The 72,089-nt window shown below is 46.1% G+C and overlaps 2 protein-coding genes and 1 pseudogene across 3 annotated transcripts; 1 reads left to right on the top strand and 2 right to left on the bottom strand.

Moving 5' to 3' along the window:
* Positions 1 to 12,751: 12,751 nt before the first annotated feature.
* Positions 12,752 to 19,812, bottom strand: LOC136510500 (protein TOPLESS-RELATED PROTEIN 2-like; annotated as a pseudogene).
* A 238-nt stretch (positions 19,813 to 20,050) lies between these two features.
* LOC136510501 (kinesin-like protein KIN-13A) lies at positions 20,051 to 28,859 on the top strand. The gene is made up of 7 exons (XM_066504921.1): positions 20,051 to 20,238; positions 20,790 to 20,914; positions 26,404 to 26,614; positions 26,715 to 26,933; positions 27,019 to 27,628; positions 27,707 to 27,769; positions 28,560 to 28,859. Exons 1-7 carry the CDS (start codon positions 20,051 to 20,053, stop codon positions 28,740 to 28,742), a joined length of 1,599 nt encoding a protein of 532 aa, XP_066361018.1. The 3' UTR covers positions 28,743 to 28,859.
* A 9,860-nt stretch (positions 28,860 to 38,719) lies between these two features.
* On the bottom strand, positions 38,720 to 46,817 carry LOC136513842 (putative disease resistance RPP13-like protein 3). Of its 2 annotated transcripts, XM_066507818.1 has the most exons (11): positions 46,612 to 46,817; positions 45,653 to 46,524; positions 43,392 to 45,426; positions 42,655 to 42,777; positions 42,339 to 42,449; positions 42,070 to 42,252; positions 41,782 to 41,910; positions 41,173 to 41,268; positions 39,469 to 39,654; positions 39,101 to 39,273; positions 38,720 to 39,005 (listed from the first exon to the last, which is right to left on the bottom strand). In XM_066507818.1, the coding sequence occupies exons 2-11, from the start codon at positions 46,492 to 46,494 to the stop codon at positions 38,861 to 38,863; spliced, it is 4,023 nt and encodes a 1,340-aa protein (XP_066363915.1). In that variant the 5' UTR covers positions 46,495 to 46,524; positions 46,612 to 46,817; the 3' UTR covers positions 38,720 to 38,860. The 2 variants fall into 2 exon arrangements, 1 of the variants encoding a protein (XP_066363915.1); XR_010773453.1 differs by lacking the exons at positions 38,720 to 39,005; positions 39,101 to 39,273; positions 39,469 to 39,654 and adding an exon at positions 41,457 to 41,535 and having other exon boundaries at positions 41,189 to 41,268.
* Between the last annotated feature and the right edge of the window lie 25,272 nt (positions 46,818 to 72,089).

A 72,089-nucleotide genomic window follows, 5' to 3' on the forward strand; every position in this document is an offset into this window, starting at 1 on the left:
ATGCAGTGCTGCGTTGAATTTGGTTGTAAATCCTCTGCCCAAGATGGCATTGTATGGGTAATACAGATCGACGACGTCGAAGGTTATGTACTCGGTTCTGGCATTCGCTTGGGTTTCGAACGACACTGGGAGTGAGATTTTTCCTAGTGCTTGTATCTGCTTGCCTCCGAATCCTATTAAAGGGGATTTGGAGGGTTGTAGTTGATTTCTGCTGAGCTTCATTTGGTCGAATGTATTTGCGAAGATGATATTTGCCGAGCTGCCTGTGTTGACCAGTATTCTGCTTATCTCCCATGCTGCTATGTTTGCCTTGATCACCATTGCATCTGCGTGAGGGTAGCTTTCTAGCTGGAGATCTTCTTCTGTGAAGGTGATTGGGACTCTGGACCAATCTGTGTGTTTCGCCGGGCCTTGGACTGCTACATTGTTTACCAGGCGGAGGTGATCTTTTTTCTGCTTTTTCGTTTGAAACTCCATCGATGATCCTCCGGCGATTGGCAATATCATGCCTATTGTTGGCAGTGCTCCATGAGGGTTGACTTGGTTTTCTGGGTTTGGCTCATTTTTTGGTGTTGTGGGCTAGTTGTGTGGTGGTGGCGGAGGCAGTTGCTGCATGTGGTGCTATGGCTGCGGAGGCTCAAACCTTATTCGGTTCTGCTCCGGTGGGTTTGTTTCGAGGTAGGTTATATGGGGAGATTTTGGGTTTATGTAGGTCAGGCTTGCCTCCGACCTGTAGTTGCTCGCCGGAGTCTGCTGCGAGGGTGATGACCGCCATGCTGGTAAGAAGTTTGGGTAATAGGCAGAGGCCAGTGTGGAGGGATGTATTTGTGTTGCGTTTAGCGCTGGGTACATTGGGCAGTACTACTGGTGGCCAGTTGTGTATGTGGTGTTGACCTCTCTTGCACTCTGCTGTGTCGGTGGTTGGGCAGTCTGCTTGTTCTTCATCCTTTCTTGTGTTTCTTTTGTCTCCGGGCAATCTTTGGTGCTGTGCCCTGCATTTTCGCCGTGAAAGACGCAATATGGCTTGCGTTGTTTCTGGCTTTGGTTTCTGTTCCAGTTTTTTCCTTGGTAACCTTGGCGACCTTGGTTCCTTGTTTGGGTCTCCGGCCATGTTGGCGCTGGCTGTTGCCCTTGCTCGTGTTGGGGTTGACCCTCGATACTGAGCACTTGTCCCTGGCCTGGCTTCTGATTTGATACATTCTGGTTCGTATAGGTTTTCTGGGAGTTTTTGCTGCTGTTTTGTTGTCTGTTCTGACCTTGCTCCTCTAGCCTCTTGCGTAGGTCATTGTCTGATCTGCAGTACTTCTCAAACTCGTCGTACAACTGCTGAATGGAGGTTGGTTTCTCTCTTGCTAAGTGTGCTGCGAACGGCCCAATTTGGAGGCCTTTGATCGCTGCTTCAATGGCGATCTCGTCTGGGACATCAGGTGCCTTCGCCTTTAGTTGCATGAATTTCCGGAAGTAGTCATGTAGTGTTTCTCCCTGCATTTGCTTGCACTGAAATAGATCTGTGGAAGTCAGCGACTGTGCTGTTAGCCCTTTGAAGTTTGCTAATATCTTGTCCCAAAGGTTCTCCCAAGAATAGACTATGCTTGGTTTGAGCATAGAATACCAAGCCAGTGCGTCGCCTTCGGCTGCAATGACAAATGACTTTGCCAAGACGGCATCGTCTCTGCCGGCGGAGGCTACTGCTGCCTCATAACTCATAATGAACTGATGGGGGTCAGTCTTTTCGTTGAACTTGGGTAGTGTGATTGGTTTGTACGATGTTGGCCATGGCGATTGTTGTATGCCTTCAGATAGTGGGGACTTGGGATCGATAGGCCTCCGCATTGCCTGAGATGGCATTGTCGGCTGGCTGATCACTGGCGTAGAACCCTGAAGCATGGCTGCCATTGTTGTTGCTGCGGAGGCTGGGATTGCAGAGGTTGTTGCTGGTACTGCATGCTGCATACTTAGCATCTCAGCATGTAGGACTGCCAACTGCTGCCTTATTTCTGCTGCTTGTGCTGACGCTTGGATAGCTTGCTGATTAGCTGCGAATGCTGCTGCCATTCTGTCCCTCTCTTGTTGCGCTCTTTGCAACTATGCTTGCAGCTGTTGCAGTTCTTGCTCGGGTGCTGTGGCTGAGTTTGGTTGGGCCTCCGCATCTTGAATCTCTTGGTCTTGGGGTTCCGGTGGTTGACCCTGGGCGTCTGCTCTGGTGTCATCCTCCGCTGGCGAGGTTGCGTAGGCGCTACGAATGTTGCGCCTAGGCCTTCCTCGCTGACCTGAGGCCGCTGCTGCTCTGGAAGTGGTCTTTCTTTTCCCTGCCATCGTTGGGTTGCCTTGGCTCAACCACGGTGGGCGCCAATGTTGAAACTAAGGGTTTCAACCTGCGTGGCGAAGACCAAGGCCTCCGCCCGTCGGACGGCCGGCCACGGGCGGAGGCTCGGAGTACGAGCGACAGGGGGAATAGTGGAGAGTAAGGGAATGGCACGAAAAGTTTAAGGTTTCATTAATTCATCCACCAACCCACCTCCATGGTTACAAGTGTCCCCTATTTATAGGACTCAACAACCACATAACAGAATTTATTACAATGCCCCTCAACTACTACAGTACATTCCTGGAATATTCTGCTGCTAGCCTTTTATTCGCGGGGCAGTCCCGCCACACCGTTTGTAAGCAATGGGCCTCCACGAGCGGTCGGCCCGCTGTAGCTGGTCTTCGGCCCAAAGGCCTGGCTCCCCGGCGCCGGCCTCCATCCCCCACGGCGCGCTGCTCCCTTGGCGGGCCTCCGCCGGACGGTCGGAGACGTTCTCCGCGCGCCGCTGGCCTTCGCGTTCAGGGGCGCGATGTTGCCTCGGAGAGTCCCCGCCGGTCCGGGCGGAGACATCACCAGCTGGTTTCCGCCCGGCCACTGGCCTCGGAGCCTCCGCCATCAATGGTGCGCCGTCGCCTCGGCGTCTCCACCCGTCCGGGCGGAGACATCATCTGTAGGTCTCCGCCCGGCCGCGCAGGAGCCATGCTGGTGCGCGTGCGCCCACTGCAAGCGCCCGCGCTTGAGTACCTGCGCACACTTGGGCAAAATCGTTCATTTGGTTAGTTTAGAGATATGGCTGCCTCCGCCCGTAATACCGGAGACGCCCGCCTGAGCGGTCGGCGGGGTGCGTGCCTGGCCTCGGCGGAGTCCGTGACGACCCCTCGAGCATGGTCGAGGAACCTCCTAGTCAGCGCTCGGTCTCCACCCGCTCGAAGACGCCTTGACGACACCTCGCTGCCAGGGGCCTTCGCCACCCGCCAAGAGCCATGCTACAACAATTTCCTAGGAAGTTTTTAGAGATATGCCGATGGATTATGAACTCAAAGAAGTGATTTGGAGCACAAAAAAAAAGGATCTTGAGAAACTCCAAACGAGAGGATGGAGTTGGGAAACAATAAATTTGATTTCAGAAAAAGATGGGGACAGACCGGATTAAAAATAAACCTTAGTAAACGCATCTTCAAAATTTTACTCACTCACCACATAAAGTCATGCAACAAGAAACATCACATCAAGCAAAACCCATCTAATTAATTTAGAAAAGATTGAAAATTCACATTTTCTATAACTAAATTTGCACTACCATAAACTAAACTTGGGAAATTTTATATCAACATTGAAATCATTTATTTTATTTAGTGTTTTCTATGCACAACCCAAAATCAGAAATTTTGGGGTGTGACTGAAAGTCCCTCATCTACCAAATGCGGAACAACCCCTTGGATTTGTTCAACCTCTTTAGCTCGTTAAATAAGGATAGGTAACATGTCAACCACTGTATTAAACATGATTGGAGATAATGAATTCCCCTGACGCACTCCTTTCCTCATTTGGAAATAATGGCCTATATTATCGTTGACCTTTATTGCAACACTCCCTCTAGACATGACTTTTGAAATCCATTCACACCAGGATTTGAACTGGAATGTCCGCAACTGTTCCCACCAATTTGACTGTATGAGAAGCAGGAATACCAGAGATAGCTGCCTTGGAGATAGCCGAACAGAGTTGCTCCGTGGCTTCAGTCAGTTCTGACTCCTCGACGGATTCCTCTTCTTCATCAGTATAAAAATTCCCAGAATGCTTACACTGCATGAAGAACTTCGGGAGCGCACTGATGATCCTTGCTCCACTTGGTATTACATTTGAAACAAAGACCCAAGGCACGGCGATAAGACTTAATTGGAGCCAACTTGGAGTCAGTCGGCGTAGCCACAGGTGGAGAGGTCTTGTCCGCACGTGCCACAGCTGGAGTGGAAGGAGTCACACGAACAGTGGACGATGACTTGGGCGATGGAGACTAATCACCACTGCGGTGCACCCGTGGAGGGGGCACCAGGTTCGCCTCTTCTTATAACATAGCAAGAGTGCAAGCAGTATCCAAATCGAGGGGCCGTAACACAAGCACAATAGCTTTGATGTCATGACGAAGACCATCGATAAACCTCATAGTCACTGTTCGCCTAAACGGCCGTTTAGCCCGTTTACACACCGTTTAAACACTACACGGTGGTACACCGTTTCCGTTTAATCGGTTGTTTTGACCGTTTAAACGGCCGTTTTTCCCGTTTAAACGCCCGTTTTGCCCGAATAATGGGCTAAACGGTAGGTGACCGACTGTTTACCGTTTAGCGTTTAGGATAACACTGCTCATAGTGAAGTACATGGGATCGGTATTAGAAGAATAAGCTGCCAGCTGGTCGACTAATTCGGTGAATTGGGCAATATATTCGGCGACAAAGGAAGTTTGCTTGACATGGAATAATTGGCGAATGAGGAGCTCTTTTTGATCGCGGTCGAAACAATCAGAGAAATCAAGGGTGGACTCAATGGATTGGAACCAACATGCTAGAGCTTTGTCGAGATGTTGCTTAGCGACGCGGATCTAGATGGTACTAGGGACTATATACATGTCGAAATAGTCCTCACACAAGGAGCGCCAGAGGCAAGGGTTGTCCCAATTGAAGTGAGGGAAGGAAAGCTTAGGAAGGCGACCTGTATGCTGTGGAGCGGTGGGTTGAGCGGCAACAAACGGGTCAGGGGGACGCTGATGCTGTGGAGGCACGGGACGCAGTGGAGGGTGAGCGGGAGGGTGGGCTGGCTGTTTGAAGGCTGGAAGGGTTAACAAACATCGGCGGAGTAGTATGAAGAGGCGTGGGAGGACACGTACCCTTGGCCGGTACGTGTGTCTAGGTTGTGATGACCCTGGAACCCACATCCCGTGTAGTCGATTCGGCACAGTGCCCGTCGGGCGGTTTGGTAGCGAGTCCCGTCGAGGATGGCGTGGCTGCCGTGGGTGATGCCGCGAAAATCTCGGGGTGGTGTGCCATTGCGTCGAACACCTGGCGATCGCACTGGTTGGTGAACTTCTGGACCTCCAACTTGATGTCGTCTAGCACACCATCCATGTCGGGGCGCCACGCGATGAGGTCCGCGGTCGTCACGGTCGTCCTTGGCATTGGCGACACAGATGGCCTCCAAATCCACGATGCGCTGGGCGTAGTCGGCGTCGCGGTCAACATTGTTTGCCTCTAGGGACGCGAGGCGCTGTTCGACGGTCGCAGCGATGGGGTCAACGCGGATCAACTCTAGCCTGACAACGCATTCCTCTAGCGCCGTGGTGGTGGCCGCCATCTCGGTGAAGCGCGACTCGATGGCGGCGGCATGGGTAGCGATCTCGTGGTCCCGATCGGTGAAGCGGGTGTTGAGCTCGTCAAAGCGCTGATTCATGGTGTCGAGGACGAGCTGCAGAGCCGGATCCAATGCGCCTAGAGCTCGTTGTAGCCGGGTAAAGTGGTGGTGGTTCAGATTGACGAGTCTCTGATACCAATTGTAAGAACCAGCAATAGATTGGAGGGATTGGGGAAGCAAGGAATCAGGGTAGGTAGCACGAAGGAGTTCGGGGTAGCCAGCAGCCGGAAAAACGAGGACGGCTCTCGGCCGAGTTCAAAGTTTGTTGAGGTTTTGGTTCTTACATGATGATTCCCTCGTCTCACAAACTAAGCCTATATATTCATTACATTACTTGGACCATTCTGGACTGGAAGTGCGCACACTGGGCTTGTGGTCTCTCTTGCTTCTGGGCGCGGACAACTCGGCTCGGGAGGACCCGCCCTGGGCTTCAGTCTTCTCCTGGACACTTTCATCAGGCAGCGAGTCGCTGACACTGTTCTCTCTTCTGCAACCTCACGCTCATCTATCACCTATTCTGGGTGAATCAAATCATACAATTCAACATAAGCTCCAGTGAACTAGTAGTTCACCATCAGGCCGAAAGCCAATCTCAGCAGGGCTAACAATTTCACCACAGGACCGACTACAGCTTCTACCTGGGAGTCCTCGTCAGCTCCATCATATCCACTGCCGGCTGAAGCTGAAGAAATTCCTAATCAGATTCAAGAGATGACCCCAGTTGATACTTACCGGAAGGGCACTGTCAGCATTTTCTCAGACTGACCTTTTCTCAGTGTTCTTTTTTTTTCTGGATAAATTCCAAATATTTAGAAGGCACAGTATTGTCTCCAACGTAAGGTATAAATCAAGTTGAAATTCATGGTTTTTTGGTGGCCCTAAGCATCAATTGGTTTATGGGTCTTTTGGTTGGCTGTGGTTATAGAGGTCCTAATCATCAATAGGTTTAGCTTGAATTTAAATATTTTGATTTTAGCTTGACGATAGCATCTAATTATTTAAAGATCAACAAGATGATTTTTACAAATTATGAAGATTGATAACTACTGAGGAACGATAATAGTGTGTCTAGAAGACTAAATAACAAAAACGTTTTTGCCATTCTCATTCCCCTTTGTATTCTTTTTACCCGAATGCTTTACTCATAATTATTTTAGTAAGTGACCATATGCAACCTAACTCGCATATATATGTTCTACATACTTTTATCCAGGACAATTTTCCCCACTTGGAACGAGTTGTTACCGTGCATGTTGACATCTCACATCATTCACCAAGCGAGAGTATTGCGATTCAACCTAAGCCAACATGACACTTAAGAATTGGGTATTGCGATTCAACCTAAGCCAACTTGACTTAAGAGATTGTCCCCAAGGTCAGAATATATTGTCCGATATCCAATTATGTTTTTTGAACAAAGAAGAGAGATGAAGAGGACAATGTCTCACCCACCACTAGCAACGTGCATATTGTTGGTCCCAAGATCTCCCACACGGATGAGCCGGCCGCTCATCGGCGTTCTCGCACACAGACTACGGCTGGAGGTGGAAGAGGGAGGGAGAACAGAGTGCACACACATACAGCACAAGCACCAGCGTTGTTCGGAGCTCTGCAGAGGAGATGACAAAATTGAACTCTCTCCCTTCAGTGAGTTGCAGTGGGAAGCTTTATATAGAACTCTACTCATCTAATCCTAGTATACAGACATGTCAGGTTGCCAGGTTGCTACAGTGACTAGATGTGACAGCAAGGCTGACTTTGGTGCCTGCCCCTGCTGTGGCTACAGTGCGGCAGGGGAGCCTTTCGGCGCTTGCCCTGCCGCGGCTACAGTGCAGCAGCAGGGGAGCCCTTTCAGCGCCTGCACCTGCCGCGCGTATAGAGGGAGAGCAGCATATTACTTTACAATTCTTCCCCTAATCCCCCTGCTAACCCTAGAACCTCCACCATGTCGATCATCTTCTTCAGCTCCGTGAACCGAAGACGGCCGAGCGGCTTAGTGAGGATGTTCGCGAGTTGCCGACCAGTTTCGACGAACTCGATGACGATCTGCCCTCCATCGACACAGTCCCTAAGGAAGTGGAACTTGACGTCGATGTGCTTGCTCTGGTCATGGAGAACTAGATTCTTCGCGAGGGCGATGGCGGGCTGGTTGTCCACCATCAGTGTTGGCACTGGTCAGCTCGCCCAGCAGCCGGCGCAGCCACACAGCTTGGCACGCCGCTGTGGCCACCGCCACGTACTCTACCTCGCACGTGGACAACGCCACCACCTTCTGTTTCAGTGACAGCCATGAGATTGGAGCCGACCGGAGGAAGACGAGCACGCCAGATGTGCTCCGTCGTCCATCGATGTCCCCCGCCATGTCTACATCGCTGAACACAGTGAACTGCAACCCACTTCCATCGGTCTTGGGGAAAATGATCACTTGATCCACCGTTCGCTTGACGTAGCACAGCCGTCGCTTCACCGTGGCCTAGTGATCCTCTCGGGGATCCTCCATGAAGCGGCTGATGTAGCCCACGGCAAACGCAATATCTAGCCTCGTGTGGACTAGGTAGCGTAGACCACCGACGATGCTCCGATAGAGTGTTGCATCTACCTTCACCACGATACTGGCCTTCGTCAGCTTCAGCCGCTCCTCCATCGGAGTCACGCACGGCTTGCACTCAGCCATGCCGCTCCGCTCCAATAGCTTCGAGGCATACGCGCTCTAACCGAGCGTGAGCATCTCCTTCCCCTGTCTCACCTCGATTCCAAGGTAGTAGGAGAGTGCGCCGAGATTGCTCATTCGAAAATAAGCCACCATCTCACGCTTGAAGCTATCGATATCCTCCGCATGCGCGTCAATGATGATCAAGTCATCCACATACATGTCGACGACGAGCTCCTCCTTCCCCCATCACCGTGTGTAGAGCGCATGCTCGGTTCTGCACCGCGTGAACCCAAGCTTGCCCAACATGGCATCAAGCTTGGCGTTCCACACTCGCGGGGCCTACCATAGCCCGTAGAGCACCTTGTGCAGTCGAAGCACCCTATGCTTCGCTCCCTTGATGGCGAAACCCAGAGGTTACCTGACGAAGACTGTCTCCGCCAGCTCGCCGTTGAGGAAGGACGATTTTATGTCCAGGTGATGGACGCGCTAGTCCTTCGCTGCTGCCAAAGCCAGCAACAGTCGGATAGACTCCATATGCACTATCGGTGCAAAGACTTCCTCAAAGTCGATGCCCTCGCGCTGGCAAAGCCTCGGGCGACAAGGCACGCCTTATGCTTGACAATGGTGCCACGCTTGTTTCGCTTGACCTTGTACACCTACTTTAGGCTGATCGGACGGCATCTTAGAGGTGGATCGATGAGCTCCCAAGTCTCGTTGTCCTCGATCGCCTTCATCTCCTCCAGCATCGCCCATCGCCAATTTGCATCACGCTCGGCTAGCGCGAACGTGGGTGGTTCCTCTGCACTGATGAGAAGCAGCTCTAGGTCATTGAGCAGCCGACCTGCTAGACCCGAGGATCTTGTGCCATCAACAATGTTGTCTAGCCTACAGAACCGCACCTCCTCACTGTCGTGGAAGGCATCTATGAACTCGGTGATGTCGCTTGGAGGTGAGGCAAACTCGATCGACGTCGATGGAGTCCCCAACGCCGGAGTGGTCAGCATAGCACCTGGAGTGCTTGGCACCCCGGTTGCAGTGCTCGGCACCCCTCCCGGAGTGCTCGGCACCACCCTAGGAGTGCTCAGCACTAGTCTTGGACTGGTCGACACCACTGCAAGACTTCTCGGCTTCTCTACGGGAGTGTTCGGCACCCATCCTGGAGTGGTCGGCACCACTGCCGGACCACTTGGCACCACTCCTAGAGTGCTCGGCATCCCTTCTGGACCGCTCGGCACTTGTCCTGGAGTGCTCGGCACTACCCCAAGAGTGCTTGGCTCTATTGCTGCAGTGGTCGACAGGTCCTCTCTAGCGTCTCCACCACCGTGAATGACCAAGTGCTCGACGATGAAGGTGCTGGTGAAGCCGCCAGCTTCCCCATGCCCGGACTATCCCTATCCCAGGCCGCCTTCTCGTCGAACATGATTTCACGCGAGACAATCACCTTGCCTCCACGTGGGTCATAGAGCTGGTACTCCTTGGTACCTTCCTCATAGCCCAGGAGCACCATCAGCGTGCTCCTGTCCTCTAGCTTGGTGAGGACCGGCTTTGTCTTCCTGATGTGGACGATGCAGCTGAATGTTCGGAGGAAAGACACGCTCGGCTTGCGCCCATACCAAGCTTCGAACGACGTCTTGCCCTTTAGGGCCTTGGTGGGCGCGCGGTTGAGGATGAACACCGCCATGGTCACCACCTTTCCCTAGAACTTCGCCAGCATGCTTTTGGCCTTCATCATGGATCGAGCCATGTCGACCACCGTCTGGTTCCGTCGCTCCACCATGCCATTCTACTATGGCATGTATGGTGTGGTGTGGTGTCACACCAAACCCTGATCCGCACAGTACACATCGAACTCCATTGAAGTGAATTCGCCACCGCAATCAGTCCGCAACACGCGCAGCTTCTTGCTGTTGTCCACCTCCGCACGCGCCTTGAACTTCTTGATCGCCTCCACCGCCTCGTCCTTGCTCGTCAGGAGTTGCGGCCACATATAGCAACTGCAATCATCCATGAGTAGGAGGAAGTATCGCTGACCATTGTTTGTGGCTGGCGTGATTGGCCCGCAGAGATCGCCGTGGATTAGCTCGAGAGTGTCCGCCGCACGATACTTGGCCGCCTTTGGGAATGGCAGCCTCCTCTACTTCCCGACCAGGTAGCTATCACACAGCTCGCCTGCGTGCTTGATGTGGGGCAGCCCTCGGACCATCTTCTCTAGCCGACCGAGCACGTCGAAGCTGAGATGGCCAACCCAGGCATGCCACAGCCACGGCTCCTCTGTGTGCCGTGCTGTCAGGCACACCGGCTACTCCACCTTCAAGTCGAGTAGGTACAGCTGGTTCTGGGACCTCTTCACCTTGGTAAGAAGCCGCTGCTCCTGGTCCTTGATCCTGAGGACGTCGTCCTTGATCAGTACCTCGCTGCCGCGCTCATCCAGTGGGCAATGCTGATGATGCTTGAATGCAGCTATGGGATGTAATATACATCTGTCAGTGCATGATGCTTGCCGTTCTGACACCTGAAGATGATGGTGCCATGCCCTCAGATCGCCACCCTTGAGCCATCACCAAACTTCACCGTGCTGGTCACATTGCCATCGAGCTCGGAGAAGGCTTCCTTGGAGCCCATCATGTGGTTGCTGGTGCTGGAGTCCAGGTACCACTATTGCTCCTGCTCACCGCCACACGTCCGAGGTGGACTTGGGTGCGCGGTTCATCGAGGTTGACAGCCTTCAGAGCCTTGCCGTGCCCTTCCACCGCCATCACCTCTCCTTTCTCCTTGGTCTCAACGTCGTGCAGTGCAAAGAACGTCACCATCAAGAGAGTGGCCTCATCATCCTCATCAGCCTGCACTAAATGAGCCTTAGCCTTCTTCTACTGCTTGTGACTTGGGCACTCCTTTGCCTAATGGCCTGTCTTCCCGCAGCGTCGATAGGCGTTGGGGTCAACCTTCTTCTTCTTCTTCTCTGAAGAAGCCTTGCCGTGGCGCTTGCCATCGCCACCGCGGCTGGAGGAGGCTTCCTCGGACTTCTTGTCCTTCATCCGGGCAGCCCACTCCTCCTATATCAACAGTAGCTTGCCGCTGTCCATCGTTGCTGTGGCTTGCTCCATGCGCTCGTCCACCGCCCACAGACGGCCTGTCACATCCTCAATGGTGAGGGTGGACAAGTCTAGCATCGTCTATATGGAGAGAGCGATCTGGATGTACTTCACTAGCACGGAGTGGAGGTACTTGGAGACCACCTCTTCTATGTCGATGGTGACGTCGTGGCTCCTCATCTTGCTGATGAGCGACTGTAGTGGAGGGAGAAGTCCTCCACCGACTCACCATCCTTGAACTTGAGGTTGGCGTACTCCTGCTTCAGTAGCTAGGCCATCGCCTTCTTTGCGCGGTCGGAGCCGACGCGCATCGCTGTAATGGCCTCCCACGCCTCCTTAGCAGAGTTCTTCGCCCCCAACGGTTCTCTATACTCCGTTGGCACAGCAGCGATGATAGCCTCTAATGCTAACATGTCATCTTCTTCGTTGTCGGTGCCCTTGTCAATGGCATTCCAGAGCCGTTGGGCTCTGAGCTTGATCTTCATGGCCACCGCCCACTTGCCATAGTTGGTGCGAGTCAGCATCAGCCAACAGGTGCCGCTAACCTCCCGCACCGTGCGCACGATGACCTCCTATCGTGGTTGGGAAGCCACAGCAGTGTCGCTGCTGTCGCCCATCTCTAAACCGTCCATTATCGCCAGCGGTTAGTCCGGCGATGCCACTTGTACGACTTTGATACCACTTGTTGGTCACCGGTGTTCGCGCACACAGACTACGTCTGGAGGTAGAAGAGGGAGAAAGAACAGAGCACACACACACACAATATAAGCACCAGCGTTGGCCGGAGTTTTGCAGAGGAGATGGCAAAACTGAACTCTCTCCCTTCACTGAGTTCAGTGGGAAGCTATATATACAACTCTACTCATCTAATCCTAGTATATAGACATGTCAGGCTGCCATGCTGCTACACTGACTAGATGTGACAGCAGGGCTGACTTTGGCGCCTGCCCCTGCTGTGGCTATAGTGCAGCAGGGGAGCCTTTCGGCGCCTGCCCTGCCGTGGCTACAGTGCAGCAACAGGGGAGCCCTTTCGGTGCCTGCCCCTGCCGTGCATACAGAGGGAGAGCAGCATATTACTTTACACATATTACAAACATGTAATAAGTCCTCAACGACATGAAAACACTAGTCTGGCAATAGATGGTATACATGTAACTGGATGGGTGGATAAAAAGTCAGTTCCATTTGACTGAATATGTATCTAGCAGCCAAGCCAAATATTTAACCGAATCTGGCGTTCTAGGCCAAACAAGCATTGCCGTATCACCTTGTCATCAGTCAATCAGACGTCTAGAGTTGGCTGTCACCCCTGCTACTGCTGACATCACTGGATGGATATTGTTCGGAGGAGACGTCGCTCCCCACTTGTACGTCGTCTGTATCCAATGGCTCTAGCACAAGAACTGCACCATTGCTCATGCCCACTGCAATCTGGTTTGGCTTCCACGGATGCGTAGCGACAACTGTGGGATAGACAGTTTCACCACTGCTGGAAACAAGAGAGGCAATAGAAACAAGACGTTGGTTACCAGAACTAAAAGTACCACTCACAAACAAAAAATAGAAACTGCTTGAAACTCCACATACGTGGATATTGAAGAAGGTATGTAGGCAGAGGGTGCTATCCTGCACTGTAATGTTAGAGATTCCGCTCTGAATATTCCAATCGCACCATCACAAAATCCAGCATTGACCAACAAACAACCAAGTGAGTATACCGCACTCGAAATTGGAGCAGGGAGAGCATCTCTTGGGAACCACTGCATTATCAAGTTATGGAAGGTTAAATATTAGTGTGTAACGTGTTTATTACAATGCATGCATATCAAGTTATAGAAGGTTAAATATCAGTGTGTAACGTGTTTATTACAATGCATCGCTAAGATTAGGGGCATTCTACAGGCATAATATAAATCATGTGATATGTTAGTCAAGACTGCATATGTCAAGTTAGAGAAAAAAATATTTTTAATGAAAATGTTGTAAATGACTTACCGAGCACAAGCATTCTAGTTGCCGATCATAGATCGCCAATTGGCTCTCACGAACTACTAAAAGATGTCTTCCATTGTAGTGAAACTGTACCATTGTGTCACCAACTAAAGCACTGGAAAGATTAGATGGAGGTTGGATGTATCTTGATTTCATCTTCTCCCAATAATTAATTCTCCAAGCACATACCTAGAAATTAATTTCGTTTCATTGGAAAAAAAATTGATTCAGATTAAGAAACAAGCAAATATAAAATAAATAATTATTCATGCCATCAAGACTGTGTTTATAGATCATTATATCTTTTAGAAAATGAACTAAAGGACAATATGAAATGTGATGATTATAACATTGGGGTTAAAGCTGTTAGGAAAATGGACCATCGGCCCATTTAGTTTAGATTTTGGTGTTTGATGATCAACATAACTAAGTTGGACTAATGTGTTTGCAGGTGTATGTGTTGTAGTTCAATATATAGGATGCACATGCGGACTTGGACCAAGATTGTAACATGAAGAATTGATCAACACTCAAAGGAAGACACTAGAGTATGAGTGATCAACCTAGAAGTGAAGCTAGGAGTCCAAGATGCGATGATGAAGAAGCTCGGACAAAGACACGAACATAAGTGAAATCACTGAAGCCAAGACAAAGATGTGAATGAATTGGAATTGTCTCATGATTTTGTATCAGCGCAAATTGAAATGGCACCAGTTTAGAGTTGTAGATCTTTTCATTAGCTTTCCAAAAAGTCCAAGATCATCAAAATCGGAGTTCGAAGCTAAGAGTTATGCCCAAAATACGAGAGGGTGTCGAGCTGAAATGTGAGCACCGGCCATAGCACCGGTCACCACACGTGTCAGGTGCGGCAATGGCTGTAAAGGAATAGTGCACCGGCAACACCTGTGTGCACCGGATACGGAGCACTGGTCACGGCACTCAGAGAGTTTGCGGCGCGAGGAGAAGCAACCAAAAAGCACTGGCCACTCTGGGTGTGCACCGGACACGGCACACAAAGAAGGCTGCAGCGTAGTTGGAGAAGCCCATAATGCACCAGCCATAGCACCGCCCAAAGCACCAGACACCACGCATGGCTGGTGCACTGGTCACAATTTCAGGGCTCCAGCGGTCGGATTTTTCAGTGTCTAATGGCTAGCTGACGTAGCAAGGTACCGGCCATGTGCGATGTGAGCACCTATATAGCCGGTGCTCATGCAGAGGCTGGGTTTTCAGCCTCCAACGGCTAGTTTCGTGTTGGAGGCTATAAATAGATGCCCCAACCAGCCAAATGAGATAGGAGGGAGCAAGGGAAAGATAGTAGGGTGTTGCTACACCACTTTGGTGCTCTCCACAAGCATAGTGCTTAAAGTTTCACACCTCTTATCACTCGATGCTTGCGCGTACCATTGTTGTACATCGGAGGGGCTTGTAGTCCTGCGAGACCACACCAACCGTGTTTGTGGTGTGGCCGCCACCATGTACCGGAGGGAACAAGGCCCGCGGCGGTTCGACTGGAAGCTTGATAGTGAAGACGGTGAGGAGCGGTCCGGGAGAGGCTTGCCGGAAGGCACATCCGAGATCCACTTGCGCGTGGGGAAGGCCCGAGGCTATCCACGGAGTTACCCGACCAGGAGTTTGGCCCTTGCGAGGGCATCCTTGCGAGGGACTAAAACGAGGACTAGGGGGAAGCTTGAGCGCTTTTCGATACCTCGGTAAAAGTACTGGAGTCGTCTATGGGAGGTTGCATCTCTACCTCATCTTTAGCTTCTGTATTTATATTGCTACCTTGGTTGTGTGCTTTACCTTTACTATCTTAGTTGATAGGCTAGTTGATAGGATTAGAACCTAGGTTGCATAACTCTTTTACGGTAGAGATAGCAACACACCTAGCAAAATCGTAGTTACACATTTAGATAGTTTACTTAATTGCATATGTTTTGCTAAGGTTGAAATTAGAGGCCATACTTAAAAGTAGAGTTTTAAGTTACATAATTCATCCCCTCTTAGGCGTCTCACCACCTTACAGAAGCCTAGCTCACATGCACAGAGCTTACATTTACCGGTGGATCCCTTTAATAAAAAAACAACAAAATTGCTGGTCCAATTTCTTTTTGATATATATATATATATATATATATATATATATATATATATATATATATATATATATATATATATATATATATAGTGCATTTTATATACTCCCGGGAGTAGTTACTCCCATAATCAATAAATCACGTTGCATATGTGTACATACTCATTTATTAGTTTGAGTATGTTGACATACTATTATTAAGATACTCTGTATCTTTACTATTTGAAAAAAATTCAAATGAACACATATTTTTTAATATATTATATAATACTATGATAGTAGCATATAAAATAAGTATAACCATATACTCTAAGTATACATATATACTTGTCATACATAGTACCCTAGATGGTCTAGTATGATGATATACTCCATCTACGTACACTTCGTCGGGCCATATACGCCCTAAATCTAGAGATATACACATGGGAGTAACTACTCCATAGGAGTAGAAAATAATTTCCATATATATATATATATATATATATATATATATATATATATATATATATATATATATATATATATATATATATATATATATATATATATATATATAATTACTATCCTGTAGTTGGCTACAGAATAACTTATTCTGTAGCCACTTTGAGTTACGATAATTACTATGTTAATTTACGAGATTATAGTAACTCCTTACTAAGTGGTTTAATATAACGTTATGGTAAATATCCCCATATATTATAGTAACCCAACTATCGTAAATATGTATTGACATTATGGTAAATTAGTATATAAAATTATAGTAAATGGAAGTGGCTACAGAATAACTTATTTTGTAGCCGGCTACTGAATAGCCTCTCCCTATATATATATATATATATATATATATATATATATATATATATATATATATATATATATATATGAATTCACACCTGAGCATCAGCACTTGAAGATACAAGCACCTTCTTTGAAAATGCCAATCCAGTTATCTTTTTCTGATGACCCATGAGCTCAGTTTCAACCTGTGCAATTCGATTAAGATAAGCCAATATTTTGGCACCTCAATGTTAAATATAAACTAAATGGTAATTAGTAACATTAAGCATAGTGTTCCACACATAGGAAGAATCCATTATCATTAAGAGTTCTTAGGTCTTTAAATGTCGAGCTAACAACATATGTATGGTTTTTGAATGTTTTTTGGGTCATACCACAAGGTACTTATTACTACTGTTCATAGTGTTACCGGGAGATACCACTATCTTGTTAGCTTACGGAAACAGGGGATGACAGATTCAAGTTTAATACTCACTTCATCGGTATAAACATTGTAGATTTGAATTGAAGAGTCCTCCCTTCCAATAGCTATGATGTTATTGTCTAGCGGGTAGAATGCAAGGAAAGTTGCAGCAGGTGGAAGTGCCATGAAAGTAGTCTCGACCTATGAGAGATTCCTCGAAATCAGTGAAGCCAAAGAAAGGCCATGGTGCAACTACGAAATAAACCTTATTTTACAGACGTAGTCATGCATGATTTGTAAGAGATCAATCATGGAATTAACTACTTATTGTTATAGACAACTGAAGAAGACATACCTCGAATGTATTCATGTTGAACAATGAGACTTGCACCAGTAGAAGAAATTAAATAGGCTTCATTTTTTGATAGTGCAGTGCAGGATGTTGCTTTCTCAGGGTCGTTGCCATTAGTAGTGTCGTTTGTCATTAGAATGCCATTTTCTGGTTGCCATAATACAGGTGGAACAAATTTGGATGGCTAACAAAAAGTTGTGATGGATGGTTTTCAAAAAACAACTAAACAGAACTGTAGTGTTGAAAAAAAAAGAGAGCTAGTGGTCAGGTCTAACCTTCCCACGTGGATTATTGGCACTGCGCTCCCATTTCCACAGCTTATGAACAGCATTGGAGCTGAGAGCCAAAAGTCCCACCCCAGCATCATCTGTGTAAAGCAAGCGAACAACCTTCGAAGAAAACAAATAAAGCACAATGCTTATTAGAATTGTATCACTGCTCTGAATATAAACATAACTGTCTTAAATTCTACCTAACTGTTCAGTGCGTGCTATGTCAAGAAAATCATAAGCACATGAGCAGATATTGCTGTGTGATATTTCTCGCATTAAATAGAAGATGTACATGCAAACGTTGTTGAACATACTTTGCTTGAAGAAGATGCTGCCGGATCTTCTGGCATACGAAGGATTTGAATATGTCCTGAGCCAACTATGTCCGCCAACTTCCATGCCTTAATTATTAACTCAGGATCTCTTCTAATTTCCATTAAAGCCTACATTTGTTCGATACAGTTTGGAAATAAATATATTGAATTGCAACAAAAACGGAAAAAGTTGTTACACACTCAGCTGGCCACTCATGAGTTCCCTGTCGTCATACGAACACAATATAGACATGGGCCCTATACACATTCCAAAACTGACTCCTTTTCCTTACATTTTTATGGTCCTTCGGTTTCAGTAATTAGGCATCACACTTCATATTGTTAATTTGTGGCGCAAGCCACGAAACGCGACTGACCAGTGTGTGTAATTGATAATCTAGACTATCTTTTTTTTTTGGCATTTTGTGAAACATTTTGGGCTATTTTTTTTTATGAAATGTAACTGTTCATATTTGGTTAGAGCTCTTGCTTACTAGGGGTAATGGAGTCCACAAAGCGAATGAAAATCAATAAAGAAGGAAGCTTATTACCTACTTTACCACTGTGGAAGTAGAAAGAATGGTGGGTAGTAGTAACACCCATTACGCTTAGGTTCCATTATCTAAAAAGTAGTAGTAGCTTAAGACCTTGCAATAGCCATTAGAAAATTATATCTGTGGGCCACGGCGACAGGCATGCACAGAATAAGATAAACGGAATTTTTTTATTTTTTTCGGGGACCTGCCCTTGTTACATGCTTTTGGTATATATATACACATTGTGAGATTTATGGTAAATTGGTAACTATTACAGTCCACCCTTACTTACTACTCCATCTATTCTAAATTATAAGACATTTTATCTTTTTCAGATATATTGATTTTGCCGTGTACTTAGATATACACTATATCTAGATACATATCTAAAATAATGTATTAGAAAAACATAAAACATGTTATAATTTGGAGACCAAGGGAGTAGTACTTATTATTTAGATAATATACATGTCCATAATACTGTGCAGGAGAACCCGATTGAGCTAGGACTAATAATAATTAAAAGAAGAGAAACTAGCAGCTAGCTAGATTGAGTTCCTAGTTCGTGAGGTACTGTAGTAGCAGGGGGTCGTACCTACCTTTAGTCCTCTACTACTACTTGAACCTGAGATAAACATTTTGTTGTGACCATTATACGGATAGAAAGACAGGATAGATAGGAAGCTAGCAATAGTAAATCAGAGCCAGTAGCATTTGAATTTTGAAAGCAAGTTCAATGTGCATGCATGATCAGTTCATCATACCTCTTGGTAGCGTGACTTCATATATTCTTCCATTACCCTCACGATTCGAAGGGTGGGATGTTTTGGATGGACTGCGGCCGCGTGCTCCAACGCAGCCTCCGCTTCATCCACATCCTCCCAAGTACGGGCACCTTCACAGTTCACTTCGGCTTTGACTCGCTGGAGCGAACTTGTTCCGAGGTTCTGGAAACCAAGCAGCTTGTCAAAACCAAGATGCAGGTTCTCGTCTTTTAGGGACCGCACATGGACACCAAACTCAAGGGATTCAAGACGTGGCATGATAGTATTAGATGATGCTACCCTGCTGTTGTTGCAGTACTTGCTGCCGCGCAGATCAAACCAGATAGATGCACCATCTATCTTTAAGAATCTCAACTTGCGAAAGTAGCCAACACCTTCATCAGTACGAATCTTTATGCTAACTACTGACTTGGTGTCACTTTTTGAACACAGTATGAGGCAACTGAGCTCTGGCAACTTGACAAGGGTTTCCATGTCCTGGTCTTCCACAACTACCACTTGCACATCCAGATAGCATAGGTTTGGAGAAAGCGACGAGTTAATCCACACTGGCAGTCCAGAAAACACAAAGCAGTGCAAACGCAGGACACGGAGATGCCGACAGGAGACCCGTCCTGCATCGCTGCTCACCCAGCCCTTATCTGGATAGTATACCAAAATTTCAAGCTCCTGGATATTGTGCAGACAACCAAGGGACTCCAGCAAAGCACTCTCGATGCTCTCACTGATCCTAACATGATGAATAGTAGCCTGGAGCACCCTCAGTTCATTCAGCAGACCCAGCTCCTTCACAAACTGCATTGTAGCATCTTCACCTCCAGAACACCGTATACACAGTTCTTGCAATGACGTCAGCTTACCGATCAAACCTGCCGGCTCTCTTGTTTCCCGAGTGGCTCGTAGTCATAGGCAAACAAGTTGCGTCAGAAGTCCCACCTCCTCGGGCAGCTCCTTTATCCAGCTGTTCCGTAAATCCAGTGTTTGCAGAAACCTCAGATATCTTACCTCCCTAGGCAGCTCAGTGAAGTAAACTCCCAACATGATTCTCCGACACATCTTTGATGCAGTCTTTGTTGAAAACAGAATGCAGCCTCTGCCTCTGAGAGCTGCACAAGACATGGTTCGTCTATTGCACCAACCCGTCTATCGGAATCAGAATTTTCAGTTGTGGCTTAGCTATTTTGAAATATATGGTGGGAAACTCTTTGATCTTCTATCTGACAGAAGGTTAGTTTTTGGATTTTCTTTTTTCGGTTACGTGACCTGCTTATATATTTAAAAATAGCATAAGTTTCTACCTTCATGATTTTGATGTATTGAATACCACACTATCACATTGTCTTTTTTCCTTCTTCCTGGTTGTGTGTGGGTGAACTTGTGCATGTGTGTGCTTGTTGCTCGTATTCATGATCTCTGGTGCGACCGTGCGAGTGTTGAAGCATGTCTCTACTTCAAAGTATCTATTCTTCATCTATACATAGTCTATTGTTAGCCTTGAACCATTATTTGTTTGGATGAGAAATCCATGTTTTCGGATATTAGGCCGAAATGCCACTTGATGCTTTATAAAACAGCTGCTGTTAAAGTTCCCTTTGACGTAACCTACATTTTTCATCATTTACTGAAAGGAAATATTTATGTCTGAAACAATGGCACTTCCTTTTGGATTTTGAATATTTAACTTATTGTTTGAAATATGGGCCTAAAAATTGTTTTTTTTGGATGTTCTGTCCAGATTATTTAACCTGAACTGAAATGTTCTGTCCTTTGTTTTATAGGCAACTAATGATGAGGGAAGATGGCAAGAAACAAGTTTGCATTGTTGGTCTACAGAAATTTGAGGTTTCTGACATCCAGATCGTCAAGGAATATATTGAAAGAGGAATTGCAGCCAGGAGCACAGGTGTTAGCCCATAGGATCACCGGCTCAGGTGAGTGAACCACTCACCAGTCTTGCCGAGCACCCGCTAGTGTTGCCGAGCACCCACTAGCTAAGCCGACCACGAACAAGCGTTGTCCGTTCCCACACACTGTGGCTAGAGGTTGAAGAAGAGGGAGAACCGAGCATACACACGCAGTACAAGACACCAGCGTTGGCCGAAGCCCTGTATGAGAGATGGCAAATCTGAACTCTCTTTACTGAGTTGTCGTGTATGTCTATTTATACAACTCTATCCATCTAGTCCCAGTACAGCGCACATGCTGCAACAGTAACTAGATAACACAGCAGGGTTGACTCTGCGTCGGCCTCTGCATGTGGCTACAGTGCTGCAGGTGAGCCGTTCAGCGCCTGTACCTACAGCGGCTATAGTATCACAGCAGGGAGCCTTTTCGGCGCCGCCTTCCACTTGCTGTGTGTTCACACAAGGAAGCAGTAGATTATTCTAACAATTTTTTCCTAATCCTACTGCTATCCCTTGTACCCCCTCCATGTCGATCAACTCCTTCAGCTCCGTGAGTCGAAGATGTCCGAGCGGCTTGGTGAGGACGTCCGCGAGTTGCCGACCAGTTTCGACGAACTCGATGATGATCTGGCCTCCATTAACACAGTCCCTGAGGAAGTGGAACTTCATGTCGATATGTTTGCTCCAGTCGTGTAGAACCGGATTCTTCACGAGGGCGATGGCGAGCTGGTTATCCACCATCAGTGCTGGTGGGTGAGCTTCCGCGCCGGTCAGCTCACCCAGCAGCCGGCGTAGCCATACAACTTGGCATACCGCTGTGGCCGCCGCTACGTACTCTGCCTCGCACATAGATAGCGCCACCACCTTCTGTTTCAGCGACAGCCATGAAATTGGGGCCGATCCGAGGAAGACAAGCACACCAGAGGTGCTCCGTCGTCCGTCGTTGTCCCCCGCCATGTCTGCATCGCTGAACACAGTGAGCTGTAGCCTACTCCTACTAGTCTTAGGAAAGATGATCCCTTGATCCACCGTCCCCTTGATGTAGCGCAGTAGCCGCTTCACCGCAGCCCAGTAATCCTCTCTGGGATCCTCCATGAAGCGACTGACGTAGCCCACGGCGAACGCAATGTCGGGCCTTGTGTGGACTAGGTAGCGCAAACCACCGACAATGCTTCAGTAGAGTGTTGCATCCACTTTCGTCGTGGTGCTGGCCTTCGTCAGCTTCAGCCGCTCCTCCATCGGAGTCATGCATGGCTTGCACTCAACCATACCGCTCTGCTCCAACAGCTTGGAGGCACACGCGCTCTGACCGAGCGTGAGTTCCTCCTTCCCCTGTCTCACCTCGATGTCGAGGTAGTAGGAGAGTGCACCGAGATCGCTCATTCAAAAACGAGCAGCCATCTCACGCTTGAAGCTGCTGATGTCCTCCGTGCGCGCGCCGGTGAAGATCAAGTCATCCACATACACGCCGACGACGAGCTCCTCCTTCCCCCGTCGCCGCGTGTAGAGCGCTTGCTCGGTTGCACACCTCTAAAACCCAAGCTCGCCCAGCGTGGCGTCAAGCTAGGCGTTCTATGCTCGTGGGGCCTATCGCAGCCCGTAGAGCGCCTTGCGCAATCGGAGCACCCTGTGCTCCTCTCCCTTGATGGTGAAACCTGGAGGTTGCCTGACGAAGACCGTCTCCGCCAGCTCGCCATTGAGGAAGGCCAATTTAACATCCAAGTGATGGACGCGCCAGTCCTTTGCTGCTACCAAGGCTAGTAGCAAACAGACCGACTCCATGCGCGCTACTAGCGCAAAGACCTCCTCGAAGTCTATGCCCTCACGCTGAACAAAGCATCGGGCGACGAGGCACGCCTTGTGCTTGACAATGGCACCGAGCTCGTCCCGCTTGACCTTGTACACCCACTTCAAGCTGATCAGACGACATCCTGGAGGTGGATCGATGAGCTAGCATGTCTCATTTTCCTCGATCGCCTTCATCTCGTCTAGCATCGCCCGTTGCCAGTTTCCGTCCCTCTCAGCTAGCGCAAATGTCGGTGGTTGCTCTGCACTGATGAGCAGCAGCTCTGCATCATTGAGCAGCCGACCAGCTAGTCCTAAGGGTCTTGTGCCACCGACGATGTTGTCCAGCCTACGGAACCGCACCTCCTCACCTTCGTGGAAGGCATCCACGAACTCAGTGATGTCACTTGGAGGTGAGGTGAACTCGATCAGTGTTGATGGAGTTCCCTGTTCTGCCTGAGTGCTCGGCACAGCACCTTGAGTGCTCGGCACCACTGTAGGAGTGCCTAGCCTCTGTCTTGGAGTGGTCGGCACCACTGCAAGACATCTTGGCTCTGCCACGGGAGTGCTCGGCACCTGTCCTGGAGTGGTCGCCACCACTGCAAAACCTCCCAGCACCACTACTGGCATGCTCGGCATCCCTCCAGGAGTGCTCGGCACTCTTCCCTGAGTGCTCGGCATCCCTCCCAAACTGCTCGGCACTGCCCTAGGAGTTCTCGGTTCTACCGCTAGAGTGCTCGGCACCTTTTCCCCAGCGTCTCCACCACCGTGGATGACCAAGTGCTCGACAACGAAGGTGCTGCCGAAGCCGCCAGCTTCCCCCGTGCTCGGACTGGTCCAGTCCCAAGCAGCCTTCTCGTCGAACACGATGTCACGCGAGACAAGCACCTTGTCTCCTCGTGGGTCGTAGAGCCAGTACGCCTTGGTACCCTCCGCATAGCCTAGGAACACCATCGGTGTGCTTCTGTCCTCTAGCTTGGTGAGGTTCGGCTTCATCTTCCTGACGTGGCCGATGCAACCGAATGTCTAGAGGAAGGACACGCTCGGCTTGCGTCCATACCAAGCTTCGAACGGCGTCTTGCCCGTCAGGGCCTTGGTCAGAGCATGGTTGAGGATGAACACCGTCGTGGTCACTGCCTCACCCTAGAACCTTGTTGGCATGCCTTTGGCCTTCATCATGGATCAGGCCATGCCGACCATCGTCTTGTTCCGTCGCTCCACCACACCATTCTATTGTGGTGAGTATGGCGCGGTGTGGTGTCGCACCACCCCCTGATCCATGCAGTATGCAGCGAACTCCACCGAAGTGAATTCACAGCCGCGATTAGTGCTCAGCACGTGGAGCTTCTTGTCGCTCTTGGCCTCCGCGCGCATCTTGCACTTCTTGATCGCTGCCGCCGCTTCGTCCTTGCTCGTCAGGAGTTGCAACCACCTGTAGCGACTGCAATCATCCACGAGCAGGAGGAAGTACCACCGACCACCGTTTGTAGCAGGCATGATTGGCCCACAGAGGTCACCGTGGATGAGCTCGAGAGCGTCCTTCGCGCGATACTTGGCCGCCTTTGGGAATGGTAGCCTCCTCTGCTTCCTGACCAGGCAGCTGTCACACAGCTCGCCTCCGTGCTTGATGTGGGGTAGCCCTCAGACCATCTTCTCCAGCTGACCAAGCGCGTTGAAGCTGAGATGTCCGAATCGAGCATGCCACATCCATGGTTCCTCGAAGTGCCTTGCCGCCAGGCACACCGGCTGCTCTATCTTTAGGTCGAGTAGGTACAACCGGTTCAGGGACCTCTTCACCTTGGCAAGAAGTTGCTTCTCTAGGTCCTTGATCCTAAGGACTTAGTCCTTGATCAGTACCACGCTACCGTGCTCATCCAACTGACCAATGCTGAAGATGCTCGAACGCAGCTGCGGGATGTAATATACATCTGTTAGCGTGCGGTGCTCCTTGTTCTAGCACTTGAAGATGATGGTGCCATGCCCTTGGATTGCCACCCGTGAGCCGTCACCAAACTTCACCGTACCGGTAACATCGTCGTCGAGCTCGGAGAAGGATGCCTTGGAGCCCGTCATGTGGTTGCTTGCACCAGAGTCCAGATACCACCGCTACTCCTAGTCAGCGCCCACACATCCAAGGTGGACTTGGGCGCGTGGTTCGTCGAGGTTGACAGTCTTCAGGGCCTTCCCAGGTCCTTCAACCATCGTTGCCTCTTCCCTCTCCTCGGACTCGATGTCTTGTAGTGCACAGAACATCGCCATTAGGATAGTGGCCTCATCCTCATCATCATCTTGCGCTAGATGAGCCTCAGCCTTCTTCTCTTGCTTGCGATTTGGGCACTCCCGTGCCCAATGGCCCATCTTCCCGTAGCGCCAACAGGCGTTGGGGTTGACCTGCTTCTTCTTCTCTGAAAAAGCCCTGCCGCGACGCTTGCCATCGCCACCGTGGCTGGAGAAGGCTGCCTTCCCGGAGTTCCTCCGAGCAGCCCACTCCTCCTCTGTCAGCACAGTTTGTCGCTGTCCTTCGTTGTTGTTGCCTGGTCTAGGCGCTCGTCCACCACCCGCAAATGGCCTATCACATCCTCAATGGTGAGGGTGGACAAGTCCAGTATCGTCTCTATGGAGAGAGCGATCTGGATGTACTTTGCCTGCACGGAGTGTAGGTACTTGGAGACCGCCTCCTCTTCATCGATGGTGACGCCATGGCTCTTCAGCTTGCTGAGGAGCGTCTGCTGGTGGAGGGAGAAGTCCTCCACTATTTCACCATCATTGAACTTGAGGTTGGCGTACTCCTGCTTCAGAAGCTGGTCGTCACCTTCTTTGCGCAGTCGAAACCGACGCGCATCGCCGCAATAGCCTCCCATGCCTCATTAGCCGAGCTCTTCACCCCAATGGCTCCATGTACTCCGCCAGTACAGCAGCGAGGATAGCCTCCAATGCTGACATGTCATCTTCCTCATTGTCGGTGCCCTTGTCAACACCATTCCAGAGCCATCGGGCTCTGAGCTTGACCTTCATGGTCACCGACCACTCTCCATAGTTGGTGCGAGTCAGCGTTGGTCAACTGATGCCACTGACCTCCCGCACCGTGCGAACAACGACCTCTGGTCGTGGCTGGGCAGCCATAGCAGTGCCACTATTATCGCCCATCTCTGAACCGCCCGTCATCGCCAGCGATTAGTCTGGCGACGGCGCTTGTACGGCTCTGATACCACTTGTTAGCCCACAGGATCACCGGCTTAGGTGAGTGAACCACTCACCAGTCTTGCTGAGCACCCGCTAGTGTTGCCGAGCACCCACTAGCTAAGCCGACCACGAACAAGCGTTGTCCGTTCCCACACACTATGGCTAGAGGTCGAAGAAAAGGGAGAACAGAGCATACACACATAGTTTAAGACACTAGCATTGGCCGAAGCCCTGTATGAGAGATGGCAAATCTGAACTCTCTTTACCGAGTTGCCGTGTATGTCTATTTATACAACTCTATCCATCTAGTCTCAGTACAGCGCACATGCTGCAACAGTAACTAGATAACACAGTAGGGCTGACTCTGCGCCGGCCTCTGCATGTGGCTACAGTGCTGCAGGTGAGCCGTTTGGCGCCTACACCTGCAACGGCTACATTATCACAGCAGGAAGTATTTTCGGCGCCGTCTTCCCCTTGCTGTGTGTTCACACAAGGAAGCAGTAGATTATTCTAACAACAGGGTCAACAGGGGTCAATGAGGAGTCATCAAGGTCACATGCTATTCTTCAACTTGCTGTGAAGAAGCACATCATTGTAAAAGATACCAGGAGACAGAGAGATCGTGATGCTAATGAAGCTAAAAATATAAAGGCTGTGGGGAAAATATCATTTATTGATCTTGCTGGAAGTGAGTGTGGTGCTGATACTACCGACAATGATGGACAGACAAGGTGTTGGTTATGTCTCTATAGATTTGCACTCCTTTATTGATTTCTCAAGCTCCTTTGCCATCTCACTTATTTTAACCATCAACTTGTTATCATATATCAGGATTGAGGGAACAGAGATAAATAAAAGTCTGTTAGCTCTCAAGGAATGCATTCGAGCTCTTGATAATGATCAGATACACATTCCTTTCAGAGGAAGCAAGCTTACAGAGGTTCTTCGTGACTCATTTGTTGGTAACTCTAGGACAGTGATGATTTCTTGCATTTCTCCAAACGCAGGTTCATGTGAACACACACTAAATACCTTGAGATACGCTGATAGGTAACAATGCTATATCCAAGTGATATACATGATTTGTTTGTTTCAAAAATGCTTCCTGTCATTAACGTGAATTAAACAATAACAGGGTCAAAAGTCTCTCCAAGGGCCGAAACACAAGAAAAGAGCAGTCCACAGGACCAACTACCACTTCTAGCCGGGAGTCTTCGTCAGCTCCATCATATCCATTGCCTGCTGAAGCTGAAGAAATTCCTAATCAGATTCAAGAGAAGAGACCAGTTGATACTTACCGGAAGGGCACTGAAAATTCGATCTCCAACGCTTCTGTGGAGCCTAACAGAAATTCCTTTAGTATGATTCCAAGTTATTCTAATAGAGGGAGAGAAGAAAACGGTGCAGCATCTGGTAATGACAGGGAGAGGTATGATTTGAAGTCCAGCCAAACTGCTTACACTAGTAAGGCACAGTTGGTTCAGAATTCAGCAAAAACACAGGAGGAGGAGAAAGTCACAAAAGTCTCACCTCCTCGGAGAAAGGCTTATAGAGAAGACAAATCTGATAGGCAGAGCAATTACATGAAAAAGGATAATGGTCCTGAGACAGATCGGGCTGGGTATAAGATGCTGCAGGCAAAGCAGCTGCAACAGCAACGAAGGCCAGCATCTGCTTCAGCTTCATCAAGGCAATCTGAAAAGGAAAGTTCTTGTGATGATGTAGAAATTGATGCAATTCTTGAGGTAAAGACAATTCATGAAAATGCTGTGTGATTTTATCCTGCATCGAGATGTGGTGCTAAGCTTTATTTTGTATGTTAGGAAGAGGAGGCCCTCATAGCAGCTCACGGGAAGGAAATCGAGAATACTAAGATCGTGCGGGAAGTAAGTTTTAATCTACTGAATAATGTCCATGATAATGTTCTTATATTGACAGTTGTATACATACAATAAGTCATCTTACTGTATACTACCACCTCCATTTCAGAATGTATGGCGAATTAGAATTTGAAAAAGCCAGACTGTAAGCTTTGATCATCAATTAGTTAAAATCAATCTATGTTTACTTGTTTAGTGGACAAAAAGATATATCAATAGATTTGTACTCCATGCCAAAACCGATGCGAATACTGCTTAGTCAAATGATTTGAAGTTTGGCCAAATTTATATAAAAAGATGCTAATATTATCATACTAATTAAGTATCATTAGAAGCGTCATAAAAATAGTATTTTTAATATTTTCTATGAACTCCGTCAAACTTAAGATAGTTTGACTTTGACCAGACCTAGAATTGCATCCTTTTTGGGACGGAGGTAGTATTTCACATGCCTTTTAGTAACATAGTTTTGTAGTAATTGATATTATATTGTAAGAGAATCAATGGACAAATCGTACCTTGATAGATTCTTTTAATTATATAATACACCTTATTATAATGATATTTGTGTGTTCATAGGAAGAAATGTGATTAGCTAAGCACACATATATGCACATACATGTCCAGTTATCATAAAGAGGGGGCCATATATTTTATGAATTAACATTAAGCTGTCTATTTGCTTTTGACTTCCTTGTTTGTTCTTTTGTTTTAAGGTCACTGGTTGATAATACCGCTATTTCAAAGCGCTGTTCATTTTGCCATGCTGCTTAAACACATGCTTTATTTTTCTCAGGAGATGAACCTTTTGGCAGAAGTTGATGAACCAGGTAGCCTGATTGACAACTATGTGACCCGACTGAGCTTTTTGCTGTCACGCAAGGCTGCAGGTTTGGTCAGCCTCCAAGCACGCTTGGCACGGTTCCAGCACCGCCTCAAAGAGCAAGAGATTCTTAGCCGCAAGAAACCTTCCAGATAGTATGATCAGCAATGGCTCTGGCCTTTTGCCTGGTAATCTGATTGCTGAGCTCAGTTGTGGTCTTAGTTGTTTTTTACCTGTGCGCTCTAGTAAATGCTAGTCTCAAGCAAGATAGTGATAGAAGACACATGGGAGTGGCTTAGGGTGGTCTTGACGTTGAGGCCGTGGTCCTGGTTGATATCACCTGCACACTTTGGGTTTGTCAGGGTTGATAACCAGTTTGGTAATAGTCCTTTTTGCAGTGGGGCTGCTTGAGTGTGCTTTTTTTGGCAGATGTATGGCTTGACCACTTTGCCTTTTCTTTCTTTTTCCCCATTTTGTACGAGAAATTGGAACTGTTGTTTGCAGATATCAGTGGGTCTGATTTTCGCCGTGGGGTCTTTGTGGAAACTGATACATTGTTGTATGTTCATTACTGATATTATTTGCATTGAGGAAGGAAAGGATGTGTGAATGGTGAAGCCCTTGAAATGACCTTTTCCCCATTTCTTTTGAGCGAAAACAAGGAACACCAATTGTCGTGTATAAGTAACTTCCCCATTTGTAACAGTGTCGGTCTGCATTCTCTGAGACTGACCTTTTCTTATGATTTTTTTTTCTGGGCAAACTCCAAATGTTTAGAAGGGCACTCATTTGTCTCCAACATGAGGTATAAATCAGGTCGAAACTCATGGGTTTTTTCGTGGTCCTAAGCTTCAATAGGTTTAGGTTCTTTTGTTTAGCACTTAGTAGTCGTCATGGAGGTCCTAAGCATCAATAGGTTTAGGTTGAATCTAATGAATTTGATGTTAGCTTGAAGATATACCATCTAATTATTTAAAAATAAAGATCATCGTTACAAATTATAAAAATTGATAACTACTCAGGAATGATGATAGTGTGTTTGGAGGACTAAATCTCTATCTCTTCTTTATATATACAACTAAAACATACGTCGCTCGCACGCCCAACCGGCACTTCGCTCGCTTGCCCGGCTACATCGCGTGCACCACTCCCCTCGCGAGATCTCTCTCCCCGAGCTCGCCCTCGCCGCCGCGCCCGCGCCCGCGCTGTCGCCTCCTCTTTCTCCCGTCGCTCCCGCGCCGCTCTCGGCCACGCCACCGCGCCCCGCGCGCTCGCCTGCGCCACCGCCTCCTGTCCCTCCCCGTTGCACCTGCGCTGCGTGCACCCACGCCGCCGTGCCGCCTCCTCCTCTCCCTCCCAGTCACACTCGCGCCGTCGCGACGCGCCGACGCCGCCTCCTCTGCAGTGATTTCCTGAGGACGTGGGCCTCGAGGGCCTCCACCACACCAGCGCTTGCCTCCCTCCCTCTCCGCCGATTGGATCAAGCTGCGGCGACTCTCCCTTCGCGCTGCCGCCTCCCTCCTCTGCTCCGGACCAGACGGAGATGTGACTGGGATCTGAGATGGAGGACAAGGCCATCGCGAACCAACCTCATCTCATCCTCGTGATGATGCCCCTCTGCTTCTACAGACGACTTCATGGAGTACATCAATGGCGGAGATCTCTACTCCCTCCTTAGGAACCTCGGCTGCCTCGACGAGGACATGGCTAGGACATACATTGCTGAGCTTTGTTGCCGATGGGATTTAACTTTATCCTGTTCATAGTGACATCATTTTGCTGCAATGACTGAAAACATCAAGGATCCATTGCTTTGTTTCTGAATTGTGATGGCCATATAAAGGTAATCGGTACCCATTGCTTTCTTACAGCTTTCTCTATTCACTATCGGACTCAGTGAATTTGCCGAGTGCCAGGGGCACTCGGCAAAGCCCAATTTGCACTCGGCAAAGGCTTTGCCGAGTGCTGCACTCGGCAAAGAGCACTCGGCAAAAAAAGAGTCGGCAAAGACGTCTTTGCCGAGTGTCTTTTGTCGGGCACTCGGCAAAGCCTTTGCCGAGTGTCGACACTCGGCAAAGTTGGAACCGAAAAAAAGCCGAAAAAATGGGAATTTTTACCCAAAAAAAATGAATTTTTTTTTTAATTGGTGGAGGCCCCCACCGGTCAGCGCCCATCCATCTCCGGCTTTTTTCGCGTAAATTTCACGGCTACGCGGCCGACGGGATTCAAACCCAAGACCTCCCGCTGCGCACAAACCTCCTCTACCACTACACCACACTATCACTTGTGTCTAGATTCCGTTTTAGTTCCCAATATATTATACTAAATCGAGTGTAAATTGCTTATTTGAGACCCTAAATGAATTCAAATCAAAAAGTGGTCAACTACAAAGTTTCATAACTTTTTGAGATCTACAATTTTCATTTAGTAAGTTTTTCCATCCGAGGTCGTTTGAAAAATTTGAATTTTAAATTTCAGAGATTCAAACGTAGTTTTGCATGATAAGATGATTTCAAATCAAAAAGTTGTCAACTACATAGTTTCATAACTTTTGGAGATCTACAATTTTCATTTAGGAAGTTTTTTCATCCGAGGTCGTTTGAAAAATTCAAATTTTAAAATTTTCAAATTCAAACGTCGTTTTTGCATGAAAAATGATTTCAAATCAAAATGTTGCCAACTACAAAATTTCATAACTTATCAAGATCTACAAAGTTTATTTTGGTCATTTGTTCATCCGACAAAGTGGTAGTAACATTGTTCACAAATCATATATATCTCTCTTCTATTTTCATGAAATTAATATGAGAGATGTATATTTTATGAACAACGTTATTGTCGCTTTGTCAAATGAAGAAATGACTAAAATAAACTTTATAGATCTTGAGAAGTTATACAACTTTGTAGTTGAAAAGTTTTTCATTTGAATTCATTTAGGGCCTCAAAAATTGATTCGAAAAACTGATTTGCCGAGGGCCAAAAAAATGCACACGGCAAAATACCTCTTTGCCGAGTGCCAAAATATAGGCACTCGGCAAAATACGGCTTTGCCGAGTGCTAGAAAAAAGGCACTCGGCAAACTGAGAGTAAATTGCTTGTTTGAGGCCCTAAATGAATTCAAATCAAAAAGTGGTCAACTACAAAGTTTCATAACGTTTTGAGATCTACAATTTTCATTTAGTAAGTTTTTCCATCCGAGGTCGTTTGAAAAATTTGAATTTTAAATTTGAGAGATTCAAACATAGTTTTGCATGATAAGATGATTTCAAATCAAAAAGTTGTCAACTACATAGTTTCATAACTTTTGGAGATCTACAATTTTCATTTAGGAAGTTTTTTCATCCGAGGTCGTTTGAAAAATTCAAATTTTAAAATTTTCAAATTCAAACGTCGTTTTTGCATGACAAGATGATTTCAAATCAAAATGTTGCCAACTACAAAATTTCATAACTTATCAAGATCTATAAAGTTTATTTTGGTCATTTGTTCATCCGACGTAGTGGTAGTAACATTGTTCACAAATCTTATATATGTATCTTCTACTTTCATGAAATTAATATGAGAGATATGAGATATGTAGATTTTATGAACAACGTTATTGTCGCTTTGTCAAATGAAGAAATGACCAAAATAAACTTTGTAGATCTTGAGAAGTTATACAACTTTGTAGTTGAAAAGTTTTTCATTTGAATTCATTTAGGGCCTCAAAAATTGCTTCGAAAAAATGATTTGCCGAGGGCAAAAAAAAATGCACACGGCAAAAAGCTTCTTTGCCGAGTGCCAGAAAAAAACACTCGGCAAAGACATATTTTGCCGTGTGTTTTTGTTTGCCGAGTGTATTTTATTTGGCACTCGGCAAACACGGTATTTACCGAGTGCCCGATAAAATACACTCGGCAAAGCCTCGGCACTCGGCAAATCGCCGGTTTCCGGTAGTGATTCACACTAAGGATTTGTACCGCTGAACTCATGCCTCTCCTAGACTGCTCTTGTTCTCCAATGTTATACATTTTCTTAGGCTCGGCTTATCACTTACTTTCCTACATATAAAAATGTTTATTCATGGATCACTAGCCTGTTCAATTTGATTGGAATAGAATAATTAAGTTTTTTTTCTATAGAACATTGGGCAGCTCAATCTAGAATAGAACTATTTCATAGGCAAGTATCAGGTCAGTGCACATAATCTGTAACTTGCAAGCATTACAGATCAGTAGGCCACCAACTTTTACAGTGGTATTTAGCTTCTAAAATATTTATCCTTTCATTCATTAGTCGATATATACTTGTTGCGCGTTTTTATTTTGTCGTGCCTTTATGTTTATACGATTCTCATTTGGTCATTTGGAACTTTCCTTGAAATTTTTTCATCTGTTAGTGATTGAAGATATAGTCTGAGTCCTATATTTGAGGTAGTTATCTTTTAGCATATCCTTCACCTAATTCTTCCCATATGATGTTGAAGGATCCGAGTCATGTTTGGAAGACAACCCTCCTTCGCAAAATTCAATCACTGTAATGCAATGTTCTTTTTCTAGAAAAAACATGTCTGACCACAAATCTACAATACTGGAATATGCCTGAACTATGACATGCTGGTTTTAGGGGTTGCCTCTGGTTAACAACAATCCTCCAGTGCATTTAGAGATATAACCAGCACCGGCAAGTTTCTTTTTTCTACTTTTTTATTAACCAGAAGTAGTTTCTTTTGGTTGCTATTTCCTTTAATTAATGCTGAGCCTTGGATTATATTCAGTATGATGCTACAACGTCTCATACCATGCGGGTCTTTTTCCTTCTAAACTATAATTTTTAGTTTACAGTCAACAACAAGTAGAGATCAATAATGCTTACCTGGGTGAGTTCAAATCATCCTAGGTGCCTGCAGAATGTTTGGATGCAGAGTTTCAGAACTCTGAACTTTCTTAGCTACTCTCGGACACCTTCCCCTTCAAGTTAAATAAACCATTTTATATTGAGAATTGAAAATGAGTACCATTAGAGTAGGTAGTAGGTAGGTAGACTGCATCGAAGATTATCACAAAGTCTCTTTCACTGAGGTTCAGCGGTGTCTGCAGACATTATTCTTTATTAGCAAAGTCTGTTTGAAAGAGAGTTGGGTGGACTTAATCTTTCTTAGAGAGATTTTGAATTTGTTACATGTCTGATAGACAAATGAGGTGACATCTATATTTTGCACAATTGTAGTTATGAAGTCTATTGTAGCTCCTGGTTTTAAGAATAAAACCAGATACACACCATATGTGAGCCCAGGAAGACAAAATCTCACATATAGCTACAAATAAGGGTAATATCAAAAGACAATGCTTAAATACATAGCGTATTAGTATAAAGATTATAACCTCATAGTATAGATAGTGGAAAGACATCTCCGATCTTCAGGCAAAGATTCCAAATCCACAGGGATAACTGACTAGTTTATCACAAGCCTAATTCCTCCAAACTAGCAATCTGGTACCCATCCGGGAATTTTATCCAAATATTTGAAAAATAAAGCAAGCGTAAGTACATATCGTACTCAACAAATATAACATGGGGTTCATGAGGCTCAAAAGGCTGACACTGGTTTAACTGCGATTAGTTTTTAATGAGTCATAATTTTAGCAATTGAGTAGCAACAAGTTTATCACAAGCCCATAAACACATGATCAGGTACACATGAATAATGAATAGCATAAACAATTAACCATTAGTGAGCATCTTCATCGTCCATATCATTAGTGTTCATCATCTATTCCGTAAGGGTTCCGAGGCCACTCGTGACCATGAGCACGGCTGATATACCAGTTTTATAATCTGCAGAGGTTGTACACTTTCACTGTGAGTCGTGATTTACCCTTTCGCCCGAGGTCGTGAGCCTCTTAATCCACTACCAAGGAAGGTCGACAGGGTTCACTATGAAGCCTTTCAAAGGTTCGTCTAACAAGTTAGGGCCATTTGATTCACTCGGCAAACAGATATAGGAACCCCCCTGTCAAATGGCACAATTCCCTTACAGCTATACACATAAGAGTAGAGGTTGTCCTATATTCGATTCGTCAAGCCATTCTTGCGCCAATAAAGGTAACCTCTAACAAGCTAGAAAAGGTCCTCATACTGAGCTAAAGCCAGAGCCATATAACCCTCACAATTGTACTGTAAGTCCTAGATAATCACTTATAGATAAGTCCTTAGGGAGAGAAATCTAGAGCACCATAAAACAACCCAATGCTCTAGCACCATAAAACAACACCATAGTGTTTATTGCATATACCATTAGTCAAGTTACAAGATCATGGTCTTTAATTGAGCGCTAGCATCATACTACCTAATGCAATACCCCATAGGTAACAAGGCACAAGGTACAAAGTACTAGGAAATCCTTAGTGGCAGTCAAGGTAGACACATGCAGCATGAATTAAGTGATTAAAGGTGTATATGACCACAAGGAAGATCACACGCTATACTTGCCTTCAACTTAGATCCTTCTTCAAGTCCAAAACTTCAAAGATCTGCTTCTTGATTCACCACGTATAACTCACCGACTGGACAAGATCACAAAGCACCACACAAGCATCCATGCAATCATACATGAAGCAAATAATAGATCTAAATTAGAATAGTACACCAAACATAAAATCAAGATGAAAAGTTTGTAAAATGAATCTACGTCTCACTATGAACACACAGACACGAAAAGCACGCTAATCGGAGCTTCGGTGAAAAAGATACATCAACCGATAGATCTGGTTTATACTCGGAAAAGAAAACTATAGGTTTCATTTATTTTAACTATATAAAAGCTTATATAAATTGAATTAAGTCAAATTTAGATTCGAATTATAAAACTAAAGTAAAACAAATTATATTTTATTTATAAAATCTAGTTGCTTAATTATTATTTAAATTAGAGTTTAAACCATGAAATTTCAAAATTAGTGACATGGTAACCACTGTTACTAACGCGTAGATCTCATTGCTATGAATCTAACGCAACTTGAATGGGTCAAAACAGAGCTAAAACGGAGAAGATATAAAATAAACAAGATTTCCTTTATTGAAATAATAGATTAAATCTAACCTTGAATTTTAAAAGTTGAAAACATATCTAACAGTAGTATGAACATGTAGATTATGAAATTACAAACCTAACACAATTTGAACGGATCAAATCAGAGTTAAAACGGAGAAGTTATGGCCTAAAGAAAATAGTGGCAAAACTGTAAATAGATGAAAACGTATTTTGGATCTAAACCGATGAAACTACGCTTCCCAAAGAAGAAAACGTATCCTTGAAAGGTGCTATGGACTGCGGGTTATGATTCAAATAATTGTAAGGGGATTTTTGCAAAAGAGCTAACGAAGGGGTACGTGCTAATCTGGACTCTTTATTTCGAATCGGACGGCTGTGATTGGTTGGGGGAGATGAGGTCGCCGGCGGTGACAGACGGCGGCGGTGCCATGGTCGGCAATGGAGCTCGGCGCCGAAACTCGAAAATGGCCTTAGGGGGGCACAATTTTCGACGGAGAAGAAACAGAACGAGAGAGAAGGGGACAGGGAACTCACCGGAACCGAAAGGACCGGCGGGGAAGCGACGGAGGGCGGCGCGGCACTCGGCAAAACAGATGGCAATGGTGGCGCTTAGGCAAAGGCGGCTGTGGGCTCGAGCAAGGGCAAAAACTTGCTTTGAGGCGGAGTAGGGAGGCGGCGTAGGCTCGGGCGGCATTTAAGGGGCACGGGGGCGTGGGCGGCACGGCACGCGCGGCATAGCGGAGCCGGACACGGACGGCGTCGGCACGGTCGTGCTTGAGGTGGACACGGCGCAAGGAAGAAGACCTGACGGGCGGGCCCCGCGTGTTAGCGGAACGGAGACACGGCGCGGCGTGCGGAGCTGGGCCGGCTGTTGGAAGAGAGCGGCGGCCTGTGGAGGGGAGGAAACGGGCCGGCGCGGGAGATGGGCCAACGCGGGGGAAGCAAGGCTGCGCGGAAAAAAGAAAAACGGCCACGCGGATTGGGCCTGCGGTGGATAAGGGAGAAAGGGAGGGGAGAAGGTGGGCTGGTGGGAGAAAACTGTGGGCCAAAAGGCAAGGCTTGCTCCATTTTTCTAAATTTAATTTTCCTAACACTTTTCAAATGGGTTTTGAATTCATTTGAACCTTGAATCAAAACCAAATTTAAATATTATTTAAAATATACTTTTAATTCAAAGTAAACTAAAAATTTTTGGTAAGTTTTCCAAAAATAAAATTTTACAACTTTTTAAATGCTTTTATTCCCTAATTTGTTTTTTTCTTTTACTTCAAAGCCATTTTCAAACTCATCTCCAAAAGCAATTTAAACTATTTTGAATTTTCAATCAAAACCACTCAATCAAATACATTAAAGGCAAGGGCATGTATGCACAAACATGTTGCTAAACCTTATGATGAATTTTAATTTAATGAAAAATTTTCTTTTTCCTATATTTCACGAGCACAAAAATACAGAATTAAATCCTTTTAAACCTATTTTTAAAAGAGGCAAATTTTAGGGTGTTACATCTATTACCAAAGCTGAATCACAATTTCTCTGAGAAAATGGCTGATCCTTCAATTTAGTGTGTGCATCTGCTTAGGAAATCTGGGCTTTAAGCATAACTAGACATTTTCCTTTGTCTCATTCTTGTATCCCTGGGCTTGAATTGATGCGCTTGACCTTTGCAGGTAAGCCGGTCAAAGGAATGCCCTGAAGCTAAAGATACGCACAAATGGGCATCCATCATGTTGCTCAGCGTGCTGGATCTGAATGGCCATGGGCAACGGGGATAATGACCACCAGCCGGTGGTGTGTACCGCTTGGTGTGCTGGATGGCCACAGGCATGGGGGTGGCGAGGCAATGGCGCCTTTGGATGCTAGGCCACAAGGGTGCCATGCTGAACTGCATGCATATATAGATGTGTGACGAGGACAGGGCATGCCCTGGATGTGTGCAATGATGAGGAGGCATTGAGGCAAGTCGATGTGCTATCATGACTTGGTGAACTTATCTGAAAATTGTCTTGAAGCAGAAGACAGCTTTGACTTTTGATGCAGTAGATACAATAACACTGCTAGAAGCCTAGAATGGTTTTTCAGATATTGTAATTTATTGATCATCATACTTTAGTAGCAGTAGCACTTACATGTGTTGTGTTTCGTTTCACCATATTTACATGAAGTCTACATTTGGAAAAATAATAATAGGCAGCGCTTGATTCACTCTTTTTTGCGGAAGCACTTTTATGTGTTTTGTTTCTTTCACTCGAGGTCTGCGCGCAGTTGGCTTTGTAAAAAATTTGAATAGCATGCATGTTCTGGTGCAGACAAGCTATGCATAGTCTTCTTACACCCCATGGAGTCTGATGTCCCTGCCAAGCGTGAAAATGGCTATGCAAGACAATTGACATGTTGATTAATATTCAAGAGATTTTTTCGAGGACATCTTATCTGCATATGTTATGTTTATTTTCCTTTGCAAATGGATCTAGGTCAAATAAAAAATTTGATGGGATGGATTAATTAGAAATGAAATATAAACAATTTCTTTTTATTGATGATGATTTGACTTCTGTGTTACACAGTGTATGACATTATTGCTATTTGTTTTGCCCGTAACAACGCACGGGCACGATCCTAATAACAAAAAATATTTTGTCACTCTCATTTCCCTCTGTATTTTTTCTTTACCTGAATGCTTTTCTCATAATTATTTTAGTAATTCATCATATGCACACTAACTCATTACAAGTGGAGTTAGTCTACATATCGTCACGATATCTAAGGACAATTTTCTCCACTAGTAACGAGTTTTTACAATGCATATCGAAATCTCACATCATTCATCACAAAACGAGAGTATTGCAATTGCAATTCAACCTAAGCCAACTTGACTGGAGAATTGGGTAGGCTGATACTCAGCATTGTCCCAAGGTCGTTGTATATAATAAGATAAGAAAATACAATGCCCACTGTCCAATTATGTTTTTTGAAAAAAGAAGAAGAAGAGAGATGGGGAGGGAAATGCCTCACCCACTAGCAACGTGCATATTTATTACAAAATAAGGAAGTCCTCAACAACATGAAAACACTAGTCTCAGATATATAGATCTTGAGGAGATCTGACGATGGATGGTGTACACATAACTGGATGGGTGCATAAAAAATCAGTTCCACTTGACTGAATATGTATCTAGCGGCCAAGCCAAAATATTTAACTGAGTCTGCTACTGCTGACATCACGGGATGGACGTTGTTCTTAGGTGACGTCGCTCCCCACTTGTACGTCGTCTGTATCCAACGGCTCCAGCACAAGAACTGCACCATCGCTCATGCCCACTGCAATCTGGTTTGGCTTCCACGGATGCGTAGCGACAACTGTGGGATAGACAGTTTCACCATCCCTGGGAACAAGAGAGGTAACAGAAACAAGACGATGGTTACCAGAATTGAAACTACCACTCACAAAAAAAAAGGAACTGCTTGAAACTCCACATACCTGGATATTGAAGATGGTATGTAGGCAGAGGGTGCTATCCTGCACTTTAACGTAAGAGATTCTGCATCGAATATTCCAATTGCACCATCACGAAATCCAGCATAGACCAACAAACAACCAAGTGAGTATACCGCACTTGAAATTGGGGAAGGGGGTGCATCTCTTGGGAACCACTGCATTGTCAAGTTATGGAAGGTTAAATATCAGTGTGTAATGTGCCTATTATAATGCATCGATACGATCAGGAGCATTCTACAAGCATGATGTAAATCATGTAATATGTTAGTACTCTGACTCAATCGACAAGACTGCATATGATTACTAAGAGATGCAAATATATTGTTATGAAAATGTTGCGAATGACTTACCGAGCACAAGCATTCCAATTGCCAATCATAGATCGCCAACTGACTCTCATGAACTACTAAAAGATGCGTTCCATCATAGTGAAACTGCACCACTGTATCACCAACTAAAGCACCAGAACCATTAGATGGATGTTTGATGTATCTTGATTTCTTCTTCTCCCAACCATCAATGCTCCAAACACATAGCTGCAAATTTCATTTCATTGCAAAAAAAACAAGAAAAGAATGATTCAGATAGAAACAATACTGTATTTTTAGATATTTATACCTTTTAGAAAGTGGAGTGTATTTATAGATCTTTATATATTTTAGAAAATGGACTAATGGATGGTATGAAATGCGACTAACATAATGTCGGGGGAGCATACCCCGGTTACCCCACAACGCGGCTTATGCCGGAGGAAAGCGCACTTCATGGCCCAGTAGGCCACGGCCCATCATCCGCGTAGCCTCGACCACTCGCTCCACCCGACCACGCAGTCGGGTCAGGACACGAGGCACGACCTCGACCACCCCGGGCCTAGGCTGACCGTCAATGGATAAGACCAGGGGAGGTTGGCGCATTCAATGCGCCTGCCACAACGAGACGTGCACGCACCGCACACCCACTCAGACCAAAAGGACGACGACCACCCAACGGACCGTGGGGCCTTAGGATGCATCGACCACCCTTCGGACCGCAGGGTCTTGGGGTGAGGCATCACCCCTCGGACTGCTCCCCCCACCAATTCAAAAGGCCACTCCATGGCAAGGCAATGTCAGGATATGGCACGGGACCGCTCAAACACTGTATGACTCGACGGGCAGGTGTACGGCCACGCTCGCCACAGAGCACGGGTCTCACGTCCAGGGACTTGACTCCTCGGAACCGGACAAACAAGTTGACCCCCGACCACCCGTGTGTGGGATGAAGCCTCGCCGCCCCCTTCATGATCAGGAGGGCGGCCGATCAGCAGAGGATGATAGCCATAGACTCAAACTAGCGCACGACGCCCCCCGAGGGCAGTAGGCGCAAGGACGAAGACCACAACTCGCACTATGCGCCCACGTCCCATAGGACTACAAGAGGACAGCCACGACCCGCACTATGCCGCTATGGCACACCATACCAGCCACGACCCGCACTGTGCAACTATGGCGCACCATACCTCGACGTGGAGAATAGGAACCCATGACGACATCTGAGCATGCAACAGAAGCTAGGACAAGATGCAGAGGGCCCACGGACCGGGCTCACCTACCGCCGCCCTCCCCTCGAGCTCTTGACCACTCGGGTCGTGGGAATCCTTTCCTTTCAATTGTCACTCAGCCCCCGGAAGCATAAGGGAACCGAGCCTTCATTCTAGCAGACGGAAAAAAAGGAAACACTCTCTATGGCTCTGGAGGGATCGATCTATTCTCTTGAGTCCTCTCACTTCTCAACCCACGCTTACGAGCACCCCCATTGTAAGTCAACTGAGCACTTGAACCGAGAAACACGAACTCAAACCCCTTTGAGACCGTAGGGCTCCGGCTTGAAACAGTATAATATCCACATGTCTTGAGTGCTTCCATCAATTCCTAGAGCTGCGCGGCACTAAATTTACTGGTCGGTTCACAAAACACCGACACATAACATTTGACTGTATTTAATTCAGCATCCCTTAAATTTATAAGCAAAAACATATCGCTAGTCCTAATTTTGATATATATTAGAATTCACACCTGAGCATCAGCACCTGAAGATACAAGCACCTCCATTGATTGCGAAAATGCTAGTCCAGTTATCTTTTTGTGATGACCCGTGAGCACAATTTTAACCTGTGCAATTAGATTAAGATAAGTTGATATTTTGGCACGTCGATGTTAAATATAAGCTAAACAGAAATTAGTACACTAAGCATAATGTTCCACATAGGAAGAATCCATTATCGTTTAAAATTCTCAAATTTTTAAATGTGGAGCTAACAACATATGTATGGTTTATGAAGGTTTTTTGGGTCATATACCACGAGGTACTTACTACTCTTCATATTGTTGACGGGAGCTACCACAAAGTTGCTATGTAATATGTGTACCTTGTGGTATCTGCTCAAAGCCCGCAAAAAGTACATAATTTGTTATGTCAAAAAGATCATATGTAAAACAACATTTACAATCTCATGATCCTAATACATAAGTAAAACATGAGGGGATATATAGTCTGAAACGAGAGCACATTATTTTACAATGGGTACATTACTGCATTTCCAGTGAGAACCATATATAATGAGTTTTGCCAATACTCTGAGATTCATGGAAACAGGGGATGATAGATTCATGTTTAATACTCACTTCGTCTATACGGACATTGTAGATTTGAATTGAAGAGTCCTCCCTTCCAATAGCTATGATGTTATTGTCTAACGGGTAGAATGCAAGGAAAGTTGCAGCAGGTGGAGGTTCCATGAAAGTAGTCATGACCTATATATGAGAGATTGCACAAGATCAGTGAAGCCAAAGAAAGGCCATGGTGCAACTACGAAATAAAATTTATTTTTATGGAAGTTGTCATGCATGATTTGTAAGAGATCAATCATGGAATTAACTACTTATTGTTATAGACAACTGAAGAAGACATACCTTGAATGTCATTATGTTGAGCAATGAGACTTTGCCACCAGAAGCAGTAATTAGATAGCTATCATTTTTGGATAGTGCAGTGCAGGCTGTTGCTTCTTTAGGGTCATTGCCATCAATGGTGTCGTTTGTCATTGGAATGCCTCTTACCGGTTGCCATAGTACAGGTGGAACAAATTTGGATGACTAACGAAAAGTAATGATGGATGGTTTTTAGAAAACAACAAACAGAACTACAGTGTTGAAATCTTAAGCTAGTGGTCCTATCTAACCTTGCCACGTGGATTCTTGTCCCTGTGCTTCCATTTCCACAGCTTATGAACAGCATTGGAGCTGTGAGCCAAAAGTACCAGCCCATTATCTGTGTACAACAAGCGCATAACCTACAAATAAAACAAATAAAACACAATGCTTATATATCAGAATTATATACTGCTCTGAATATGACCATAACAGTCTTAAATTCTACCGAATTGTTTGGTGTGTGCTATGTCATGAAAATCATAAGCACACGAACAGATACTGATGTGTGATATGTGTGATGTTCCTTGCATTAATTTAAATGGAAGATGTACATGCTGAACATACTTTGCTTGAAGATGTGGTCGGATCTGGCATACGCAGTATTTGAATTTGTCCTGAGCCAACGATGTCCACCAACTTCCAGGCCTTGGTTACTAACTCAGGGGCTTTGCTTATTTCCATACATGCCTACCATTTGTTCGATACGGTTAGCAAATAAATACAAATATATTGAACTGCGAGGAAAAAGAAAAAAAAAGCACGTGCACACTCAGCTGGCCACTCATGAATTCCCTGTCATCATCATAGAAACATGTACAACATACACATTCCAAAACTGAGTGCTTTTCCTTGCATTTCTAATTACGTTCCTTCAGTAGTTAGACACCACAATTCATAATGTTATGAATGAATCTGCCTTGAGCCACGCAAACACGGCCAACCGGTTGGCAGACTATGGCATTTGTGAGACAACACGGCCAACTCGGTGACATGCATGCATGGCCACTGCAATCCTGCGTGTTTGGATCAGAATCTGAGCTATAGGCAGCAGATCCAGCCGCTGGTGTTCAGAATGAATCTGAGCCAAAAACAAACAGGCCCTACATGCATGCAAGCGAGAACAAGGCAATCGGGATATTTTTACATTAACTATCACGGCCCACCCACCCTTACTTAATACGGAGTAACTATTTGTTTAGATAATCTATGTTGCCCTTGCCCGGAATACTGTGTAGGAGAACCAGTAGCATTTGAATTTTGAAAGCAAGTTCAAATGTGCATGCATGATCAGTTCATCATACCGCTTGGTAGCGTGAGTTCCTACACTGTGGGTCTACCCTGTTGGTTAGAAGGGTGGGATGTTTTGGATGGACTGCGGCCGCGTGCTCCAATGCAGCCTCTGCTTCCACCACATCCCAAGTACGGGCACCTTCACAGTTCACTTCGGCTTTGACTCGCTGGAGCGAACTTGTTCCGAGGTTCTGGAAGCCAAGCATCTTGTCAAAACCAAGCTGCAGCTTCTCGTCTTTTAGGGACCGCACATGGACACCAAACTCAAGGAATTCAAGACCTGGCATGATAGTATTATTAGATGGTACCCTGCTGCTGTTGCACTCGCTGCCACGCACATCAAACCTGATAAATGAACCGAGTGTCTTTAAGAATCTCAACCTGCGGAAGTAGCCAACACCTTCAGCACGAAGCTTTATGCTAACTAATTTGGTGCCAGTCAAATGCAGTATGAGGCAACTAAGCTCTGGCAACTTGGCAAGGGTTTCCATGTCCTGGTCTTCCACAGCTACCACTAGCAGATCCAGATAGCATAGGTTTGGAGCAAGCGACGAGTTAATCCACACTGGCAGTCTAGAGAACACAAAGCAGTGCAAACGAAGGAAACGGAGATGCCGACAGGAGATCGATCCTGCATTGACGCTCTGCCAGTGCCAGTCCTTACCTGTACATGTGCCCCAAATTTCAAGTTCCTGGATATTGTGCAGATGGCTCAGGGAGTCCAGCAAAGCACTCCCGATGCTCTCACTGATCCTACCACGAATATTAGCCTGGAGCACCCTCAGTTCCCTCAGCAGACCTAGCTCATTCACAAACTGCATTGTATCATCTTTTTCACACCATACACACAGCTCTTTCAATGATGTCAGCTTACCGATCAAACCAGCCGGCACTCTTGTCCGGTTACTACATCGTAGGCAAACAAGTTGCGTCAGAAGTCCCACCTCCTCGGGCAGCTCCTCTATCCAGCTGTTCCGTAAATCCAGTGTTTGCAGAAACCTCAGATACCTTACCTCCCTAGGCAGCTCAGTGATAAGGATACTCCCTACTCTGAGGTACCTCAAGTGAAGTAAACTCCCAAGATGATCCAACACATCTTTGTTGCAGCCTTGGTAAACAGAACATTCTACCATTTCTACTACACGTAAAGATGGGAGGCGCGAACACAATGCACCAAAATCACACTCACCGGCAAAAATGGATCTCACTTTCTCCACAGCTACATTAGCCAGCTGACTAAAGCTGTGCTCTTGAACACACTGTAGGGCTAACCTGCGAGAAATGTTCCGCTGAAGTTTCTGTCGCTCACAACCATTCAATACAGTGACAAAATTTACTTCACTTGACAATTGATGTATCAGATCAAGAACCATATCATGAACCGAGCAGGCATCAACGTACCCTTCATATTGTGTCTCCTGTGCCTGGATCATGTTTCTATTTATCAATTCATTAAAGTACCTCTCCCCGAGCTCAAATAATGATCTTACACCTGCATCTGCTGCTTGTTCATCAGAGATGAAACCTTCAGCTATCCACATCCATATCAAACTATTTTTCTCTATGATACTATCTTCCGGAAATACGCTTAGATACAATAAGCAAGCCTTCAGATGTGAAGGCAGATCATAGTAGCTAAAAGACAATATCCTTCTGGTATTATCTACGTCATCATTGCCTTTATGCCCAAAACCAATTGAGTTGTAGACCTCAGACCAGTCCTCTCCTGGTTTACTAGCCAACAAACTAGCTATTGTAATGATAGCAAGTGGCACGCCGCCACATTTCTTCAAAATTCTTTCACATGTCTCAGCCGAAAGACTATCGAAATACTTCCCTTCACCGTCAACTATTCTTGCGTACAATAATTTTTTAGAGTTATCATGAGAAAGTGGCTGTATTTTGTAAGCTTCATCAGCATTTGCGGCAACTTCAGAAATGCGTGTAGTGATCACAAGTCTACTTCCACAATTACTTTCTTGCAGAGCACATCTGACTAATTTCCAGGTCTTCTTGTCCCATATATCATCAATAACAATCAAACACCTACATATTCAGAAGACAGTACAAGAAATGGTAAATAAATATACGAGACATCATTTATAGTTTTTTTATTCGTATATCACCATTTCGTTATGTTCCTTTCATCACTTTCCTTTATTAAAATAAATAAGATATAAAGAACCAATAAAAGCGGCTATAATTATTTTTTAGCAGTGAGCCAGTGATGAGTAGCAATGATTAATGAATCGGTGATCATATTAGCTCGTACCTCTTTTCCTTGACGAATTCGTTGAGTTTGCCCATGAGCTGATTTTCATCCAAACCCATTAATTTGGGATGAGTGTAAGTTTGCTCATCAAGGGCTATGAGAACGTCTCCAAAGACTTTCTTGATGTCAGGATTCTGACCCACTGGAACAAAAGCCCGGCACTCGAAGCGCGGTTTGAGGTGGTCATAGACAGCTTTGGCAAGAGTGGTCTTGCCTAGCCCTCCAGATCCAACGACAGAGAGGATCTTCATCTTTGTAGTACTAGACAAATCCACGTCTCCATCCCCTAGGGACAGCATATTTATGAGCTCGTCCCTTGGTCCCTCAATGCCAACAAGCTCGGTCGCCCTTTTGTATAGATTCAGGATGCGAGGGTCGATGGTGTTTGCAGCTACAGGGCTCGCGACAATGATGTCAAGTGTGTACCTGCCTCGCCTTGTTGCCACCTCCTCAAGCTTCTCGTTGATGTCATCTATTAGGCTAGAGATCTTGCGGCGAGCCTTGCTCTTCTTGAACAGCCTGCCCACCTTTTTCCGGAGGCGCCGGAGCATGTGTGGCTCAGTAGCCTCATTAGGGTCTTCAACGCGCACCAGGAATGTGTCGACGATGTCTTCCATATCGTAGGATGCCTCCCTGACTTCACTCGCCCAGAGCCTGACCAGCTCGTCGAGCTGGTCCGGTGGAACATCGCCGATCTTGCGGAGGACGGCGTGCACCACCGTGAGCTCCCGTGAGAGAGACTCGATCTTCTTCTTCATGCCCTTTTGCAGGCCGTACTCCCCCTTGAGCAGCTCGCCCAGCTTGGGGAGCAGGCTCCCCATCGCCCCCGCCACCAGCTCCATGCCTGCAATCTCGATGGGTGTGGGTGGCGCCTGCACGCAGCAGCTTGGTAAGTGAGGACGATTGTGTTGGTGACAAGGTGAGCAGCATGTCGTGGACAGAGAGGGACGAAGGCCTACCCAGATCGAGAATGGCCGCCTGGTGCTCTTGGCCTCAAGCAGAAGGTCGTCGGGATCGTCGTCGGGGAAGCATCAGAACAGTGGGAGCTTCACGCCTTCTCCCGCCGTCCAGATCCAGCTCCTGCTCTTGACTCTGGATGTGGAATGACAGCCACATGACAAGGGCATCCGCAGTGGTTGGCACCCAAAGAAAAATATAGTTGTTAGCAGTGTTCTACCGGGGCAAGCTGCAGAGCCGGAGCTAAGTTGACTCTGTCTGCTTGAATAATCTGTGTCCAACTGTCCATCGTCATGCAGTGCAAACAAGAGGCAGCACGTTCAACACAAAAAATATATAACTAAAAAATAAAAACTCTGCCTCCTCGGTGATGTATCGTTGACCTCGAAAACTGCAAAATTCGTACGATAGGTTTAAGTTGCAAGTACATTTTATAAGTAAAATAATTGGCAGTTGTGTTGTGTGATACTCCCTCCGTCCCAATTTAACTGTCGTTTTCGGTGTCCGTGCCACGACTTTGACTTAATTTGTACAAAATATGTACAACATTTGTGTCTCCAAATAAATTTGTTAAAAAACTAGATTCAAAGATCTTTCCAATGATGCTAATTATGTATCATAAATAATAATATTTTTTAATATATATTTTGTTAAAATTATTTCTCGGAAAGCGAGAACGACAGATATTCTAGGACGGAGGGAGTAGCTGTTTATTTGACATAGTAACCATGTCTCTTGGTTGTGTTGGTGTAAGCAGGTGTGGAGCACATAGACGAACGACGGTAATGAAGAAGGTCAAGTGGAGACGGACCGTGCCGATGGATTGGGAGCGGCGAAGGACGGACGTGAGGCTTAGAGCTACTACAGAAAATATACTCCCCCGTCCCAAAAATATCTGTCGTTTTCACTTCCCGAGAAACAATTTTGACAAAATATATATTTAAAAATATTAACATTTATTGTACATAATTAATATCATTGGAAAGATCTTTGAATGTAGTTTTTAATAAATTTATTTGGAGATACAAATATTACATGTATTTTCTACAAATCGAGTCAAACTTGTGGCACGAAAACCAAAAGTGACAAATAATTGGGGGCAGAGGGAGTAGTTATTAGCAGGGATCTGTGTAGCCGAAACGCCGGATGCGGAATAACAGGCACATGACAAGGGCATCAGGAGTGGTTGTTAGCAGTGTTCTACCGGAGCATGCAAGGTGGAGAGCCGAGCTTGACTCTGCATTACTTTTTGTGATTGAATAACCTGTGTCCAACTGTCCATCATCATGCAGTGCACAGCGATGCAACAAGAGGCAGCACGTTCCACGCGAAGAAAAAAACAAATTCTTTGGCTCCTCGGTGATGTATCGTTGACCTCGAAAGCTGCAGAAGTCGTACGATCGGTTTAAGTTGCAAGTACCTTTATACGAAAATAGTTGTAATTAACTTTGCAAAATCAAATGTTTTCGGTTCTGGAGGAAGGAAAAGCTAGATATGTTTGGAATGGAGGACATGTCGATTTTGGGTAAGAAAAAAAAAGTGTCTCTCGGGCTTGCTAGGATAAATCTCACGAGCTTACTTGGAGTTCTTGCTCATCAATTATCAATGTGCTACACTTTAGGACTTGTTCAGAAGAGCTTTAGCTATACAAAAAAACAGAGATGCTAGCGTCCGGATGTCTGGACAGATGCCCGCACCTGCACCCCGTGTCACGTACATCTCCGTTTCCCGCGCCTTCCTTTGTTTCCCACTCGCGCTCGCATCGCCCGGATGCCTCGCCCTACCTACAACATCCGCTCTCCCGCTCCGTATCGCGCACACAGGGACCGTCTGCGCCTACACCTGCTCGTATCGTGCTCACACCCCCACATGCGGATGTGCGCTGTGTGACTCTGGCGGCCCATATCGTGCAACATTTGTGTGAAAACATATGCAATCGCTAGATAAAACCCTTGCAATATACGTCTGAAAAACAGATGAAATATTTTGAACAAACGCTTGCAACATAGATGTATAGCTATTGCAACATGTGCAACATCCCGATCTATTTTTGCAACATTCATATACACCACTTGCAACATATCTCTAAAACATCTTAAACACTTGAAATATACACTTGCAACATGCGCTTCTTCCTATCGTGGTATCTTCGGCCAACCGCGAGAGACGATGTCCCGGCTGGCGATGACCTTCACCTGGTGGCATTAGGGTGGTGGTGGCGCGGTGCACGCCGTGGCCGCAACAGGTGAGCGCGGAGTGGGGCGCAACGGTGGATGGCCGTGGCAGCGAGGCAGAGTGAGCGGCCTGGCGCATGATGGGTGCACGCGCGGGGAGATGGACACGACGGCGAGGAAGAGTGGTGTGACGTGGTGTGGGATGGGGGGCACACGCGAGGAGATGCGGCAGCGATGCGGATTGTGGTGTGTGGATGGCCGCACGGTGCGGTGAAGCACGCGATGGGCGAGCGGAGTGGAGAGATATTTTTGAGAGAGATGAGAAGATGTAGAGAGCAGGCATGACCGTTGGGTCGATAGCGGTAGCACGCAGGCCCAACAAGGATCGTTTCGGCAAACGGACGCCCTGACTAATAAAGCATTGCCGATACAAAAATAGCGGGAGAGTGCTAACTCCACCCTAGAGTTGGCCTCCCACCATTAAGCTGGGAGACCTATTTTTTTTAGAATTACACAGTGCAGCTGTCGATGTTTTACCACCGGCAACCCGCCACGGGGTACCCGGGACGGTGATTTGTTCGGAGGGGTATCGGCATTTGCAGGAACTCGATGGTAAACGCAGGGAGACAGTCGATTTATACTGGTTCGGCGCGCCGGAAAGTCACGGCGCCCTACGTCCAGTCTGGTATGTATAGTATATTGCGCCCTACGCTATTTGTTGTGTTGCGAGGTATGTTGCGGTTGTGAGTTTTGTCGGTTATGTGTAGGTGCCGATCTAGGGACCCCTGCCCTCCTTTATATAGTCCAGAAGAGGCGGGAGTCCTAGTCGGTTACAAAGTAGAGATCCTAGTAGGATTATGTGTAACTAGTCCTAGTAGGATTACATGTAGAGAATCCTATTTGGACTAGGTTTTCTTCTCTCTTCTCCGTGGGGAACCTTATGGGTCCCGCATCGACTGTCGATGTTTGACCACCGATAGCCTGCCACGGGGGTACCCGGGCAGTATGTTCGGGCTTCAGCGTATGCGGAACTCGACGGTTAACGCAAGAGACAGTCGATTTATCCTGGTTCGGACCCTCGATCGTTGATCGAGTAATTGCCCTACGTCCAGTCAGCGTTAGCCTTTGCGTTGGATTGATTATAAAGTGTTGTGTTGTGTCGTCTCTAGTCAATTGTGACCTGACCCCGATCTAGGATTCTTGCCCTCCTTTATATAGTCCAGGAGGCAAGAGTCCTAGTCGGTTTACAATGTAGAAGTCCTATTAGGATTACAGGGTAGCACTACTACTAGGATTACATGAGAGGAATCCTAGTCAAACTAGATCTTCTCTTTTCCTTGCGAGGTACCCCATGGGTCCCGCATCGACAAGCCCCCGAGCATTTTATGGTTGAACTGGAAAGCCTCCTTGTTTCCTAGGCTTTGCCTGGTGAATCAAGCTTGGCCCGGGTTTTTTCGACGTGAAGCCTTGAAGTGGTCCTGTCTTGAAAGTCTTTTGAGTGACGTGCGCTCGTTCGAAGAAAAAGTGCACTCACTGAGTGTAGCCCCCGAGCCTCTTGCCTGCAGCCCCCGAGCATATATTCGGGTTCTTTTGATTCAAGAAGAACTCGGATATAGGATCTTTTGTCATATTCTCAAGTAGCCTGCTTTCTGTTCGAGGATGCCGTGCCTCTTCCTTTGTTTCGCTTGAGTAACGAAAGCACATATAAACATGCACGTGCACCCTCATATTTGTGCTCATCTTGCTGATGTAGTAATAAATCTTCTCTAGGTAAGTCAGCCTCGATAGTCCGTCGTTTGACCATGATCCGATCCGAGTAAGGCAACTTGGAAAATCCGTCAAAAGCCTTCGGGTGGGTAGTCCTCTCACCGGAGACCCCGTATCACCCCACCTTAGAATTTCCAAATCACCGCAACAAGGTCGACCTTAGCTGCTGAGTAGTTGATCACCCCAACCGAGTAGTCGATCACCGTGGCCGAGTAGTCGGACGTCCGGGCGACTTGTAGAGCAGCAACCGAGTAAGACAGCACGGAGCGTGTGTCTCACCCAACGAAGTAGTGGCCAAGCAAGGCAGCCTGCGGTGGGCGAGCTCCTTACTTGATGACGTGGTCCAGAAAATGGTTTCCTGCAAAGTAACCATACGAAAGTATGCAATAATTGATATACAAGATATCAAGTTGGAAGTATGTCCCAGTGTTATAAAATGCATATTAATTTTTTTTGCGTCTTAGCTCTTACTAGACTATGTAATTTTCCTAAGTAGGTAGCCTGTTACGTTTAAACACCTTTCGCACCTTTCCGGCGAGTAGGCTTCACAGATTAAGGCCTTAGCAACCCAGGTAAATTAACAACCGTTAAGAGAAGACATTATAAAATGCATATTAATTTTTTTGCGTCTTGCTCTTACTAGGCCATGTAATTTCCCTAGGTAGGTAGCCTGTTACGTTTAAACACCTCTCGCGCCTTTCCGGCGAGTAGGCTTCACGGATTAAGGCCTCAGCAACCCAGGTAAATTAATAACTGTTAAGAGAAGACTTGAGTAGTCGGGGATGCAAGTGTAGTAGAGCCGCGGAGGCATATGGATAATATCTGGAGATATATGATGACTAAAGAATATTTGAAAAAATATTAAACCATGACTTAGCTTGATTGATGGCCGCGTGGAAGAATCAGCGTGTCGATGATGCGAACGTGGCGTGCTGTCCGGGTGCCACCTTGGGATGACGACGGACGAGTGCTGGTTCGAGACCCACAGCGTGCATGGACATTGCAGTCGGAGTTAGGCTCTGATGTAGTCGAACTCGTCGATGATTATGGTCCTGTAGATGATGTCGGTCTCTTGTTTGCTTGCTCATGATCGTCTTCACATAAGCATGCACGTGTATGCTTGTCGTGACGATGTGTATGTGTGTACGTCGCCAATAGCTTGCTTCCTTGCATCATCATAGATGGTGTTGAGAATTATGCATCTGAGCATCTCTTTGTTTATTGACTGGTAGTCCTCGCGATCGTCGGTTGTGGCAAGTCACCGGATGATTTCTGCCGCCGCACCGTGTCGGATTTGCATGCAGCTGTAGGTCTTGATGATGATCGAGCGAGCCGGAGCTCATTGCGAGGTGCGGAGTTGTGCTGGAGACGTTGGACCTGCTTGACAAGCTTGCCGGATCGGAGTAGACTCCCGTGCGGGCGCCGTGCTGGGTGCGGCGTCAGGATTTTTTTTATTGCGCGGCGTCAGGCTTTGACTCCACGCCCGAAACATGCCGACCTTTGCCACGAGTTGTGTCGGGACTCTTTCAGCGCATTACGGCCGAACAGCGATGCCGTGTGTGCGTCGTAGCCTGCCGAGTACTCGATCCCGCTAGAAATGTCGATCCTCCAAAATTTTCTTTTTTCCCGCCGTAGTAGATGGATTCCGCCGTCAGCGACTTTCTCGAGATGACGGTCGGATGTACACGTCGATCAGCAACGGAGGTCGCCGAGTTGCTGCCGTAGCAGATTGATTCCATCGTTGACCAAACTCATGGTGGAATTGAGGTCCGTCGAGCTCTCGAGTGCGAATTCGCCGAAAGCCTCTACCTGGCGCGCCAGTTGTCGATGTTTGACCACCGATAGCCTGCCACGGGGGTACCCGGGCAGTATGTTCAGGCTTCAGCGTATGTGGAACTCGACGGTTAACGCAAGAGACAGTCGATTTATCCTGGTTCGGACCCTCGATCGTTGATCGAGTAATAGCCCTACGTCCAGTCGGCGTTAGCCTTTGCGTTGGATTGATTGTAAAGTGTTGTGTTGTGTCGTCTCTAGTCAATTGTGAACTGACCCCTGATCTAGGATCCTTACCCTCCTTTATATAGTTCAGGAGGCAAGAGTCCTAGTCGGTTTACAATGTAGAAGTCCTATTAGGATTACAGGGTAGCACTACTACTAGGATTACATGAGAGGATAATCAAACTAGATCTTCTCTTTTCCTTGCGAGGTACCCCATGGGTCCCGCATCGACAGCAACGTAGACACTCACAACGCACGCACACTCTAAGACACCTATTTAGCTTGCAACTCAGCTCTATATTTAGGAATAGGTGGTTGTGTTATATATAGCTGTTTTGAGATAACATATGTCAGTGATCGATATAGTTTAATGGAATTCTGTTATTTTGTTTTAGTCGCATTGCTGACTTGTTGCATCCAACATTTTGCTTACACAAAGTGACGGGTAAGTCACCATCAAGACATGATTCAGTAGCACAGGACAACAACATTCAGCAGCAGCAGGCTGCTAACTGAGCAACAGATGGAATAGTATGTTTGGGCCCACCAACGAGAGGCCCAAGTATAGGTGAAGGACCAATCGCAAATGGTTTTGCCAACCAAGGCAGATGATGAAGCAGGAGAAATCGATCCAGACAGGTCGAGGAAGTCGCGCAGCAGCTGGATCTTAACGCCCCTTGCAATGGTGGCTCCAAATTAATTAAAAGAGAAATATATATAAATACTGTTCTGTGTTCATAATGAATAGATATGGTGGTTATAGATGGCTACGGTCTTTTGATTTGATGGCCCAATGTTTCGGACTAATGTGAGAATTTCTAGCATTTATCTTTTTCTCTAGCGCATCTATTAAGAATTAACGTGGAGTAAGACATGATAAACCAAATCATTTAAGCAAAACATGATGGCTTCATAAAATGGATTAGTACTCACAAGGAGGTATAAAACCCAACACATTACTTTACGAACGTTTTTTTATATAATGCAAAAAATCCGGTTTCATCCCCAAAAGAGAGGAGATTAGCTTATTACAGAAATACCACCGCAACGACCGGACTGAGGTTACAAAACAAAACCAACTCAAAACCCAATTCTTAAAATAAAGGGCCAACCGAAGAACACAAAAGAAACACATAGTCGCATTCTCCAACTTGCGGCATGCCTCCTACATAGTGATGGATGCAAATGTCCAGATATCCTATCCGATATTTGTATCCGTTTTAGTGTAAATATGGATATCCACATTTTTATTTGATTTAAACATGGATGTTAAATGGATGTATCCACATTCATTTTTGAAGATTATTCTCTATTCGATCTCACATTCGTATTGGACAAAAATGTGAAACATCCGATATTATCCGTATCTACGAAGTATGAATTATTTTGAAACCATCTAAATCTTATAACTATGATTAATTAAATATGTAAATGAGAATGATTTTAATATACCAGATGATATGTACAATTATTTAAAATTTATCTACAGATAATGTAATTTTAATATTATTAATGATATATAAATCTTAAGTTTAATTAATTATAATATGTCTAATCATATTAACTAGTATTTTAGTTTATTTATATATTTCTAGAACTTATTTTTATCTGTTTGAATTCAGTAATTAATATATATTATCTATAATTTTCTTATATTTTATATACATAATTATTGAAATATTGATTAAAATTTTTATGTTTGGTAGTTGAATTTATCCTCATTGGTATATAGCTATATTTTAAATCCCTTGATCCGGCCGTAATGATTTTAATTATACTATGAAATTATCGATAAGCAAATAGATACATGTTATCTTCAAAATCAAGTAGATATCCGAATTCGAAATATCCGTTTTGCATTAGTATCCGACAAATTCCGTGTTCGTATTCAAATTTGAATTAAAATGTGCACCTTGGGCACTTGATTTCGATGAACTCTACGCTGTCAGTGCCGAGGAGCCAGGCTCGTTCGAGGCGGAAGGCGCCCCGGAGTGGAAGCAGGCCATACAACAGGAGATGAAGTCCATCGTCGCCATTGGCACCTCGTCCCTCACTAATCTTCCCGCTGGCCATGCATGGAGCAATCGGCCTTATGTGGGTTTACAAGGTGAAACAGGATCAGTGTGGCATCGTCGTCGTCGGGCACAAGTTAAATCGGGGCTGATCCACCACATGGACATCAAATCGGGGTTCCTTTTTTGAGAACGTGTATGGCACGTGTTTCATTAAGAAGAAGTTAAAAGGTTTACACGCACGCCATCACATCACGGCAAGGTGCCACGAGTGATGGACTGATGGGGTTAAACACGAAAACAAGGCACTGCTAGACGGTGGAACGCACGCTGTTGTAACTGACTAAGAAACTAAAAGTGTGACCGAAGAGCTTGCGACGGTGAGTGAATCCGTGCTCAAGACGCTTGCGGCGGCGCTCGGTTCCGGCGAGCACCAAGCCATGGGGAAGAGCTCTCACATGGTTGCACGTTTGGAGGAAGACAACGGTTCTTGGAACGTCTCGTGGAATCGAGTCATGATGCACGCGTCAGGCATTGTCGGCGATGACCACGGAGTGCTCGTTGAGGGCCGCCATTTGCTGAGCATCACCCGCTTGGCCTGCTTCTCCGGCTTCGGGTCACGGTAGACGGACTTGGCTGCGAGTCTATCACTGCGCCGTGGCACTAGATTTTCGACTCACACGCGCGAGACGCGAAGGCGCAGCGGTGACTCGATCAGTGGCTTCTCGAGCAGCAGCTTTAGACCGACAATGAAGTCTTGGACTGAGTTGGGTTGAACTGTAGGAGAACCAGCACCTGGCGCGTTGTTGGGCGATACCTGTCCCTGAGATGAATAGGTGATCCCTCGACGATAGGAGACCGGGTGGGTGGCTCGTGCAGCGAGGGTCCAGATGTTGGAGCAGGGAAAGATGTAGCTGTTGCCGTCGTTGTCTGCCCGACAAGAGGTACCTGCCGAGTGCTGAGCACCTGGGCTTCGAAGTTTGCGGCGGGCTGCTTCAACCGGCCCAGGGGAGGGAGGCCCAACATCAGGCGAGGAAGGCCCAACGTTAGTACCGGCAAAGCTTTGCGATTTAGAATTTGAAATTTGATGGGGCGTGGTTGTGGCGAGTGCTACAGACTGTGTGACGACAGCTGATGACGGAAAGAGGTAGGATTCTCCTAACAAAGAGGCAGAGGCAAAGCGGTTGGGCTGGTCCTATTAGTTGATCTTCACCAATAGGCCCAATGGTCTTTTGGGTCCTTGCCTCTGCGCCCTGATCGGAGGCGTCCAACCCTAATAGATTGGTGGGCCTCTGTCGCACAGCACATATAAAGATAGGTGGGGATCACGGCTTGAGTCATGAGGTTGGTCTAAGCCACCATGATGATAGAGATCCTAATCTGATCTACAGTGTGCTGCCAGCGACGGGATGCCCCACCACACTGCCGTCGCCTCTGCATGGTCTCCACCGTACCACTACGGACTCCACCGAGCCGAGCTGCCTCTACACTGGCGTCCAAGCCGCTGCGGCGCCATGGACAGAGCGGTGACCTAGACTAAGGTACACCAACTGTTTTCCCCATCTAGTCGAAGCTCTACCCCGATCTATGGTCTAGAGGTCCACTGTGATTCTAACAATAGTATCAGAGCAAGGTTGCCAGTGTGTAACCCTAACCCTAACTAGGTAAAAGCAAAGAGAAAAGGGACCGGGGGTGGCGGACGTCACTGGAACCCCGGTCACCACCGCCACCGCACGGGGAAAAGATGTCGCACCGCCGTTCTTACTAGCGCACAGCAAGAACAGAATAGATCCAGTTCGGATCTGAGGAAAGGAGTAAAAGGAAAGAAGAACAGTGGTTCCCCAATGCTAACCCTAACTGGGTGAAGGAGAAGAACAATAGTGAACCCGATTCGGATGAACTAACCCATCCTCATCCCAATCGGAATCAAAACCGTGAAAAGAAATCAAAGGAAAAGGTTCAACCGAACCCTAACCCTAACTCGCATGAATAAGGGGAAGGGAAGCGATTCGGATGAACTCCAAAAAGAAAAGAAATCAAAAGAAAAGTGCAAATCCCGAAACCCTAACCCTAGTACCCCAATCGGTTGAATCCGTTAGAAAGAAGCAGATTCAAAAGAAAAGAAGGGGAAGAGGGGAAGGGGATAATCTCGCAGATCTCGAATCAAACCAAAAGAAAACCCAAATCGGAGATCTCGAATCAAACCAAAAGAAAACACGAATAGGGTTCAACCGAACCCTAACCCTAACTCACATGAAGAAGGGGAAGAGAAAGATTTGGTATAAATAGAAAAGAACCGATCAAAAGAAGATCCAAACCCTAATTCCCCACACCAGTTCGGAAAAGAGAAGAATAACTCAAATCCGAAGGGGAAGAAGAAAAGGAAGAGAATGGAAAGAGACCTCACCGTGCACCGGGCGAACCCTTCGCCAGCGCAGGAGAAGAGGGCCGAGCCGGGGGAGGAGATGTTTCTGCCGGGGTCGGCCAAGGGGGCGTCGCGGCCAAGGCCGCTCGACGGCGGCGTGCTCACCCGTTGGGGAGCACGCGTGCCGGCGAGGGGGCCGGCGATGGCGCCATGGCTACCGCTCGCTCGCTGCATCCACCGTTTCGCCGCTCGTCTCACTCGGTCGCTGCTGGTTGCGCTGAGGTAGAGAGATGAGAGAGCGGCAAAGAAGAGAGAGAAGCAGAGAGTGCGAATGGCCTAGGGTTTCCAGTCGAAGGCCGCGGCCGCGGTTTTGTTTGCGCAAAATCGACGCGCAGCCGTCGATCTCCATCGGACGGCCGAGATTGAACGGGCCAGCAATGCGGCTCAGGCGGGCACGCGCGGCCGAGCGGCCTTGCCGGCCTAGGCCTAGGTTGCGGCCTGGGTGCGGCCGGGCATCGCGCAAGGCAGATGGGCCAGGCTATTTTGACGGCCGGGCCGAAAGAATAGTGAGCATTTGAGTCATTTTTTGTTTTTTATTTTCCAGTAAAGGTTTTATTTCCTAGAAATTGATTAATGGCTTAAATAAAATAGAAAAAGTAATTTTTCCCTATGGGTAAAATTGATGAAATTGAGTATATGTTTTCCACTGCTAAAGAAATGGTTCATTCTCCAGTTAATTTGTACCAACGTGATATTTTATTGGAGAAAAAGAAAGTTTTTCCGCTGCTAAAGAAATTGTTTATTCTTCAGTTATTTTGAACCAATGTGGTATTTAATTGGAGAAAAACAGATTTGACATGATTATGATGTTGTTATTTTCTGACCAACGTTGTTAATAACAATATCATAATTTTAATGATTTATGCATTAATTTTACTTCTGCCCAACGGTGATGTAGAATTAGTGTATGAGAACAGTTGTAAAAGTTAATGATTTATGCATTAATTCTATTTCTGCCCAATGGTGATGTAGAATTAGTGTATACGAACAGTTGTATGTTTTGATTTTGACCAACGTTGGAATCAAGGCATGCAAATGGTGTTATTTTTATGTTAAGAAAAGGTTTGTCTTGATTTTCATCTTATCTAAGGTGGACTAGGTAGTCACCTCGCCGAGTTCCACAGAGTCTGTGGCACCGGTGAGGGAGACAAACGAGGATGATGCCCTTTGGACAACTAAAGAGAGGGATTTTGAATCCCAAAAGATGTCCTATGACTTTGAGCATAGGACGAGGGTCACTGCCAACAAGAAATTTTTGGCTAAGATAAAGAACACGATTGAGCCTGCAATTGTGAGCTCAATCTCAGAGTGTGACACGGTCACCGAGTACCTCGATAGAATAAAGAGTCAGTTCACTGGCTCTTCAAAGACATGCTACCCAGCTGATAAAGTAGTTGGTGACAGAAAGTTAATCTAGAAATTGTGGTACAAGAGAGCTCACAATGCGACGTCGAAATTATGGCACTATCGTTTAGACCATATTTCGAGAGGAAGAATAAAAGACTAGTTAAGAATAATATTCTTCCTCTATTAGAGCTCTCAGATTTAGAACAATGCAGAGAATGCATAAAAGAAAAGTATGTAAAGAAAGTTAAGAAAGATGCCAAATGAAGCGCAGTAATTTTAGTTTCCTGTAAAGAGTGTGGATGGTAATAATTCATTCATAACATTCAGAGATGATTACTCCTGTTATGTCTACATTTATCCAATCAAAGAAAGAATAGAAGCATTGGATAAATGCAGATATTTAAGGCAAAAGCTGAAATCCAATGCAATGTAAAGATTAAGATAGTCAGGTCCGACCGTGGGGAAGTACTACGGTTGGCATACCCCATATGGCCAAATTCCTGGACCTTTTACAAGGTTCTTATAGGAGAATGGCAAAGTAGTCTAGTATTCTACACTGGGCGAACCTCAGCAGAATGGAGTAGCTGAAAGACGCAATCGTACCCCGATAGATATGGTGCGCAGTATGATAAGTTATTCCACCTTACAGTTGAGCCTATGGATGGAGGCGTTAAAACCCGCCATTCATATTCTCAATAGAGTACCAAGTAAGTCGGTGCCAAAAATGCCGTATGTGTTGTGGACAGGAAGAGTATCCTCACTAAATCACTTACGTGTGTGGGGGAGTCCTACTGAGGCTAAAGTATTTAACCCAAACATTGGGAAACTAGATCCCAAAACAGTAAGTTGCATTTCATTAGCTACCCAGAAAAGTCAAAAGTTTTTCATTTCTACTGTCCAGAGAGACATACAAAGTTTGTGGAAATGAGACACGCTGTCTTCCTAGAGGATGAATTGATGAGGGGGAGCATGGTAGCTCAAGAAATTGACCTCGAATAGAAACGGGTGTATGTGTCCACTACAATGATTCATGAGCTATTTTTCTCATTGCTTGCTGTCGCTGCACCGATAGTGTCAGTTACTGTGGTGTCAGCACCTGTTGTTATTCCGCCTGTGGCAACAATGAATGATGATAAGGAACCTGTTCTTCAGGATCCTATAGAACCTATTACCACACATGAGGGGGAGCAACAACAGCCTCAAACAGAAGATATGCCAAATGTGGAGGCCCCTAGAAGGTCTCAAAGAGTTAGAAAATCAGGTATTCCTGCTGACAATGAAGTATACAACACTGAGGAATTTCAAATAGAGGATGATCCCACCTCATTTGAATAAGCCATGAAAAGTGATCATTCATCAAAGTGGCTTGAGGCCATGAAAAATGAAATGAAATCAATGAATGCCAATATAGTTTGGGACTTGAAAATAATTCCTAAAGGAGCCAAAACAGTATGATATAAATGGGTCTACAAAACAAAACTTGACTCCCAAAGAAATATAGAGAGATATAAAGTGTAACTTGTAGCAAAAGGCTTTATGCAAAGAGTAGGGATTGATTACAATGAAACCTTTTCTCTGGTCTCATGTAAGGATTCCTTCAGAATCATAATGGCATTAGTGGCATATTATGATTTAGAATTACATCAGATGGTTGTAAAGACGACATTTCTCAATGGGGACTTGGAGGAAAATGTTTACATGGCACAGCCAAAAGGTTTTATCATGGAAGAAAAAGAACGAATGGGATGCCGCCTAAAGAAATTCATTTATGGATTAAAACAAGCTTCAAGACAGTGGTACTTGAAGTTTGATCAGACAATAAAGGATTTTGGGTTTTAAAGAGAATGTAGAGGACAATTGTATCTATGCAAAATTTAAGAATGGGAAGTTTATCTTCCTTGTCCTGTATGTGGATGATATCTTGCTAGTGATGCCAGTCTACTACAGGAGACAAAGAAGTTTTGTTCTCAAAACTTGATATGAAAGATCTTGGTGAAGTCTCGTTCGTTCTAGGGATCGAGATTCACCGAGATAGAAGAAAAGGAGTATTAGGACTGTCACAAAAGGCATATATAGGAAGAATCTTAAAGAAATTCAGTATGCACAAATGTAGTCCCTCACCTGCTCCTATAGTCAAGGGCGACAGATATGGGAATTTTCAATGCTCCAGGAACCAATATGAGCTCAATCAAATGAAAGTGGTTCCATATGCTTCAGCTGTCGGAACCTTATAATATGCTCAAGTATGTACGCGCCCTGACTTGACATTTGTTACCGGGTTACTTGGTAGATTTCAGAGCAATTCTGGAACAGAACAATGAAATTAGTAAAGAAAGTCTTGCATTATTTGCAAGGAACGAAAGGCCTCATGATGACGTATAGAAGATCTGATTCACTCCACATAGCAGGAAATTCATATTCTGATTATGCGAGAGATGATAGAAAATCCACGATGGGATAGTATTCACTCTCGAAAAGGGGAGCTATTTCATGGAAAAGCTCAAATGCAAACCGTCACTACATCGTCCACAATGTATGACAGTTTGTAGCGTGATATGAGGCAACAGGGCAGGTAAACTGACTAAAGAAGTTCATACCCGGTTTGAAGGTGGTTGACGACATCTATGGACCACTTAAGTTATACTGCGATTATAATCTGGCAGTACAGTATGCTCACAACATAAGTCAAGTGGTGCTGCCAAACACATTGACATAGAGTATTATGTTGTGATAGATAAAGTATGGGATCAAGTCATAAGTCTTGAGCATATAAGTACATAAAAGATGCTCGCGGATCCGCTTACAAAAGGCTTACCACCCAACATGTTCAGGGAACATGGTGTTCAGAGAACATGTAGCTAGCATAGGTTTAAGGGAAAGCCTAAAATTCCTAGACAAAAGAAGGCCCAAAGATAAGTATCTATTTCAGAACAGAGTAGTGTGTTGTAGCTATTAAATCTATCGGCAATGGACCGTGACGATGAGACATGCTGTATGCGCTAATCTGTAATAGAATGAACAAAAGTAAATGATATGAAATTGAAAGATGAAATGAGATCAAGGGGGAGAATGTTAGTTGATCTCCACCAATATGGGCCTTTGCCTCTGCGCCCTGATCGGGGGCGCCCAACCCTAATAGGTTGGTGGGCAGCACATATAAAGATAGGTGGGGATCACGGCTCGAGTGATGAGGTTGGTCTGAGCCGCCATGATCCCACCGATAGAGATCCTAATCCGATCTACAGTGTGCTGCCAGCGACGGGATGCCCCACCACACCACCGTCGCCTCTGCAGTGTCTCCACCATACCACTACGGACTCCACCGAGCCGAGCTGCCTCTACACTGGCGTCCAAGCCGCTGCGGCGCCATGGCTAGAGCGGTGACCTAGACTAAGGTACACCAACTATTTTTCCCATCTAGTCAAAGCTCTACCCTGATCTATGATCTAGAGGTCCACAGTGATTCTAACGGGTCCAGCTTTGTTCTTCACGGAGAGCCGCAACGCAGTTTGGAGCCCATGAATCGCGCTGCGGCTTCTTTTGCGTGGCCTCCTCCTGGCGTGCGATGTCATGGAGGTCTTTGTGCAGAGCGCCTCCCCCAGTCTCACCGTTGATCAAAAGCATGGGATCAAGCCAAGTTTGAATTACTGTGCCGTCGCAAAGCACATCGGGATTGACACTTTGCCCCGGATGGCCGCAAGGGGACAGCTGTTGGTGGGCCACAACTTGCATAGATGGTGACATCGGTTGCCTCGAGGCAACGGCGAGCTGTTCCGATGACCGATGCACTGAGGGCTCGCAACGGGCGTGACTGGGCACGTGACTGCCCCAACCCGGAGAGTGAGGCCGTTGGATGTTGGACACCCCCCCCCCCCCCCCCCCCCCCCCCCAACGATTGGCCCGGAGGAACCAGGCCGGGTCGTTACTGTCGTCGGGAGGGGAATCGTCAGAGGACGACGGTGGAGCTCTCCAGTCTTGGAGCTCGACGATCCTGATCGTGACACGGTAGCGTAGGGCGAGCAGCTCGGAGTCCTCCCTCGAACGAAACACAACCAAGAAATCCTCAGGCGCGTAGCGGGCGACAGTGAAAGCATCGGGGAGGATGTGGTAGTGATCAACAAGCTGTCGTGGACCTCATCTGGGGAGATGGGAGGCCGGATGCCGCCGATGAGCGCGACCAGGGTCAGCGACAGTGCGTCCTCATCCTTATTGATCGCTGCCGTCCGCGGGATGACGGCCAGCTCGGTTGTGGTCCTACGAGCAGCACTCTCCAAGGGCGGCGACCTCGTAGGCGACGACAGCGGAGGTCCGACGAAGGTTGGAGCTTGGCGTTCTGGCGACGTGCCATGGCGGCCACGATGGGGTGGGACAGAGGTCTCATGGCCAGTGGAGCAGGAGTGACCGGAGACCGTCCCTCCATCCGAGGAACGAGCGGCGCGACGGACAGGACTGTGATGGCGACGAGCAGCACCGGCCTGACACCTGTCCTCGACTCCTAAAGAAGTGGAGCTCGACGGCGAGCACGCGCTCTTGCAGGCTCGAGCGCGGTGGCCGGTGCCTCGGCACTGAAGACACCGCGAGGGGAAGTGACAGTTTGCCGCGACATATTGGTTGGCCAAACAGTTGAAGAAGAGTCCGACCAACCGTGGTGGAACAGGACGTGGCCAATGCACTGGAGCCCTCATCCTCCTACGCCAGCGACGCTGACTCTGGATGACATGAAAGTCGTCGGCGTCCACCGGGGAGTCCATGCGTGGAGGGTGAGCACAGCGTAGTGCACGTATTCAAGGAGGGGGCGACGGTGACCTTGTACGCGGTGGGGGAGTAGGAGACCGGCGTGGATGGGCGCGCCTCGCGTCAGCCATGAAACCCACAGAGCGGACGGGGTGACATGTGTGATGGGGGCCTCCCTCCTGCAATGGGGCCTTGCCCTTGCCCTCCGGAACCGGCGGTGGCGAGTCCTCCGACTCGTCCAACGATGCCTCAGAATCCGTGAAGGATAGCATCTCCCTTGGATCCGACGCGGAGGGATGACAGGTGGTGAGGCAACACGGACGCTGCAGTACATTGGTTTACGAATCGTCATTTTCGTGAGATGGTATGACTTGGCTATGGTTTAACATTGTAGTAAGAACTGAAAAATGAAAAGTGGTGAAATAGTTCTGATTGCTCAACCTTTACTTGAAAGTAGAACATGTGCTTACCTAAAATGGTTAGCTAATGAAGTAATCATGACTGCTAATAAAACTTTACTGTAAGGATGAACTATTAGTAATGTTTTTCGCAAACAAAAAGAAAATAGCAAAAACCCAGATTGTCTATCATACTCCTTGCAGTTGGGAAACTATTCCCACTAGTCAGGTAAGTCTTATGAGTACATTGTGTATTCAGGCTTTATTTTACCCCTGTTGCAGGTGCAGCTTGAGGAGTAGCTCTTGTGTGGAGGATTCTTCTGGTGGGCACAGATAGATCCTTATATCGTTTTCGCTATATGTTTATTTTTATTCTGCTGTTTAATTTTTGCACTCTGAACTCTGGTATTGTAATAAATAATTTCCAAGAACTCTTATTGTACGAAATGGACTAAGTATGTAAGCTCGTACTCATTATTGGATTCTGGATGTAAAACATGGATGGTTTCGAGTTCTTCCTTGGGGTGTGCTCGACGGAACTGTCCGATGTAGCTAACTTTTTGGGTGCTTAATGTCTAGTGGAAGACGAACACCTCCGGAAGCGTGTTATTTCACGCGGTGCTGCCACAGGTGGTATCAGAGCCCAATCATGAGTCTACAAGTTTAAAAACTCTTTTCAAAACCTAAAATTTGACCAACAAAAGTTTTGTGAAAAGTAAGATGCGATAAATTACATAAATAAGTATAAACTCTAGTAATATGGTCTATCTAGGATAGTGGCATTGGTTTTATCTAATCAATCTTCTGCAGGTACACTAACTTACGCTGCGTAAGAATTGTTAGCTTACGGAAAGTGAGTGTGCGTTGTGCCAAAAATTATATACGAATGCCGCTATATTCCGGCTTGAGCGAATGAATAGGTCGATCCATGCATCATGAAAAGAGAATCTTGCTTAAACTAAACTCCCCCACACGTATAAATTGGGTAGTAAATTGATAGGATAATAAATAAAGAGAAATGCTTTAATTTTTAAGGAAAAGTCTCACTAGTAACCATTTATTGGGCCTTATCATGTCTCTAGCCTTTTGTTTCTAAATATGGAGGCCTTGTCGTTAATGGTGGGTTCCTATCTATTTGCAGTTAAACCTAAGGTCTAGTCGCGGGAGCACCAGTGCTGGGACGGACCGTGGTCTTGGTGAAGACCAGGGAGAAAATGGTCGTGGCGATGATCATGGCAATGCCAACGGAGAGAGCCACGAGGCCCCATTCCTTGGTCCTCCTCCGCCACCACCACCGCCTCCGATGACCCATGCCGAGATGATGGCTGAGATGTTGGCTGCTCGTCGCGAGTCACCCCATGCCCTGGAGATGCCGACACAGGCTATTGGTGGCTTTGTCCGTGGAGGCCCCGGTGGCAATGGCGATAACAGGGGTGGTGTCCGCGGTCTTGAGAGGCCCTGTTCCTATTAGGACTTCTTGGGGACACACCCACCCATGTTCACGCCGACTGCTAAGCCTCTGGACGTGGAGCATTGGCTTCGTATTCTAGAGCAAAAGTTTCAGCTGCTCAATGTGACTGACGAGCAGAATGTGCGCTTTGCTGCACAGCAGCTTCTGGGATCTGTCATTGCTTGTTGGGACACTTTCAATGCCATGTAGCTTGAGGACTACCATGTGACTTGGTGGGAGTTTACTATTGCTTTCTGCTAGTACTATATTCCTGCTGGTTTGCTAAACAATAAGCTGTTAGAGTTTCTAGAGCTGAAGCAAGGAAACATGACTGTGATAGAGTATGTGAACAAGTTCAACCATCTTGCATAGTATGCTGGGACTCATGTGGACACTGATGAGAAGAAGATGGACCGTTTCAACCGTGGTCTCTCTTGCATCTTGCTAGAGAACCTATATACAGGGGCTATTAATATTAGACCTCTGGTGCTTTGATGAATGCTGCCATTGCTATGGAGGGACTTCAGTGTGACTCTCAGACTAAGTGGAAGCACAAGAGGGTGATCACTGGGTCTTCTAGTCACCCACAGTCTCAGAAGGTACATGTTGTGAGGAGGGTGTCCTATCACTCTTCGGGTGGACAGCCATCTCGCTAGACTTAGCAGACTCACTAGGCACCTTCCACTCAATATCATGCACCTACTCAGTAGGTGCAGCAGCCTCAGGGACAGCAGATTTTGCCTCATCAGGGACAGGGGAACAAGTCGGGTGCTTGTTTCAAGTGTGGCAAGGAAGGCCACTATGCTCATGAGTGTCCCTAGAACCGGCTTACTCAGTCTTCTTAGCCTTCAGCCAACTCTCGTTTAGTCAAGAGGACTATCATCCCGAAGAAGGTGCCCGTGAGCTGCTCGGGACAGGTTAACTTCACTAAGGCTGAGGAGATCCTGCAGGGAGAGCCCGTGATGGCTAGTATGTTCTCCATTGATTTCCACCCAGCATATGTATTATTTGATTCTGGTGCATCACATTCATTCATGAGTATGGGGTTTGCACAAAGTCACATTGTATCTACTATGGCTATTCCTATTGCCTATAGAATAAGAACTCTGGGTGCGCAGTTGTGCGTTAACACTCGGACAGACACAGTGAGACTAGTGCTAGCAACTCACTCTTATCATCTCTAGTTCATGTTATTGCCTAGGCAAGGCATAGATGCAATTCTAGGAATAAACTTGTTGAGAAGTTATGGTGTAGTCTTGAACCTTAGGCAAAGAATTGTTGAGTTGAAGCTTCCTTCTTCTGTGGATAGAATGTCTCTCCTTATGCCTTCAGTCCCCACCTTGTTAGTTATTGCTCATACGGAAGCTTCTCCTGACCTTGCCTCTATTCCTGTGGTCTGTGAGTTTCCAGATGTTTTTTCCCGAAGATCTACCTGGGTTACCACCGGACTAGGATGTGGAGTTTGCCATTGAGTTAGAACTTGGTACTGCTCCTATTTCATGGCGTCCTTACCGCATGGCTCCTAATTTAGCAAGTGTGAGTTTTGGTTGGATCGAGTGCAGTTTTTTGGACATGTCCTTACACCTAAAGGCATCTCTGTGGATCCTGGCAATGTGTAGGACATGTAAAATTGGAAATCTCGAGTTAGTGCATCAGATTTGTCAGTTCCTTAGTCTTGCTAGGTATTATTGGCGCTTCATCCCTGATTTTCCCAAAATAGCTCAACCAATGACCAAGTTGCTCCAGAAGGATGTCAAGTTTGTATGGAGACCGGCTTGTGAAGGAGATTTCCAAGCCCTGAAGAAGTTTCTTACCTCTGCTCTAGTTCTTGCCCAACTAGATATTGATAGGGCGTTTGATGTGTATTGTGATGCCTCTAGGACTGGACTAGAATGTGTGCTTATGCAAGGCGGATGTGTGATCTCTTATGCTTCGCGTCAGCTAAAAACACGAGTTGAATTATCCTACCCATGATTTAGAACTAGCTGCAGTGGTGCACGCTCTAAAAATTTAGAGACATTACCTGTTGGGAAACAAAGTGCATATCTACACGAATCACAAGAGCCTCAAATATATTTTCACTCAATCTGAGTTGAATATGAGGCAACGGAGGTGGCTCAAGTTAATCAAGGATTACGATTTAGAGGTTCATTATCACCCGGGAAAAGCTAATGTGGTAGCTGATGCCTTAAGTCGGAAGTCACATCAAGTTAAAGAAGAATCTTTGTCTCTCAACCATTCTGAGGTGTTAGCCCATATTGCTCTAGTCTTAGATTTACTTGAGCAAATTATTATAGAGCAAAGGCAAGATGCTTTGGAAATTCCACATATCAAGAAGTTAACTACCGAAGGGCATGGTCCTCATTTCATTGTTGATGATCACGGTGTGGTGGAGTTCAAGAACTGATTGGTGGTTTTCTCAAGTGAGGAGCTTAGGAGAAAAAATTGGATGAAGTTCACAACTCCAAATTATCTATTCATCCAGGAAGTAACAAGATGTATCATGATTTGCGTCACATGTATTGGTGGCCAAATATGAAACAGGATATTACCAAATACATCTCAGAATGTGACATTTATGGAAGGGTTAAGGCTGACCATATGCATACGCCTGGATTTCTACAATCCTTGCCTATCCCTATTTGGAAATGGGAGGATATTTCTATGGACTTTGTTGTGGGTTTGCCCCGCACGGCAAAGGGGTATGACTCTATTTGGGTCATTGTGGATCGCCTTACTAAGTCCGCTCATTTCCTCCTGGTGGATACAAGGTATTCAGCCAAGAAGTATGTTAAGCTATATTTTGATCCGGTTGTGACCCTACATGGAGTTCCTCTTACCATTGTTTCCGATAGAGGATCAGTCTTTGTCCCTCATTTATGGGAGCAACACTAGAAATGTCTTGGTACTCGTCTCCTTAGAAGTTCAGCTTATCATTTGCAAACTGATGGTCAAACAGAAAGGGTCGACCAAGTACTTGAAGACATATTGAGAGCTTGTGCCATTTCTTTTCTAGAAAAGTGGGACAAATGTTTGACTCTAGCTGAGTTTTCTTATAACAATAACTATCAAAAAAGCATTCGTATGGCACCTTTTGAGGCCCTGTATGGCAAGAAATGTAGAACACCCCTTAACTGGGTTGAAGTGGGTGATCGTGGTTACTTTGGACCTAATTTTATCAAGGAAGCTCGAGAGCAAGTTAGTGTTATTCAGAGTCATTTGAAGGCAGCTCAGAATCGTCATAAAACTTATGTGGACAAGTGAAGAAGACCCTTGTAGTTTGAAGTTGGTGACCATGTGTACCTAAAGGTATCCCCTATGAGAGGTGTGCATTGGTTCAGAGTCCGTGGAAAGTTAGCTCCTCATTATGTCGAACCTTATAAAGTTTTGGAATGATGTGGTGCGGTTGCTTATCATCTCTAACTTCTAGATATTTTGTCAGCAGTACATAGTGTCTTTCATGTTTCCCAATTAAAGAAGTGTTTATGAGTTCTTGAGGAAGTGGTAGAAATTGAAAGACTCCCTCTCCAACCTGATCTTTCTTATATTGAGCATCCTGTCAAAATCTTGGATGAAAAAGAGAGAGTTACTAGAAACAAAGTGGTGAAATTTTATAAAGTCCAGTGGCAAAATCATTCAGCAGACGAAGCAACTTGGGAATGGGAGAGTTCTATTCTAGAGCATTATCCCCATCTTCTCCTTGGTGTGTTGACGTAATAGCTTATGTTAAAAGCTCACTCTTACCCTTTTTCCTAGACTAGGCACTCACATAAAATCTTGGGATGAGATTTTGTTTAAGGGGGGAGAGTTCTAACACCCTCGGTGTTACACCCTAAATCATTTACTAAAACATGTCATGAGCATCATATTTATGTGTTAATGCATGTGATAGAATGTGTAGATAAATTTCTTATAACTTAAAATGATCAATAAAAATGTTAAATGAAAGTTGATTCAATAGCTCATTGGTTGTAATAATCATGTAGGTCTTTGATGTTCTGCTTTAACTCTCTGACATGTATCACATAAAGCAACATATTCAGCCACATCCCTCTTATGTCCATACCACTAATACTTCTCTTTTAGATCCAAATACATCTTAGTACTCCTGGGATGAATAGAGTAAGCTGACTCATGTGCCTCACGAAGAATTGCATCTTGTATAGCCTTATTCTCATGCACACATATTCCCAAACCAAAGAGTTCCATTATCATCCATACGAAAACCTGTTGCCTTACCAATCACTATGTTCTTCACTATCTCCTTTAACCTCTTATCCTATAACTGACCCTTGCGTATCTCTAGCTCCAATGTAGGCTCTAACACTAACTCTATTGCATCCGGTCACGCTGGCGCCGCTCTATAACCTTTTTGGACTCGATCGGACGCCACTGCCTGGCGTGTCCGATCATCCACAGCCGCTGTGTCTAGTCACACTAAATTATTGCCATGACAATGAACAGTGAAGTCCGTGCATCTGGTCACTACCTCGCTCAGCGTCCGGTCGCTGCTACTGATGCCTGCTGTTGACGAGCAACTGATCGGACATGTCTAGTCACTCATATGGCCACATCCAGTCACCTCTGTGGAGCTCGTTTTTCATGATCTTACATCCAGCTTCGTTCCATCTTCATGCTTGGACTTTGCTTGATATCTTAGGTCTTCTCTTGTGCTTCTAAGGTCTTGCTTATGATGTTGATCATGGAATCGTCATGTTGCCTTCGTCCAAGTCACGTCTTGCACCCTATTAAACTACAAAACAATTACTTACAAATTCATTAGTCCAATTTGGTTGTGTTGGTCATCAAACACCAAAATCCAAAGTAAATGGGCCTAGGGTCCATTTTCCTTACAATTCTCTTTGTTGCCTTCAAGTGACTCTCTTGGTGAGGCTTGAAATCTAGCACACATGCATACACTAAACATCACATCTGGCCTTGATGCGGTCACATAGAGTAGGCTTCCAATCATAGACCGATACATCTTTTGATCCACCATGTTCCCACTAGCATCACTATCAAGGCTTCCATTTGTCCCATTGGTGTACTAATTGCTTTAGCATCAGCCAAGCCAAACTTCTAGAGCATGTCTTTGATGTACTTGCCTTGACTCACAAATGTGCCACTCTTCAATTACTTGATTTATAGACCAAGGAAGTAACTAAGCTCTCCAATCATAGACATATCAAATTCACTTGCCATCATCTTTCCAAAATCCTCACAAAAATCTTGATTGGTTGATCCAAAAATAACGTCATCAACATAGATTTGCAATACAAACAAGTCATTGCCTAGCTTCTTGGTGAATAAAGTGGTGTCAACCTTACCCATCTTGAATTCTTTAGAGAGCAAGAAATCTCTCAACCTCTGATACAATGCTCTAGGTGCTTGATTCAAACCATACAATGCCTTTCTTAGCTTGTAAACATGGTTGGGCTTCTTCTCATCTTCAAAACCAGGATGTTGCTCAACATACACAAGCTCATTGATGTACCCATTAAGAAATGCACTCTTCACATCCATTGGGTACAACTTGATGTTGTGGGCACAAGCATAGGCTAACAAGATCCTAATTGCTTCCAATCTTACAACAGGGGCATATATCTCTCCAAAGTCAAGATCTTCAACTTGAGTGTAACCTTGAGCCACTAATCTTGCTTTGTTCCTTACAACTATCCCATCTTGATCTTGCTTGTTGCGAAAGACCCATTTGGTTCCTATCATATTATGATCCTTAGGCCTCTCAACTAACTCCCATACATGATTTCTTGTGAAGTTGTTTAGCTCTTCATGCATAGTATTCACCCAATCAACATCTGACAAAGCTTCATCTATCTTCTTAGGTTCAATGGAAGACAAAAATGAGAAGTGTTCACAAAATGATACCAATCTTGATCTTGTTTGTACACCTCTTGAGATATCACCAATGATAGAATCCAATAGATGATTTCTTGCAACATTGGTTGGTTGGAGCACTCGCACTTGATTGATCATTTGGTTGAGATGATGAACGAGCTTGACTTGTATCAACTTGCACATTTGAGTTAGAGAGCAATTGATCTTTGTCATCTTCAACTTCAATCACCTCTCTAAGCCTTATGTCACCAATGTCCATGTTTTTTATTGCATTAACCAATTGAGTGCCTCTCACATTGTCGGGTACCATAAAAAGGGGTCCCCTAAGCAAGAACCAAAAAAATCGCTTAGACCTTGTAAAAATCGAAGCTAAGGGACAAATGCCGGCAAAACCCCCACCTTATCCGAGGCTCGGCCGGACTGCCCGGCCCACCTCAGACAGTATCCTGACTCACCCGAAGCGGGCTCGGCCCAAAATGAAACCGTAAGGCCTCGGACGAGGTACCAAGTCTCTGTCTCTCCCAAGGCCCTGTCCGTAAGGCCTCGGACGAAGTACCAATTCTCCACCTTGCCCGAGGCCCCGCCCGTAAGGCCTCGGACGAGGTACCAATTCTCTGCCTCGCTCGAGGCCCCGAACCGCAAGGCCTCGAATGAGGTGCCGATTCTCTGCCTCGCCCGAGGCCCCACCCGTAAGGCCTTGGACGAGGTATAGATTCTCTGACTCTCTCAAGGCCGGCTTGGCAACAACCCAATCGCCTCTGCCTTGACCGACTTCTCTGATAGGACGTCACTTCCAACTAACACGTTCAACCACTCCCGAGACGTCAGCCGAACGATGGCTCGATATGATGGAGTGGCCGACAAGACATGAGTCACATCGACGCCATGCCGTCCGGGACAGGATGAGGCAGGGGTTACCGGCTGCTGTGCTCGACATTGTGCCCACGACTGACACCCATGCTACACTATGCTGCCTAACCCCTGCTCCAAGGATAGCATGGTGTGGAGAGTCATGTCCGGGTCCCTATAGCCTCAAAATCAACGTACAAGACCAACTGCTCCCTCTGAGCCTCGGCTGTCCGCTTCCAGGCTCCTATAGCCTCAGGACTCACACCCGCCGAGCCCCCCCCACAATGGTTCAGCCTCTGCACCGACTGGGCCTCGGCTCTCTATGTTGTCAACACACACTGACCGGCACATTGTCTGCAGCACGCACCATACCCTGCGCCAAGCCGTAGGAGCTCCCACATCGCACAGGATCAGGCGTGACCGGTGCGTCGCTCTAGTGCACCGAGGACAAGGCCGCTCCACCGACCATG

Source organism: Miscanthus floridulus, chromosome 16, assembly GCF_019320115.1.
Source record: "Miscanthus floridulus cultivar M001 chromosome 16, ASM1932011v1, whole genome shotgun sequence".
Classification (NCBI taxonomy): Eukaryota; Viridiplantae; Streptophyta; class Magnoliopsida; order Poales; family Poaceae; genus Miscanthus; species Miscanthus floridulus.

What these genes read in the sequence shown, in the direction of transcription:
- LOC136510501 (XM_066504921.1), top strand. Translation starts at nt 20,051, where the DNA reads ATGATTCTCCGACACATCTTTGATGCAGTCTTTGTTGAAAACAGAATG. An exon ending in GATCTTCTATCTGACAGAAG is followed by an intron (nt 20,239 to 20,789) that starts GTTAGTTTTTGG and finishes TTTGTTTTATAG; the next exon opens with GCAACTAATGATGAGGGAAG. An exon ending in ACCTTGAGATACGCTGATAG is followed by an intron (nt 26,934 to 27,018) that starts GTAACAATGCTA and finishes AAACAATAACAG; the next exon opens with GGTCAAAAGTCTCTCCAAGG.
- LOC136513842 (XM_066507818.1), bottom strand. Translation starts at nt 46,494, where the DNA reads ATGGAGCTGGTGGCGGGGGCGATGGGGAGCCTGCTCCCCAAGCTGGGC. An exon ending in AATTGGAATGCTTGTGCTCG is followed by an intron (nt 39,274 to 39,468) that starts GTAAGTCATTCG and finishes TTGACAATGCAG; the next exon opens with TGGTTCCCAAGAGATGCACC. An exon ending in ATACCATCTTCAATATCCAG is followed by an intron (nt 39,006 to 39,100) that starts GTATGTGGAGTT and finishes TCTTGTTCCCAG; the next exon opens with GGATGGTGAAACTGTCTATC.